This window comes from Meles meles, chromosome 10 (genome assembly GCF_922984935.1).
Source record: "Meles meles chromosome 10, mMelMel3.1 paternal haplotype, whole genome shotgun sequence".
Lineage (NCBI taxonomy): Eukaryota > Metazoa > Chordata > Mammalia > Carnivora > Mustelidae > Meles > Meles meles.
Window position 1 is genome coordinate 14,105,961 of NC_060075.1, and position 60,948 is coordinate 14,166,908.

General features: G+C 48.7%; 2 long non-coding RNA genes across 4 annotated transcripts; one reads left to right on the plus strand and one right to left on the minus strand.

Moving 5' to 3' along the window:
• Window positions 1-38,419: 38,419 nt before the first annotated feature.
• Window positions 38,420-46,022, minus strand: LOC123952255. Of its 3 annotated transcripts, XR_006820584.1 has the most exons (5): window positions 45,773-46,022; window positions 44,382-44,461; window positions 41,045-41,254; window positions 40,833-40,921; window positions 38,420-40,713 (listed from the first exon to the last, which is right to left on the minus strand). It is a non-coding gene; the product is annotated as an uncharacterized LOC123952255 (long non-coding RNA). The 3 variants fall into 3 exon arrangements; XR_006820582.1 differs by having other exon boundaries at window positions 40,833-41,254; XR_006820583.1 differs by lacking the exons at window positions 38,420-40,713; window positions 40,833-40,921; window positions 41,045-41,254 and adding an exon at window positions 42,176-42,287.
• Window positions 44,489-60,410, plus strand: LOC123952256. Its single transcript, XR_006820585.1, has 3 exons — window positions 44,489-44,853; window positions 50,655-50,796; window positions 59,936-60,410. It is a non-coding gene; the product is annotated as an uncharacterized LOC123952256 (long non-coding RNA).
• Window positions 60,411-60,948: the final 538 nt, after the last annotated feature.

Here is a 60,948-nt window from a genome sequence, read left to right on the forward strand (position 1 = left end):
CTTTTCAAAATCCAGATTTACAAAAGGCTCTCAGTTTTACAGTAAAGCTCATTTCTCCCTCTTCCTATGGCGTAATTAACGTACTGTATACAATTTGTAGAAAGTCTGTTTACAAAGGGCTCTGTTAGAAGATTCCTTCTCTTGAAAGCACAGAAACACAAATAACAGAAAGACTTGGAGTGCGTTGATAGCTCACTTATCTTGAGCAATATTTAATGCAATAGAATTAATTGTACTCCTAGAAAGGACTGGGACTGAGGTCCTAGGAGCTTTTTATAACTGCACTGAAAGGATCCATAGACTCACCCCTGACATCCAGTCAGAACCGTACGTCACCCACAATAGAGCCAGGGTGATTTTTTTTAAGACTATCCATTAAAAAAGATCTTCTGAGGCGAGCCCATTATTTCCTTTGTGAGTTTGGATCAGAGCCTAAAACCCTGACGAGTCAAAGTTCCTTCGCGCTCTTGCTATGATTCGAGCCTGTCCCTTTTATGTCGTGTTCTCAGCAGAGATGGAAAAGACACAGTCACCTTCCAGTGTATCTGTACCTGTTAAATTCCCGAGAGCTGCCACTAACTGGCACATTTAAATAATTGCCACCTTCTCTCCCAGTGTGTGTTTCTGACCTCCCATTTATTTTCTGTTTTCTATTAGAGTATTTGATTTCTCCGAGTTTCTTTTAAAAAGTTGCATCTCCGTGTGTTCACGTTCTAAGGCCTTGAGCTTGTTTCGTATCTCCTTTTTCTGAAAAGACACAGGGAAGTAAGATGGTTCTTCAGATTGCTGAAGACTGTGGAGCCGAAGGCAAGGGAAGTCGTAGTGTCAACCTGCAGGCGATCGGAAATCCCCAGCCTTCTTCAGGTCGAGGGGCATCCAGATGGGGGCTTCTCGCTGATTTCAGGTCCACCTTCTGAGCCCACATGCAAGTTCAGTAAACATAACATCCCCAAGTAACCTGGCATTCTGAGTGAACCTCGGCTTTTTACTTTATGGTCTTTATCCCAAGTCCTTGCCAGTACCCTTAAAACTTAAGCAGATTCTAAATGAGTGGCCCTGCCAAGAGTTTGATCTGCCATTAACCCCTGCGTTAGCCTGAATAACAACTACCAGAGCCTGCCTTGTGTCCTGTGATGCTATAAAGACACAAGAAAATAGAAGCAGCCTCACATGTTCTGGGCCAGCTGTAAGGGACCTGCAGCACCACTCGGACCGTCATTCCTCCTGGGCAGGTGTCCCGGGTGTGGCCAGGGCACCACCAGGGACGGCTTGCAAACAACATTTAACCAAGTGTTAACCATGGCATGATTCTGTCTTCACATGTATTAGAAAAAAGATAAAAATCATCCACCCAAGAGTCAACTTTTGAAAACTACACAATACGTAAATAGAGGAGACAGCCGGTAGCCATGGAGAGACCTGTGAAGGTGGGAGCCCCTGCTAGAGAGGATGTGGAGACCCTGGGCCCTCGCTCTGCCAGCCCTCCCTGCCTCACCCCTGCTCTGCTGTCCTCGTTTTCCTTCTCCATCACTGCCTCTCTGCCCTCTCCAAGATGCCCCTCTTCTGGGCTTCTTCCTCCTCCCCTCCCTTCCTCAAGGCATCTCTGGTGGTCCTCTGGGTTTTAAGAGGAAGAAGGAAGGAAGCTCACGTTTATTGACCATTAATTATTTGCTGGAAGGTCACAGACTTATTAAGTGAGGCACTGGCTGCTAGTGAGGCTTGGGGTGATTTCTCAGGAGCGCTTCTCAAATTTTCATTGGAATCACCTCGAGATCTGGTTAAAATGCAGATCCTGGACCTGTAGGTCTGGGGAGGGTCTGAGATTTTTACATTTCTAACATTAAGCTCCCAGACGGGTCTGCCAGTCTGTGGCCCACGCCCTCCCAGTAGCAAGGGTTGAAGGTGGGGCTCTGCTTTAGATAACTAGGAATAGAGAAGGGTATTTATAGGAAGAGGAGGAGTTCTGAAACCACCTCTTTCATCTGCAGTGAAACCAATATAATTATTAAGAACACTGTTTACAAGTCCGGCATGTCTCGTTCTTTGGAAGGAATACGAGATAGTTCCTTATACCGACCAAGGTGGTTTGTAATGAAAACTTTTGGCTCCGGTTGTTGCCAGGGTGCTGCCAGGGGAACCAGTCCCACACAGGGAGTGTGTAACCTAATATTATTGTGTGTGAAATAATGAGCTCCAACCTGGGGCTTTGGTTTCTCTCCCTCGCTCAGGGAGCAAACTAACGCCCTGGTGTGGTCAGGCAAACCTAGGCGTGTTTCTCCCCCACCTGGGGCTGCTTCCGAGCCCCTTTGTCTGGGGACAGAAACCTGGATTGTTGCCTTGTTCAGAATATATCGGTATGCTCACATCTGTTACGAGAACCAGAACTGCCAGTTTGTTCTGAAGGTTACAATAGATACAGGATTACAAAACAAGCCAGCGAAATAGAATAGGACCTGGATGGAGGTCACGTTAAAACTCGGGGACTTTCTCCAGGGCCATGCTATTTGGAATGAAATGACCCCTGATGTTATTTTACCTGCAGAGATGAGAGGAATGTTCTCGCGCCATGCCGCAGTGTTCCAGCATCCTTTCTGCTTGGGCAGAGACATCTGCAGAAGGAACAAGGCAAGGCTGTCTTTTCTTTTAAAGATTCAATAGCAGCAAGACCCTAAGCAAAAACCAAGCCTTCCCGGTGACACAAGGAGCCATCTGATTGTATAATACTAAGTGCCGAAAGAGCTCCTGGGGGTCACCTAACAAACCCGTGTTTCATTTTCGGGGGGATCGTTGTACTCCGAATTCTCTTCCATCAAAACACACCCCCATTCACTGTGTTGCTTGTAATTTCCAGGGATTAATGGGTTTCCTAACGAACCCACAGATTCCAGGTTAAGGACCTCTGATGTAGTACACTTATTTCTTTTTATAGATGAGAAAATTGAGGCCCAGAGAGAAGCTGACTGACCGTTGATCGCTTAGCAATGCTCATGAGGACCGAGTTAGACCAGAGGATGTAAGTACCACGGGGGTGTACGGGGAAGCCAGGGGTGCGGCTCCCTGCCTGTAGGATTCCTGCTGGCCCCGAGAAGCACCCGGGCAGAGCCTTTGGTGAGAGTTAGAACCTGTAGCCTATAGCTGGGAGCAACTCAGTATCTAACCAAAGAACGTTTGAAGAGAAGTAGAAATAATCAAGCCAGAAACTTACTGGCCCTGGATGTTATGATGTGTTCAAGAGACGTAAGTGGGGCACCCTGCTGCTTCTTGGTAGCCGTGTGCTAAGCTGCGGTTTGGGGGTGTTAGAGGGCAGGTAATGAATTCTTTCAGGGTTTGAATTCACGTACCCACATGAATCTTCCACATCCCTGAAACCTTACTTAGGCAAGATGCCCCACTGAAAGGGAAGTCGCCATTTGGCAGCACACTTTGGGGTCTGGCCGTCCCTGGCACAGTCTATGTGTTCCATGAGTACTTACTCATTTGAATAAAGGGGCTTTATTTAACATCATTGTAGTTTTCTGGGGAAGGGAGATGCAGGAAACCAGAGGGAGACCAGGACGTAGTGTGCAAGTAAACAGTGGGAAGATGGGCTTCCTAGTGAGGGATATAGTCTTGCTACCAACATGCTACCAAAAGAAGCCAGATACAGAAGGATACATACTGGAGCCCAAGGCAGACGCTTAACCAACTGAGCCACCCAGGCACCCCAGCCAGGATCTTTTTCAGGGGAGATCCAGGGTCTGATGAGAATTTTCTGGGTTCATTCCTACACGTGGTGAAGGAGACACATGTGAGAATGTGAACCTAGTAAGGTGTTGGCCAACAGTGGGGTTACTTGGGATGGGTCTGGGAAATCCGCCTGGTCACGCCACCTTCGCACACGGGTGCGTGGCAATCAGGGCCAAGAGCTGTACTGCCCCAGTGAAGTGACCAGCCGGTGACCAGCCCTTGTAGCCCACATTAGGGCATCTGGCCTGTCTCCCCCATAGAAGCCACAGGAGGCCAAGAGGGTATTACTCCAAAAAAGCATGATGCGGGCATCCTGAGCCTTGCTCCCTTTCTCCACGTGCATGGGTCGAACCTGGATTTTCAGCCATGACTGCTGCATAAAGGAAGAAGACCTCCCAGTTCCTCTTTGTAATAAACCTCAGTAGGACATAGATTTCCACACACCAAACCCGTATCAAGAAACACCATTATTTTTTGAGTGAAAAAAGGGAAGTCACATACAATATGGCTCCTTTCATGGAAGTAGTAAAACCAGACAAAATTAGTCAATGCCTTGTTCAGGGACAGAGACAAGACAGGAAACAGATACTACGTACTGTAGGAGGTGGTCTCTGGGAGCAGGAGAGGGCGGCGGGGAGGGGCACAGGGAAGTATCCGGAATGCTCTGTATTTTATGCTAGGTGGTAGGTACACAGCTGTGTATTTTGCCATTATTCCTTAAACTATATATAAACACATTGTATGTACTCCTTTACTTTTATGCAGGGCTCATAATCTAAAAACAAAAATACAATATAATATCTTTTTTTAAAAAAGATTTTATTTATTTGACAGAGAGAGATCACAAGGAGATAGAGAGGCAGGCAGAGAGAGAGAGAGAGGGAAGCAGGCTCCCTGCTGAGCAGAGAGCCCAATGCGGGACTCGATCCCAGGACCCTGAGATCATGACCTGAGCCGAAGGCAGCGGCTTAACCCACTGAGCCACCCAGGCGCCCTACAATATAATATCTTAAGGCAACATTTTATGTTGGGATTTCTTTGTGCTTTATTTTTTAAAAATATTTATTTATTATATAGAGAGAGTGCACACAAGCAGGGGAGGGGGGAAGGGAGAGGAACAGACTCCTCACTAAGCATGGAGCTGGATGCAGAGCTCCCTGTGGGGCTCCATCTCGTGACCCTAAGATCACAACCTGAGCAGAAACCAAGAGTCGGAAGCTTAACCGACTGAGCCGCCTGGATGCCCCTTTGTGCTTGATTTTTAAAAGTATATTCTATGATTTACTATTTTAAGAAATATATCAGAGTAAGCTGGCAACTCTGATTTTTTGAAAGGACATGTTATTTTGAGATTCTGCCCCTCGCTTACTTTTTTGGTGTTAAACTGCCCTTTCCTTTGATGGCGGTTTTTTTTTTCCCCAAAGATTTTATTTATTTATTTGACAAACAGAGATCACAAGTAGGCAGAGAGAGGAGGAAGCAGGCTCCCTGCTGAGCAGAGAGCCCAAGGCGGGGCTTGCGGTGCTTGCGGGGCTTGATGGGCTTGCGGGGCTTGCGGGGCTTGATGGGCTTGCGGGGCTTGCGGGGCTTGCGGGGCTTGCGGGGCTTGCGGGGCTTGCGGGGCTTGATCCCAGGACCTTGGGATCATGACCTGAGCCAAAGGCAGAGGCTTTAACCCACTGAGCCACCCAGGCGCCCCCTTCAATGGCGCTTAATGAAGTGTTGGTGATAGTAACATTGTATCTGGGATTTAAAAACAAAAAGCTCCTTCACAGGTTAAGTAACAAATCCCCACCCCCACCTTTTCTTCCTCCCCCAAGTTAACCAGTCTGTGACATTCAAAAGACTGGGAACTGCCAGGTGTAGATGACATTTCTGTGGGAAATGAAGACATTGCCTTAGTATTGAGCTCTAAGGATTTGCAGGAAAAAAGAGAAAAAAAAGGAAAAGGGGTGCTATGTGGCAGAGCAATGCCTGGAGATGATGAAAAGGATGGGTAGAATCTTCTAAAGTTTTTTTTCCAAGAGCTTTCCCCATTCTCAGGTACACTGTGCATTCGTTCGGCAATCTTTCTTGTGGTCTTGAAAAAAATGGAGTGGGGGACACACAGTCACTCTGTGTTGCATTTAGTAGGATACCAGCGAGTGCCACTGTGTTGGAACTTTATTTTCCCCAACACTGAAGCTGTAAGGATTCCGCCACCAAGTAGCAGTATTCACTGTAATAGAACAACTATTAGGATAACCGGCATTTAGTGATGTTTTAGCTGCGCCCTGTGTGCGTGCTTCACTGACACCGGTCGGTGCTCAGGGAAGGGGCTCTGCTTTGGGAAAACAGAGTGAAAATTCTTTTTGCTCTAAAAAACAATTTTGCAATAGTGCATTTTTTGCCTCCCGATGTCATTTTTTAAAAAAGATTTTATTTATTTATTTGAGAGTGAGAGAGCGCATGAGAGGGAAGAAGGTCACAAGGAGAAGCAGACTCCCCGTGGAGCTGGGGGTCTGATGCGGGATTCAATCCCAGGACTCCAGGATCATGAACTGAGTCAAAGGCCGTCGCTCAACCAACTGAGCCACCCAGGCGCCCTCCAGATGTCATTCTTGGAATGTGCCCCTTATTGTATAAGCCACTTGTAATTGGGTATTTTGTTCCTTGCAGGCAAAAACACCCTGACTGACAATCCCACCCACATATAGCGGACGGCTGCAGTACTAGACTCCCTCTTCGGGAGGAACATCAAGGACAGTATTTGGGCAGAACTTCAGTGGATCACCTCATTGCTTGTTTTGCCTAGGAGAGACGGCTCGAGGTATGGGTTCACTTGTGGATTGTGGTTAATGGTTTGGCTGCGTGGTCAGGGACTCAGAAGGACCATGACCCATGACTGCAGAATTGATGGTCTGGGGGAACAGGTGGACGGGTGGATTTCTGTGAATGGAAATGAAGGGAGGGTCTCACCGGCGAAGGGTTTTACTAGTCTGGGAGATAGAACCATTGAACAGACAGACGTCAGTCAGCCTCCTTCCCCGGCCACTCTAGCCGTTGCCAATGTCAGGGGTAAAGGTTATGCATGGGCTCAGAGCCATGGACTTCCGCTCGCCGAGGCCAGTCTGGCTATGGCCGTTGTCGAGTGCCCAGTCTGTCGGCATCAGAGGTCCACACCGAGGCCCTGACAGAGCATTATTTCCCAGGCTGCTCAGCCAGCTACCTGGTGACCGGCTGATCACCCTGCGCCTCCCACCAAGAGCTGGTGTTTTGTTCTTACTAGAACAAGCACTTAGTCCGGGTGTGGATTTGCCTTCCCTGCCCGCAATGCTTCTGCCCAAACTGCCATCTGTGGACTCCCTAAGCACCTTATCCACCATCAAGACACTGCACAAAGCATCACTTCTGATGGGAAACTCGCTTCACTGCAAACAAAGGGAGACAGTTGGTCTGTGCTCATGGAATTCCTTGGTCTTAGCATATTCCCTGTTATCCGGAGGAGCTCGTTTGATAGAGGTGTGGAATGGCCTTTCCATGACTTCCAAAAGCTAGGTGGCAACGTGTTTGGTTTGAGGCAGCGTCCTCCAGGATGTGCTCCGCGCTCGAAATCAGCATTCATAGAGGCTCCTCTTTCCCCGTAGCCAGGATTCCCTGCTCCAGGACTGAGGGGGTAGGAGAGGGACGAGTCCCGTCCACTCTCCCCCTTAGTGACCGACAAGGCTATGCTAGTTTAGGGGTCTCAGTTCCTAAGAAAGAAATGCTTCCCCCAGGGACACACCAGTGATTCCACTGAACTGAGAATCGGCAAATAGCCTGGTTGCAGGGACTACCTCAGGCCAGTGTATCAGCAGGCCCAGGGAGGGAGTTACAGTCCCGCCTGAGGTAACTGGTCCTGACCGTCAGAGGAAGCTGGGCTGCTACTACACTATGTGGGTAAGAAGTGGGTGTGCCTGGAGTATAGACGGTCCCCTGTGGATGTCTTAGTGCCCTGTGTCCTGTGAGGGAAGTGGATGGAAAACTACAACAGCCCAATTCAGGCAAGAATGCCATTGGCCCAGACCCTTTAAGAATAAAGGTTTGGGTCACCCTGCTGGACACCCTGCTGGCTCACCACTACCTGCTGAGGGCAAAGAGGGTATGGAATAAATAGTGGAAGGTAATGAAAAATGCTAGCTATGCATAGGGCTCCTGCACAGCGCAGTCGGTTGAGCCCTGGTTTTGACTCTTGGTTTTGGCTCATGTCATGATATCAGGGTCCTGGGACGGAGCCCGCATCGGGCTCCATGGTCAGCGGGGAGTCTGGTGAGATTCTCTTCCTCTCCCTCTGCCCCTCTTCTTATCCGTGTGCTCGCTCACTCGCCCTCAAATAAGTAAATAAATCTTAAAAAAATATGCCAGCTATGATCACATGACCAGTGGTGGAAAGAAGGCTGGAATCATTATAGTTACATATAAATTAACCAGATCGTTCTGTTTCCTTCCCCTCTCCTATGCTCTTAACATCTAACATAAGACATATTACTAGTAATTAATGTTATGGTTCAGTATTTTAGTTGCAGGATCACAAAGCAGGAGTGTGAACCAGAGGGAATACCTCCTAAAGACAAAAAGGGGCTCAGTTTCTCTTCTAGGAAATGGCTAGTGTGTTTTTGATGCCGTGTGGGACAGCTGACTCAGGTCGGGGTGGGGGGCAGGTCATTATTTTATTATTGTCTTTATCTCGCGGTGAAGTAAGGTTTAAAGAGGCACCAGCTGGAGAAGAGGGCGCTGTATCAGTCTGGTGGACTGAACTCTATTTCCCAGAATCCCTTCCCTGAATGTTTGCAGCTAGGGCCATTTCATAGCTTACCTGTTTTCATTTACCTGCTGGCTCCATGAGCCCAGGGCAGCAGCCAGGCCTGCAACTTCTCACCTTCCCCGTCCACCTTTAACTCCTCCAGCATCTGGGCCAGACACACAGTTAGCTCCCTGGTAAAGGGCAGTGGCTTCTTCTGCAGGACACCCAGACCCTCAAGGTTGGGGCAGTGAGAACTGACACAGGTTTCAGTCCATTCTTGTGGGTTCCAGCTTGTGCTTGTGGGTTAGAGCCTATCCTTGCTCCCTTCTGTTTTACGTTTATTTCCCTCCTAACTGCCTGCCTTTCAGACTTCAGGCTGCAGCATCTGACCTCTTGTATGTGAAGACAAAACGCACACATGATTGTTAACCAGCTCCCATGACGACCGAGGTCAAATCTCTACAAAGGAACACACACACACACACACACACACACACACCCTAATGGATCTGCGTCAATGATTCAACCTCTGTCATCTAAATATCATCTAAATTAGACGTGCTAATAAGTTAGCTTGATATTTTATTATTCAAGTTACAGGACATGAAAGAGGGAATGAGCTAGAAGAGGAATGAACATTACCCAAAGATGGGGAAGGAGACTGCATGGCTTCATATTCTCTTTTGGAAAGAGGGTTAGTGTGTTTTGGCTGTATAAAGAGTAATTGTATCGTGTTAGGTGAATGCATAGTTTTGCTGTGTTTTTGTTTGGTTGGTTTTTTGTGGGAGTTAAATGCGATTCAGAGAAGTACGTATGGATGATAAAGGGTGGACCTTGGTGCGTTGTATTGTGTCAAATAGGCTGAGTCAGAACTACACTTCCCAGAATCCTCTTCTCTGTAGAGCTTGCCCAAAGTGGAATTTGTATGAGATCTGAAAGGCAGAACATAGCAATGGCCAACCCAACATCAGTGGGGTAGGGGGTAGGGGAAAAGAAAATATTCTGCCTCTTATGAGAAGAATTCTGTAGTGACAAGATACAGGGCATGGGTACAGGGAAGGTTGAAGAATTAGGAAAACAAATGCCCTCTACCACAGGCGCAAATTTAAATCTAAAGCCTATTTAATTTTATCCGAACCTAACCGAAGAAAGTAAAACTGAAGAAACTGCTGAACTTAAGAAAAATGTTTCTTCACCACAAGAGATGTTAGTTCCTAAAATACTCCAAGTCTAAAATAAAAGGATTATGAATTATGAAAAGCATTAGAGGTTGAATTCATTACAGTTTTTGAAATCGCACTTCAGTTGTAGATGGAGCTGATTTGCTCCAAACTGTAAGACACAGAACGCGGCCGCTACGGCTCTGTCGCTTTCCTTCTCCCCGTCCCCACTCCCAGTTTTGCTGGGGCTGTTTCCTGTTGTCCGAACTCTCTGTTTAACCCCATGCAAAGCCTCCCAGGTATTCCCCTTTGCGGCCCGTCCATCCTAGAGTTCTTTATTTTGACTCGTTGCGCAGCTAGATTTCATCACTTATTTTTTTCTTTTTTTAAAGGAAGGGCTCATGGTGACTATAGTTTCTGAATTATTTCACGTGTGAGAGTGTCTGTCTGTCTGTCTGTTGCTTCAATGTTGGCTTGACCCGGTGTGACATTCTTAGGTCACAGTTTCCCTCCTCAGACCTTTTTTGATGAACTCTGTGTCTTCTGGCATTGAACATTGGTGTAAGGGGAGCCTGAGACGAGCTTGATTCCCCGCCCTCGTTTAAAAGTGATCTGTTTTTGGGGTGTCTGGGTGGCTCAGTCAGTTAAGCATCAGACTCTTGGTTTTTGGCTCAGGTCCTGATCTCAGGGTCCTGGGATCGAGCCCATGTTGGGCTCTGCTCTGGGCATGGAGTCACCTTGGGATTCTCCCTCTCCCTTGGCCTCTCCCCCTGCTCATGCACTCTCTCTCTCAAATAAATAAATAAATCTTAAAAAAAAAAAAAGTGATCTGTTTTTTTTTTCCTTCCACCACTGTATCTGAATGATTTTTTTTTTCCTTTAAACCTCTGAAGCTCAGAATCTTAAACCAGTATGTCCATGTTGGTTTTACTAAAACCGTTTTCCTGGCCTAGGCACTATCTCTTCAGTCTCTGGATTGACTTTTCATTCAGGTCAGAGAAATTTCTTATATATTATCTCTGCGTAATTTTGAGTTCCTTTTGTTGAGCTCTGCACAGAAGGGACACTGATAAGCTTTAACTGATCAAGCAGCTCTGACTTCTTTACCTGTCACATTCTAACTTCTTCCGTCTCTGTCTTTTCCCTCGACCTCCTCCCTCATCTTGTCTCCCCTTCATGATGGTGTTAATTTGATTTTTAGCCATGATTATGTTATTATTTTCTGATTTATTTATTATATCTGTAATCATGGAATTTTGGTTTTCAGTTTATTTCCTGAGCTCTGCAGCCTTTTTCATTCATTCTTCTATTATCTCATTTTTTAGTTTTTGTTTTATTATTACTATTATTATTATTATTTAAGTAGGTTCCACTCTCAGTGTGAAGTCCAACACAGGGCTTGAACCCATGACCCTGAGGCCAAGCCCTGAGCTGAGATCAAGAGTTGGACGCTTAACGAAGCCTTCCAGGCACCCAAAGTTTTTGTTTTATTAAATTAAATCCATATTACATTGTTCTAAAATGTAAAACACATGTATAGAGTCTGTCTCTCTTATTTGGGTTCTAGCCTCCAGAAATGTGAAACAAAACATTTCTGTTGCCCAAGCCACCCACTTCGTGGTACTCCGTGACGGCCGCCTGAGTAAACCAATACACCCGGCCACCTTATTTAACATCCCAGCCAGCCTCTAGCACTCTGTCCCTTGTCCTTGCTTTATTTTCTTCTTTGCGACCTATCCCCTCCTGATGTATCCTATGATTGTTAAATTCATTTTGTGTCTTGCCTGTCTTTCCCCACATGAACGAGGGCAGGGATCCTCGCTTTGGTTCGCTGATTTATCCCTAGGGCCTCGCACATAGTAGAAGCTCAGTAAACAGTTGTTGAGTGAATGCCTCTAAACCTGATGCCTCCCCCATGCTCAGGAATGACCTTGCGTCAGGCCTGCTGAGAACTAATGAAATCACACTGATGACTGCTCCGTGATTTTTGGGGGAAAACGTTCCTGGAGGCATTCGTCCGTTCGGAGAGTATTTGTGGAAAGCCTACTACACACCAGATGCTGCTTTCAGTGGTAAGAGTACGAAGTAAGCAGAACCCAAGAGGGAGAAAGAGACAATAAACAAACCAGTAATGACATGATGTCAGGTAGTGATAGGTGCTGTGAACATTACTTAGGCAGGGTGAATGTTCCAGAGCGTTAATTAAGCAGGGCGAGCGTTCCGGGTAACAATGGCCATAAACCAGACCACCTGGAAACCGAGTGGCCAACAACAATTGCGTGTTATTGCTCGCGGTCCTTTGGCAGGCTGGGCCCGTCAGGGTGGTTCTTGCTGGGATCTCACATTGAGTACCGTCGCCTGTTGGCAGGTCATGGGTCATCTGAAGGACTGGTTGGGTGGGACGCTGAGGGCTCACTCACTTGGTGCTCACTGACGTGGACTGCCAGCTGGGAGCTCACCTGCGCTGATGACCAGAGTGCCCACTTGTAGCCTCTCCAAGTGGCCTGGGCATCTCAGGTTAGCGGCTCAGTTCCGGAAGAAGCTCTCCAAGAGCAAGTGTTCCGAGCAGCAGGAAGCAGAGGCTGCTGGACTGTGAAAATCACAGTCACTTCTACCGTATTCTGTTGGTTAAGTCAGCCGCCGCAGGGCCCCCCGTGAGAGAACCCGCGGGTTGGGCCTGACTGCCGCACACTTTTGGAAAACAGTCAGTGCCATCTGGGTCTTGTTACGGGGCTGGCAAGCGGGAGAGAGAGGTGTCCTTTGTGGTGAAGTCCTCTCTGCTAAGGTGACCTTTGAGTGCAGGCCTGAGGGGAGTCAGGAAATGAGCCATGTGGGTATCTGGGCAAGAGTGTTCCAGGCCAAGCATGGCAGGTACAGAGGCCCCGAGGCGGGAACACGTGTGGCATAGTGAGGAAGGAATCCGTACTTGGAAGACTCTGTGGGGGAGATACGTGCAGTGTCTCACCCCCAGGATGGAACAGTGCACAGACGCCTGAAGGATCTTCAGTGGGAAGGGAGCCCTTGTTGATGACTCTGGCCACGCCTGTCCCATGCTGCCCGCCTTCTCCCGCCCCACCTTCACCCCAAGCCTCCTGGTGCCCTTTGCCTCTTGGTCTCCACCAGCCCATGAGGCCTTGTCAGGAAGTCACTGTTCTCTATCCAGAAGACTGGTGCGTGCCAGTCGGGCCACCCATGTTGCTGTGTTTGCCGTAGTGTGACTTAGGGTTGGGTGTCCCAGAGCAAGCCCTGGGCACTCGTGTCATAGTGTTGGTGGCATAGCACTTCTCCTTTGAGGTCAGCAGATCAGGACCCCAGCCCCGACATAAAATGATGGCTCAGAGCCAAGGGGGCTTAGGTGCCCCTTGGCTGGGACTGTAGCCTGCCCTGTCCTGTCCCTTGCCTACTTCCAACCAGGCCCCTTCTGGGGGTCTGAACTCTTAGCCCACCGCCCAACCCACTAGCTGGCTGAGCCCTGCCTCACACCATTGATTATCTGGACATGACAGCCCCAGCCTGAATCTAAACTCTCCTAACCTCCCCACTGTGGGGCCATCTGGTTGGTTGGTTGGTTGGTTGGTTGCACCTAAAGACGGGCCGCAGGGAGACTAGTTGCATGGTATGGGTAGCGATTCGGAAGCCTGACTGCCTGGGTTTGGCTCTGGCTTTGCCAGACACTCATGGTGTTACCTTGGACAAGTGGTTTAATCTCCACGTGCTTTTTTTCTTCAATAGAGGGCTTTCACTGCCTCTTTAAGAGATTATAAATAGGTCTTAAGAATGAGCTGTCATTTTGTTATTTCCATAGCTGGACAGCTCTTAGATCTTCTTCATCAGCCTGCTAAACTGTTCCCTTTTCAGAAACTTGGACACCATCCCAAAATATCCTGGTATATTTGTTTTTAACTTCTGTGGCTTGCAGAATCGATGTAGCAACCTGATTTTATGCAAGTCCAGGGTCTTTCCCTTTAAGCATTAACTCCTCTTCCTGGGCTTGAAATTGTGAACGAGCAATGCCTGACTTCATTCAAACACTGCTGATGTATTTCTCACCCGAGAAATCTCAGATTTCAACAAGAGCCCCATCCTCCAGAAGGACAGTGGTGATGAGAAGTGAGCACACAGACCTCATCCGGTCACAGAAGCCAGAATAACACCTTCCATCATGTTCTATACATACCACCAGTCGGTGCAACCTGTAGGCAGTTCCTTACTATTTCTACGCCATTTGTCCACCCAGGGCCTCTTCTTTTTCTTTCCAAGGAGACAGTTCTGCACTGATGTGACTGAAGTCCCTCTGGGGCCCTTCATAACACGTGTGCATCCCTTCACAGTGAAGTCTACATTTTCTAGAATGTCACCAGTCAGGATGCTGAGAAGGTCTTTATGCCCACAGTAGTCGTGGCAGAGACCCCCTTGCCATGCTTTTGTCTCTGCATCTAAAAAGCGGGGTTTCTATACTACTGATGCCACAGGCTTGCCGTATTTCCTGAGATCCAGCAGGTAAAGCGTTTAGAAAGATGCTCGGCACACAGCAGCTGCTAAGCATCAACTCTAGTTGACTTTACTCTCTCAGACTCTGGGACTCCTTGCGTGACGTTCTGGACCTTTCCGTGCTGCTCTCCAGAGCCACGCCCTGTAGCTGGACCCAACCTCGAGGTCCTGCATCCACTGGGCCTCTCAGGTTATTTTCCCTCCCAGCTGTCCTTGCTGTCCTGATCACCCATCACGCCCCCTGCCTGGATCAGTTACTCAGAGAGCCGAGAAGAGTACAAAATTCATTTTGTGATAGAATTTAGCGAGAGCCCATTTGAATTTCCAGAGCCTGGACCAGGGGCTCAAAATAGGGATGGGTACCTTTGGAGATAAAACAGAAGGCTTAGCCGTTGGCAGGCTTCACAGCGGCCACACAGTGGCACCCCGGCTGACTAGCTGGTGGTGGTGGGGGGGTGACAGGCTTTCTCTATAAGACGTGCTAGGCACGAAGTGGGCAGTGTGGTTGGAGGTCACTAAGAGAGCTGGCTTGGGTTTTTCTTATCTCCAGCATGCGGTGTTTGGGGGTGCTTAGGGATAAGGAGGGGGCGAGGTGGGAGGCACAGTGTCTGATGTTGCAGTCGTGATGAGCAGACGTTGTAGCTTTGTCCCTGTTTGGGAATGCTGGTCCCCTGAGTCCAGCTAATCACCAAAGGGTAACAAGGAAGGTTTGAAGCCTAGAAATAGGCTCTGGTTTCTGTGTTAATAAAATTCTTTTTTACTGTGGGAAAAACGCATGACATGACATTTGCCATCTTAACTCTTTCTAAGTGTCCAGTAGGGTTAAGTATACCCACATCGTGGCGTGACCGATCTCCATAACGTCTTCATCTTGCAACACTGAACCCTAGAGTCATCAACAGCTCCTGCTTCCCCCCTCCCAGCCCCTGGTAGACATCATTCTGTCTGTTTCTATGAGTCTGACCACTCTAAATACCTTTTCTAAGTGAAGTCACACAGGGCTGGTTTCCGGCGTTCGAAAGCCCAGACCTCTGGAAACCTTTATGACGGTCGCCAATGCAGGCACCACCCTGTCACTTCTGTGGCCGCTTCTTCTCCATCTTCCTCTGGGGGTGCTGCTCCTGCCTGGGCTCAACTCACACGTACTGCCCCCCCCCCGTCTCTGGCCCATATCTGCAGGTACACTGTTCCCGGGTGGGCTCCCCCAGCCATGGCTCCACTCACCCCTTAAGAGCTAATGCTCCCAACCTCCCTTTAAGGCTTTATCCTCCCCGGGCCTCTGTCCTGAAGCCCCTTCCCCTGGTTCACTCCTGCAGACACCATGACTTCAGACTTCTAGCCCCTGGAACTGGGAGAGAATAACTTTCTGTTGCTTAAAATCACCCAGTTTGTGATCATTTGTTATAGCAGCCTCAGGAAACCAATACGCACCCCAGAGCTTTACTAATGTTGTATTTCTTGACCTGGGTTAAGGGTACATGGGAGTTTCTTTATTCTTGTTTTGAAACTGTACATATAAGCTATAGATACATGCATGGTTTCAATAACAAAATAAAAAATAAAAAACAGCAAAAGGAACACCTAAGGAGTATCTGGGCTTTGAAGATGCTTTCAGGTTGGGCACATTCGGCAGTGGGTTTGCCGCGTATGCCAAGATGGAGACAGGTCTGTGGGGCACTTGTGGGAGGGGACATTCTGTAGTTGAACTTGAATGTCGTAGATAATGGCCAGGGGACTGTGGAGGTTTGTGTATTACAAGCAAGGGCTTCCTGTGATCATGGACCAGACCCCATCCCAGCAGGGGCAATGGCAACGGGAGGAGGCGATGGCCTCCTTCTCAGGTGCAGCAAGCTGTGCCCCCTCACAGGGAGGGCCCTAGACCCAGAAGCTGAAGTGGAAGGGCGTGCGCGCGTCCCTCGGAGAGCTCCGTAGGGACATGGCTGACCGGCAGGACCTGTGTGGTATGCAGCCGGAGGGCTTCTCCTGTGCTCTGATGGGCGATGTTTGCGGAGGAGTGAAGCGAGAGCCCTGTGTCCCTTGGAGTAGTGAAGGTCTGAGTAGCCCCAACATCTCCAAGATGCTCATTACAACACCGGGCACACCTGGCTCTCTGTTGCTGCCCCTGTGAACCTTCTAGGAGGAGGGCCTCACCGAGGCCGGAAGGAGCTTCCCCTGAGCCAGACACAGCACCCCCCCCCCCCCCCCGCCCCTGGGGTCCTGGGACTTCCTCTCCACGTGCTTCCTTCAAAACCCCGTCGACTTTGTGACGCTCACCTTCTGGGCAACTTTCCTCCTCCATTTCCTCCACCACTGGTATCGGGACTGTGTGATTTTTCTCTCTGCTTCATTCCCCACCTTGTAGTTAGAGGAGATAATAGCCATCCCAGGAATTCTCAATAAATGTGTATCATTTTAGCTGAAAAGAATGTTCTTAAAAGATTCAAAAGCGAATATCAAGTACCTTATGGAACCATCCTGAAGATGGACGCTGGCTCTGAGCGTATGACAAAAGTGCACATTGGAAAGTGGGAAGAGAGGGGAGAAAATCACTTTATACCCCTCTTAAAGCTCTGCTAAGTTCTGTTTCGTGGATATTCTGGGAAGAGCGGGGCTGCCCTGTGGCTGCAGCCAAGTTGTAAAACTGTTTGGGATGTAGAAAGGTTAGGAAAGAGACCAATTGTACGGTCATTCCTAACGATCTGATGGGAAGGGTATTTGGAATGGCTTAAATGCTGGCTGTGAGGAAACCAGTGATCGGAAAAATAACATCACGGGGCTCTTTATAAGACCCACTGGTGTCATGATGCAATGTGATGATTTTTTCTGACTTTCTGTTTTTGCCACAGGAAAAGGAAGAAGGGAGGGAATCAGAGGAGTGCTCAGAGGCTTAATTACCAGCACTTTTCTCAGATAAATTATAAACAGGCAGTTAAAGAATTCTCTTGCTACAGCAAAGACACAAAGCAGCCTTTAAACATTTTGGATGTCAACATGCCCTAATTTCAAAGGCACTAGAGCTATGTATAACCCCAAAGAGAATCTTTTTCTCCAAGGAATTATTAAGCAGAGTATTAAAAAAAAGTAATCCCTCCTGTCCATTCCTGGGCGGGTAGCAGGCATCATTAATCAAGCACGGCAGATTCCCACCCCCCGCCCCACCCCCATGGAACAGAGATGCTGCCCCAGAATTCTTCTCGACAGTGTGTGCCTGACAGCTACTATAAATAGATCAGAATTGGCCTGTGAGCTGAGCCAACCACAGAGGCACCTAGTCCAGTGGTTAAAACTGTTGTCTTTGGAGCCAAATCTCAGTTCAGTCACTTAAACTTTTAAAATTAAGTTTCCTGACCTGCAAAATGCAGATAAGAATAGTACCTATCTCACTGGGTTGTTGTAAGGATGAGAATAAATGCCACACCTGAAGAGCTTAGACCAGGACAAAGAGTAAGTGGAAGTAGTCAGTAAAAATTATTTTTTTTTCCGGATAAAAAGTTAAAGAAGATCATTTACTATGTAATGCTGGAGGAAGAAGTAGATGAAGATTTACGTGTGATCTAGAAATTAAAGATTGATTCAACAGAGGTATATTTAGCAACTATTATGTGCCCGAGCACGTGTAAAATGTTGGGAATTCTGTAGCTAGCAAGACAAGTGAGGCAGCATTTTTACCCAGGTAACATAAATCTAGCTCTAAGCTGGCATCCTTTTAAATGCAATGATATAGTGGTAAGTCAATTGGTTTATATTCAGTTGTTTTACAACAAAATTCCATTTAATAGAAAAGGAATAATTGAGAAGCTACGTGGCCAATTAAATATGGAAAGTTACTTAACCTCATTAATAAAGAGGGAAAAAATTAATACAACAGTGAGAATGGGGGTGGGGAAGAGGAGAGAAGCAGATCAAATGTAGGCATTCAACATCCCAATAGAACGAATTCCGGCAAGAGCGAGGAAAGGCAGAGAAGAGGAGCAAATCACCAAAGAAATGATGTAAGAATATGTCCAGGCCTGAAGGTCAGCCGCCTCTAGATATGAAGGTCTGCTGAAGTGTGTGGCCAAATGAATGCAGAAGAGCCTCAGCAAAGTGTATTATCATGACATTTCTGAATCTCATAGATAAAGAAAAAACAAACAAACAAACAAGGTTGGGGAAATGTTGGAAACTAGTTAAATAAAAGAAACAGGAGTCAAAATGGCACTAGATATTTGTTTATTCGTTTACAGATTTTACTAATTTATTTGACAGAGAGAGACACAGTGAGAGAGGGAACACAAGCAGGGGGAGTGGGAGAGGGAGAAGCAGGCTTCCCGCTGAGCAGGGAGCCTGATGTGGGGCTTGATCCCAGGACCCTGAGATCATGACCTGAGCCAAAGGCACAGGCTTAACCCACTGAACCACCCAGGCACCCCAGGATGATTTTTTTTTTAAAAGTAAAATCATGACTCTCACAAATATAAAGTGAACATGTATTAAATATCGTACCTAACTCCTTATTAATGAGAGAACCAGTAAGATGTTATAACCAGTTGAAAGATGCCAAAAAAGCACAAATTTATAGGGAAATAAAGGAATTTCTTTCCCTCTGTCTCCCTTCCTTCCCTTCCTCCCTCTCCCTCCTTCTTTCCTTCCTTCCCCCTTCCCTTCCCTTCCCTTTCCTTTCCTCCTTCCCTCCCTCCCTCCCTTCCTCCTTCCTTTCTTTTCTTTTCTTCTTTATTTCTTTTGGAATAAAGGCATTTTCAAATGAATTTACAAACAGATATGAAACTGCCCTTTTGTATGGGGTGGGGAGAGGGACGTAGATTATTTCTTTGCATATGTATAATAAGAATTATTTTGGGGGCACCCTCAGTTATCTACAATTTCCAGATTTGTAAAATAGCTCAAAGGCAGTGAAAGACACAGAGCCCCCATACTATCAAAGTCATATTAACTCCAAAGGATGTGCTCTAAACAATATAGAGTCTGTCACTGAGGCAGATTTTGCACGTACACTCCCAGCTGATTTTTATTGGGATACTACTAGAGAATGCGCGCCAGCAAAAGGAGGGAGTGAAATTAAAAAGGGAGGTGGGGTGTCTGGCTGGTGTGGTTGCTAGAGTGTGTGACACGTGATCTCAGGGTCATGAGTTCGAGCACCACATTGGGTGTAAAGATGACTTACAAAAATTAAATTAGGGGTGTCTAGGTGGCTCAGTGGGTTAAGCATCTGCCTTCAGCTCAGGTCATGATCCCAGGGTCCTGGGATCGAGCCCCGCATCGGGCTCTCTGCTCAGCGGGGAGCCTGCTTCCCCCCCTCTCTCTCTGCCTGCCTCTCTGTCTACTTGTGATCTGTCAAATAAATGAATAAAATCTTTAAAAAAATAAATTAAATTTTAAAAGGGGGGCAGAAAGAGAGCAGGAAGTGGGATCCCTAAAACAGGGGCTAGGTACCCAACACAGGAAGGTGTGAAGAGAGGTCCCGGCCATAGGGGAACATTAGATCAGAGCCCAGCCAGCTTCAAATGCAGGAGGAAGGAGGACTCCTGAGGGGCTCCAGGAAGAAGAAATGGAACTGATGTACTTGAACATATGGAAAATATCATGGAAAGGCCCTTGGCAGAGATGTGAAAGCTTTTAGAGAGCACTAATGACAGGTAATAGAAGGCGAAGTGAATAAAAAAGCAGCCCTCATTGACTTTGGGGATACCAGAGGGTTGCACAGGAATAGGGCTAAATAATGCTTCCCTGACTCATCATAGTCATTATAACGTAAATACGACTCTTCACCCAAAAATTGTCATAGAGCTGTGTTGGGGCAGTGGGGGAGGGGAGGTGATGGGTGTACCTGTGGGAAAGTTCGGGACCCGCACACCAACGTCTGTGAATAATGTTTAAAAATGATAAATTAAGAAAGAGCAGTAGAAGCATGGTATTCCTCAATATGGGGGTTAAATGCCAGAGAAAATAGAAGTTTGCCAGTGGCTGCCTCAGAGACGTAGACTCTGGTGGTAGGAAAGCTTAGGGCAGGGAACTGCTGTTTTTCATTAAAAACCTCCATACATGCGTATACATATACATGTGTACGTATATATAAAACTCTACATATATTTATTAAAAATAAATTGGAAAAAATTATTATTCCTAAAAACAGGCATATATTATTAAGAGCTGGTGAGGTGTGGGTAATCTCAAACACTCCTCGTGAAGTAGAAATTGGCACAGCCTTTTTGGAAAGCTCAGCCGGCAGAATCTAGTGAAATTTTACGTGTCCAAACCTGTCCACCCGGCAGTCCCATGTCCTGGCCTTTATCCTCAGAGGAACGCTTGCATGCGTGCTCCAGAAAGCATGGCCAAGGATGTTCCTGAAGCATTGTTTGTAAGGTAGAAAGATGACGCTGCAACAAATGTCCAATATGAGGGAAACGGTTGTACAACAGAACAGAGCCCAAGTCTGGTTTCATACTGTGCTGCCGGGCTGCGCTAAGTGTTCCATGGACCAGTTTGCTCTCCGACACCTCATTTAACGACAAACACAAGTTCCAGGACAACGTTAATGTTAACCTTGTGGCCACACCCACACAGAATGAAGCAATATATATATATACAGATGTAGATGTATATGGATATGTGTGTGTATGTGTACATATATATATTTTGCAGGGCTGTATGACTTTATGTTTTAATTCGAGTTAGTTAACATACAGAGCTCTGTGAGGGCCAGGTGTACACAGGTGATTCACACTTCCATTCATCACCAGGTGCTCATCATGACAAGTGGTCCCCGTCCTATGTCAGCCACGAAGCAGTGTATTTTTTATACATTCACTTAAGCATGTGTATGCACAGGAAACGATCTGCAACCACACATACCCAACTAATAACGGAATCAGGTGAGGACTTCACTGTCTTTTGCAGGGGAGGGGCAAAATATAAGTCTTTTTTTTTTTTAAAGATTTTATTTATTTATTTGACAGAGAGAGATCACGAGTAGGCAGCGAGGCAGGCAGAGAGAGAGAGAATAGGAAACAGGCTCCCTGTGGAGCAGACAGCCCGATGTGGGGCTCGATCCCACGACCCGGGATCATGACCTGAGCCAAAGGCAGAGGCTTTAACCCACTGAGCCACCCAGGTGCCCCTGGAAGTCTGTTTTTAAAATAAAAAAATTTTTGTGGGGGCGCCTGAGTGGCTCAGTTGGTTAGGCGACTGCCTTCAGCTCAGGTCATGATCCTGGAGTCCCAGGATCCGTTCTCACATTGGGCTCCCAGCTCCATGGGGAGTCTGCTTCTCCCTCTGACCTTCTCCCCTCTCATACTCTCTCTCACACTCTCATTAAATAAATAAAATCTTAAAAAAAATTTTTTTTCTAAATCATGGCAAAATACACGTAGCATAAATTCACTGTCTTGACTGTTTTTCAGTGTACGGTTGAGTAGTGTTAAGCACATTCACATCACTGTACACCTCTCTGGAACTTTTTCCATCTTGCAAATCTGAAACTCTCACATCCTTTAAACAGCAACTCCCTGTTCCCCTCTCCCTGCAGCCCCTGGCAACCACCGTTCTTTGCCTCTGTGAATTTGGCCACTGTGTACCTCCTACAGGTAAATTGTCCACAGATGTCTTTTTTTTTTTTTTTTAAGATTTTATTTATTTATTTGACAGAGAGAGATCACGAGTAGGCAGAGAGGCAGGCAGAGAAAGAGAGAGAGAGAGGAGGAAGCAGGCTCCCTGCTGAGCAGAGCCAGACGTGGGACTCAATCCCAGGACCCTGAGATCGTGACCTGAGCGGAAGGCAGACTGAGCTACCCAGGTGCCCCCGTAGATGTCTTTTCTGTGACGGGCTTATTTCATTTTGCATAATGTCCTCTAGGTTCATCCATGTGGTAGCTTGTGTCAGATTTCTTCCCTTTGTAAGGCTGGTTTGTGCTAACTTTTTTTGTGAGAACATAGACCCATATTTGAGTGAAATGAAAAAGAAACACAGTTTTCAAAAGGAAAAGCAAATACACGTGTAGAAAAATGAACTGGTGGGAAATATACAAAAATGTTGCTCCTGCATTTCTGGGTCAAGAAATTATGGCAATTGACATTTTCTTTCTTTAAAAGACTTTATTTGAGAGAAAGAGAGAGAGTGCATGAGTGGGGAAGAAGGGCAGTGGGAGAGGGACAAGCAGACTCCTCACTGAGCGGGAAGCCGGATGATCCCAGGACCCTGAGATCATGACCGGCCGGAAGCAGAGGCTTACCTGGCTGAGCCACCTAGGTGCCCCTACATTACGTTCATATTCTTTTTTGTCTGGATTGTATGTTATTTTAGCAGCAGAAAAAAATACTAAAACTAGAAAGCAAGAAAGTATGCTATTCCGGTTTTGGCCCATCACGCCGGCAGCCCTGCCATTCGGAAAGCAGCATTTGACTTGGTGCCTTGAGCTGTAGCTCTGTTGACTCTAGAGGTCGGGATGGAGGACTTGTGTCCAAGGCCTGGCCCGAGGGCACGGCTGTCCCCCATCTGGGGTCATGGCTCCTGGCTCCTGAACAGGTAAAAAGATGCTCAGTCTAACTGGAAACACATAGATGACAAGGTAGAGTGCATTGGAGTTCTATCATTTATTTAATTTTTTTGGCCCATCAGTTGGGCAGGGTTTGATACGCTTTTGTTGGTGTGTTGGTGAAGCTATAGCAAAATGGGTGGCCTCAAACAGTGATGGTGGGAGGGCAGATCAGTCCAACCTCTACGGAGAGCAGTAGCCATCAGACTTACAAACGCAGGGGCGCCTGGGTGGCACAGTTGGGTGAGCCTCCGACTCTTGGTTTTGGCTCAGCTCGTGAACTCGGGGTCATGAGTTCCAGCCCTGCCTCGTGCTCCTCACTCCGCATGGAGCCTGCTTGAGAACCTTTCCCTCTGCATCTCCCACTCATGTGCATTCTCTCTAAAACAAATCAATAGATTTTAAACTAGATTTTTTCAAATCGATTTTTAAAAAGTTACAAATGGACATGCCCTTTGACTCAGAAATCCCCCTTCTAGTAATTCATCTCACAGCTACGCAGTGATACTTGGTGCAGCGTTGTTTACAAGAGCAGGAGTTTGGAAACAGCCAGTAGGGGACCAGTTGAATAAGTTTCTGTCCTTAAGCCCCCCGGTCTGTGCATGGAGCTATGGGAGCAGTGGTGGTCAGGGAGGACCCGAGCGGAAGGAGGATTGGCACGGATGTCAGGGTATGGCCTTTTGTCCTCTGCTCTGTTTTAGGACAAAATGCCACACTGCGAAATAAATGAGCTCTATGCCTCAGTTTCCTTCTAACCCCCGCGGGTTACTGTGAGGATTACCGGAGCCGATCCACGTCAAATGCTTCTATCAAAGCCGGGTCCAGAGTGAGCCCTGTGGAAGCTTCTTACTCCGGTTGCCACATAGGCCTCTGGGGGATGGGCTTCTCCGCCATGGGACGGGGAGGTCTGGTGGTCAAAGTTCCAGCTGCCTGGAGACAGACACGAGATGATGTGGGAAGAGTCAAGTCCAACAGGAATTCATCTGAGAGTGTCCTCTCGGGGAGGTGACCCAGGAGAGTGAGCAGGGCCGGCGGCCTGGTATATTGGTGGCTCTCCAAAGAGCCACACGTGCTTTTCTTCACACCCTCGTGTGGATCGGATTGAACTGGTAGCAAGTGGCTGCGGACACTCCAGAGCCCTCAGGCCCTGTCCTGCCCCACCAAGGGTGAAAACCCCAGGGAGGCCAGCTCCTTCGTTAAGCCCCGGCAGCACAGCCGATGTTTAAGGCAGCAGAAGAAAGAAAGGGGAGAGGACCAAGGTGCCGCCTCCTCGTAAGGCCCTTCCCCAGGGGCCCCTTACGCTTGCGCTCACGGTTCATGACCCTCGTCTCAAAGCGCCCGTCACTGCAGCGGGACTTGAGAACGGAAGTCCCGCAGCTCGCAGCTTTGCTGCCGTGACTGAAATAACTCCTATGGGTGATGAAAATGTTCTGGAGCTGGTGATAGTGGTGCGGGTTGGGCAGCCTTGTGGGCGAGCTAAATACCGAATGGTACGTACAGGTTAAAGGGGTGGATTTTGTTCTGTGAATTTTATCACAATTGTTAAAAAGTGGACTTCTGGTACTAAGGAGTAAAAAGAAAATGGGGGGAGGCAACCGTCAGGCTTTCCATACCTGCTTTTTCATTGCAACCACGGAGTTGCATTCGGTCTCTCTTGGCTTCTAGCACTGGGGCTGGGGAAATGGGGCCCATGAGGGACAGCCCAGGTCACGTGCATGCTCTAAAGCCAGGGGTCGGGGGTCTGGGGCTAGGAGGAACTGGATGGACACACAGTTGTCCTGACATTTGCAGGGAGGATTTAGCTAGGAAGTTTCCGTGAAGGGAGGCGTCCCGGCGTTGGCCCCAGAGGGCCATCACGTTACTTCCCATTGCCTGAAGCAGCTGGTCACGGGTGGGCTTTGGGACAAAGCAGTGTCGGTAGGTGGTCAGGGTACGGTCCTGGCTTAGGGAAAAGACAGGTGAACTCCGGCCCCCCTCGCTGGATTTCTCGGGGCAGTCACGGATAAACCTCCGTTCTTCACCTTCCCCCTTTCATGATCACTTCCTCTCTGCAGTCCAGGCGGAGCAGGTGTTTGCTCTTGGGCAGGATCTGTGTGATCTTTGTGAGCCAGACCCCACGCCGAGGACTGCTCTGCCCCTGAGATCGCCGGGGAAGTTTTGTCTAGATGGGCCTGCATTTCCTCCGCACCCCAACTGTCATGAAACACTACCCAGGAAAGTGCAGGGACCACGGAGGGGGGGGGGGCGGGGGTGTGTGGCCAGCATAAGGCTTATTTAGCTGCCTCTCTCCTGCTCTATGGGTCCCCAGAGGCCTGAGTCCTGCAGCTCAGAAGGAGCAGGGCAGGGACCAGGGAAGGATGACGGGGAAAGAAAGGGTTAAAGTCTGTCCAGGTTTTTCAATGTGGTGAAACCAGGGTGGAGGGTCTGCCAAGAACAGGTCAGGTTCAAAACAGGAAACCCTAGGGTAGTGATAAATGGACACTTCTCTGTAGACTTTACATGGATCCCTAGGGAAAGTGCTGGAACTGATCTCATTCAACAGTTTTTTTGGTGGGCTTTTTTTTTTTTTTTTTTAAACCCACTGAAGAGGAAGTGCACAATGAGCTCTCCAGGTTTGCCAGTGACACTAATCTCTTCCAGGTGCTGAACCGCTAAGGTAGTGGGGGGGGTGCCGGGAGGGGCAGGAGAATGGCCACAGGGGCGGGCAGGGGTAGAGTGGCGTTCCGGCAGAGCAGAGCCAGGCTCTATCGCTCTCGGTTCTCTCAAGCCCCCCGGATGCAGTCCGTGGGGTACGTGCAGCAACCGGTGTGCGTGCAGGCAGTGGGGGAGAGGTGGCATGCGGTGCCCACATCCCCGGCCCACATGGAGGCCCCTGGAACCGCCGATTCCCTCCCGGCCTGTGCACAGAGGCCATGCTTTTCTGGCCACCTGCCTTCCTAGAATTCCTGCAAGCACTGCCCTCTTTTCCCTCCTGCAGCGCTTAGCTCCGTGGTCACCTTCGCTGCTCTCCTTGTTCCTGCCTCGTCCCTCCTAGCTGGTGCATGACTTGTTGATCTTCCCTAGCTTCTGACCTTACACCTGCTCTGCTCGGATGACGGGTGGTGTGAGCTCAGCCTGTCCCCAGCCTGGGGGCTGTGTCCCCTGCTGTCAGTCTTCCCATTTTTTTGAATCCACCTGGTGGACTCGTACAGCCCCTTCTCCCCCATCTCGTTCTCTTCTGACCAGCACTTAATACATTTCCCTCAAATCGCCGCAGACTCAGCCTCTGGCCCATTCTCTGCCGAGCGCTTCTGCATCTCCCCTTCCCCGAGTCCCTAATTTCTGCTGGAATCTTCCCCTCAGTGTCTCCACGTCTCAATGTCTCAACCTCAGGTGCTCTCGGTGGCTTAGCCTGCTCTTAATTCAGATAAGCCAGCTTTGTTTTCCCTCCCCACAGCACTTCTGCTCCCCTCTCCCCACTCCTGCAAATGGGTCTGATTCTTGCTTCCAGGCCCCACAACTGAAAATACAAAATGCTGTAGTGTTTACTTTCCAGGCACCAGGAGATCAACCAGCCAGGCCTGGTCTGTATGGACTAAGCTGTGACCAGAGGATTTCTAGGAAAGAGAAGCCCCTCAAAGGGTTAAGAGATTTGGTCCCATATTTTATCACAGGAGATTAAGCTGTAGCCTTTGGAGCAGCGAACTTTCTTAAGTTTCGATTGTTGAGAAGGCAACCAGTGAAATAATTGATTCAGGCAGGGATCCTCAATGAGTACCCAAATCATTCAGTAAAAGCTAGTTGAGAAACAGGATAATTACGTGGTGCCTAACCCCACAGAATCACTTGCTAATCATGAGGGGGAACAAAACTTTGTAAAATAAAAATCTGTGATCAACTGACCAAATTTAGCGTCATTAACTGACCAAATTTAGCATCATTATGGGGTTTCTGATGTCACATGAGTGAAATGTTCTTGTCCCAAATGGTTAATCCTCTATTCACCTTAATTTTTCAGTGAGGGTTCTGAGAAAAAAATGAGCCTACTGACCTAAGGCATCTGTATTAGAGTTCTCCGGAAAACCAGAACCAAGAGGGGAACATGTGTGTGTATCAGATTTGTTACAAAGAATTGACTCCTGCAGTTAAGGATTGCAGTTGAGGGTGCCTGGGTGGCTCAGTGGGTTAAGCCTCTGCCTTCGGCTCAGGTCATGATCTCAGGGTCATGGGATCGAGCCCCGCATCAGGCTCTCTGCTCAGCAGGGAGCCTGCTTCCCCCTCTCTCTCTGCCTCTCTGCCTACTTGTGGTCTCTGTCTGTCAAATAAATAAATAAAATCTTTAAAAAAAAAAAAGAATTACAGTTGACACTCCAAAGACCCAGGAGAGCCAATGGTATAAGTTCTAGTCTGAAAGTCAGTAGGTTCAAGACCCAAGAAGAGCCAATGTTTCCTTTCAAGTCTGAAGGCAGGAAAACAATAATGTCCGAGCTCCAAGGAAGTCAGGTAGAGTTCCTTCTGACTCACGGGAGGGTCAGATTTTTTATTCTTTTCGGGTCTTCAACTGATTGGATAAGGCTCACCCATATTAGGGAGGGCAATCTGCTTTACACAGTCTGAGTTACCAATTCAAATGTTAATCTTACCCAGAATCACTCTCATGGCTGCACCTAAAATAATGTTTGACCAAAATTCTGGGCACCCTGTATTCCAACCAAGTTGACATAAACAATTAACCATCACAGTTTCCTTTGTATATAATGAATGAATTTCTCCCTATGAATCTAGAATTGTTTTAGTACAGATAAATCCTAGTTGAAATTGCCTAGTTTAAAGGAAATAAAGGGACAGAGGGACAAGTTAAATGGCATACGAGGAAACAATCAGAAAAATCCAGAATGTGGGTTATCCTATAAAACAACTAACTGGTTTCTTTCAAAAGTCAATGTCAAAAAAATAAACGGTGGGAGAGATCATGACCTGAGCCGAAGGCAGTGGCTTAGTCCACTGAGCCACCCAGGTGCCCCTGCTTGACCATTTTTGTTAAGCTGCTGGGAGTGAGGCTGAGAGCCGGGGAACCTGGTGAATCTGATGATATCACTGGCCTGGGAGGGGTGGGTAACGCTGGGTTTGGAAAAATCTCTTCATTCTGTGAGGCTTGGAGTAGTATTTTGGGCTGAATTGCGTCCCCGCCACCCCCATCCCAAATTCATATGTTGAATCCTGACTCCCAGTACCTCAGCTGGTGACTATCATTAGAGATAGGGCCTTTTCAGGGGTAATTAAGGTCATATGAGGCCATGGGGGCAGTGTCCTTATAAGGAGAGTAAAGTTGCACGCAGGCTGGAAAAGAAAAAAGACAAGGTGCCGTGAACTAAATGTTTGTGTCCCCCCCACAGATTCATATGTTGAAGCCTTAACGTCCCCCCACCGCCCGCACCACCCCAATGTGATGCTATTTGGAGATGGAGCCTTTGGGAGATAATTAAGTTTCAATAATTAGGCTTACATGAGGTCATGAGGTGGGGTCCTGTTATGGACAGGATGTTTGTGCCCCCCACAATCATATGCTGAAACTACATGCCCCCCAGTGTGAGGGTATTAGGAGGCGGGGCTCTTGTGAGGTAATTAGCGTTAGATGAGGCGGTGAGGGGAGAGCCTTCATGTATGGGAAGTGTTTTGTTTCTTTTTTAATTTTTTAAATTTATTTGGCAGAGAGAGAGATAGTGAGACAGGAAACACAAGCAAGGGGAGTGTGAGAGGGAGAAGCAGGCTCCCCGCTGAGCAGGGAGCCTGATGTGGGGCTTGATCCCAGGACCCTGGGATAATGGGGGCCTGAGCCGAAGGCAGACACTTACGGGCTGAGCCACCCAGGAGCCCTGGGGAATAGCATCCTTATGAGTCTTGAAATAGCTTGCTTTCTCGGCTCTGCACCCTGCCCGCGGAGGATACCACAAGTTAGCCGGCACTCTGCAACCTGGAAGCAGGCCCGGGTCAGAATGTGACCAGGGCTTGGCATTTAGACTCTCAAAGCTGTTGTTGGTGCATGGGCATGCGTGCGTGTGTGTGTGTGTGTCTGTGCGTGTGGTGGTTTATGACTGCAGCCTGAGCTAAGACAGACCTTCGTGATGGGATTAGTGCTCTTCTAAGAAAAGGAGGAAACAACAGAACTCTCTCTACTACTTGAGGACATAGTGAGATGCCACCTCTGAGCCAGAAAGAGGGTTGTCACCAGAAACTGACCTGGCTGGCACCCTGAGTTTGGACTTCCAGCCTCCAGAGCTGTGAGAAAACAAATGTCTGCTGTCTAAGCCCCCAGCCTGTGGTATTTGGTTCTGGCGGCCTAAGCAGACTAGGGCATGAAATGAAGACGCAAGAAGAAGACAGCTATGTACCGGCCACGGAGGGAGACCGCAGAAGAAACAAGTCGTCTCCGTAACTGTGAGACATTCCTGTCGTGTAATCCACTTCGTTAGGGCAGCCCAGCAAACCACTATGAGTATCACACACCATTTTTTACATTCCTTTAAATGAGATACAACTCTCACACAGGAAAAAGAGTTCAAATGAGGCAAAGTTCACATTTTCTGTGTTTTCCTGTGGTTAGGACAAGTTGGCAGCTAGAGGCCACCCACCTGAGGGAGAACAGAACGTGGAATGGAGACATACCCATGGGAGCCACTTGGGGCTACTGTCTTCTTCTTTGGAATCCTGACTGTGGGCATAGAATTTGATCCTTTAAAAAAAAAATTTGTATTTATTTATTTGACGGACAAAGATCACAAGTAGTCAGAGAGGCAGGCAGAGAGGCAGAGAAGAAGCAGACTCCCCGCTGAGCAGAGAGCCTGATGTGGGGCTCGATCCCAGGACCCTGGGATCATGACCTGAGCCGAAGGCAGAGGCTTAACCCACTGAGCCAGCCACCCAGGCGCCCCTAGAATTTGATTCTTAATAATTATTACCTCTTCTTCTCCCATGCTATTAGTAGAGTTATATTTTGAGTGTTTTTTTTTAAGATTTTATTTATTCATTTGACAGACAAGAGATCAGAAGTAGGTAGAGAGGCAGGCAGAGAGAGAGGAGGAAGCAGGCTCCCCGCAGAGCAGAGAGCCTGATGTGGGACTCGATCCCATGACCCTGAGATCATGACCTGAGCCCAAGGCAGAGGCTTTAGCCCACTGAGCCACCTAGGTGCCCCAGGTGGTGGTGGTGGTTTTGTTTTGTTTTTTTGATTATTTATTTATTTATTTGACAGAGAGAGACACAGGGAGAGAGGGAACACAAGCAGGGGGAGAGAGAGAGGGGGAAGCAGACTCCCCACAGAGCAGAGAGCCCGATGCGGGGCTTGATCCCCGGACCCTGAGATCATGACCTGAGCCGAAAGCAGAGGCTTTAACCCACTAAGGCACCCAGGTGCCCCTAGGTGGTGGTGGTGGTGATGGTTTTGTTTTTAAAAGATTTTATTTTTAAGTCATCTCTACACCCAGTGTGGGGCTCGAACTCACAGCCCTGAGATCAAGAGTCACAAGCTCTAGCGACGGAGCCGGCCAGGTGTCCAAAATGGAGTCGTATCTTGTAACCCGGCATCAAGGTGAAAAAGGTGTATACAGTATTCGAAAGTAAGTTTCTCCTGTGGGAGTAAAGCCGGGAATGGTCAACATTTGGGAGACAGGATCAGCGGTCTGTAGAAGCCGTTCACTCTGAGGGCATCCACGCAAGGCTTCTAAAACGGCATTGGGGAGGGAGACCTGGCTTTGGCTTGCACAGACACGAGCACAGATCCCCCTCTTCCAAATAACAGTGTGAGACTCTTAATCAGTGCAATTTGTATAGGCCGTTGGGGCCACACTTTGGTCGTCTGTAAAATGTGCTGAATGCCACCTTGCTGGCAGGGACACCGGCGGATCGGAGCTGTTGGCTGTAGAGCCTGGGAACCCGGCCTGGACCCCGCAGACAGTCGCTGTTTCCACTGCTGCCGTTCATTGGGAAACACCCGGCAGAAGGCGGCGGAAATGCAGTGTAAGGCAAGTGGGAGCAAATATAAAAGAAAGCTGTCCTATGCTGAGGGTAGTTAAAATGAATGCAGAATGGCTCTCAGAGGCGGGGGAGGGAGAGATGGGGCGTTCTTGTTCAACGGGTGTAGAGTTTCGGTTTTGCAAGATGGACAGAGTTCTGCAGATGGACAGCGGCGACAGTTGCTTCGCAACGTGAATGTGCTTAGCGCCGCTGAGTGCTGAAACGGTTCCGATGATCAATTTTGTTATGTATACTTTTCTACAACACGGGAAAAAATGAAAAGGAAAAAAAAAGCTACCTTATTACGTAGTATAGCGCGCTAGATAAAAGCAGAGGAATATGTAAACAGCCAACAAGGATAAGCTGTTGAAAAAATGGATAGATGTGGGGCACCTGGGTGGCTCAGGTCATGATCCCAGGGTCCTGGGGTGTAGATCCCGCATCGGGCTCTCTGCTCCTCGGGGAGCCTGCTTCTCCCCCTACCTCCTGCTCTGCCAGAAGCTCGGATATCTCTCCACGGTCTCTGGATTTTTATGCTGAGATCTGTTCTGACGCATACTGAGAACCAATAAATGTTTACTGAAAGATTTCATATATGAGAGGGTATATTGGTTTGCTAGGGCTATTGCAGGAAAGTACCCAACTGGGCGGCTTTGAACAGGGGGCGTTCTAGGGTTTGGGAGGCCAGACCTTTGAAATCAGGGTGTCAGCAAGGCCACACTCCCTTTATGTGCTCTCAGGGGGATCCTTCCCTGCCTCTTCGTCCCTGGCGCCCCTTGGCCTTTGGCAGTGCACTCTTCTGGCCCCTGCCTCTCCTCATCTTTTGGGATACCGGTCGTTAGATTCGGGGCACACTGTGTTCAAGGACTATGTCTTCTCAACGTTTTTAACTGATTACATCTTCAAATACCAATTTTCTTTTCTTTTTTTTTAAAGATTTAAAGATTATTTGTTTATTTGACAGAAAGAAATCACAAGTAGGCAAAGAGTGCAGGGAAGCAGGCTCCCTGCCGAGCAGACAGCCCGATGCGGGGCTCGATCCCAGGACCCTGAGATCATGACCTGAGTTGAAGGCAGAGGCTTTAATCCACTGGGCCACCCAGGCGCCCCAAAGACCTAATTTTCAAATAAGATCACATTCCCGAGTTCTGGGTTCTGTGAAATTTTGGTGGATACTATTCAACCGACAAAGAACCCTTTCAGTTGCAAATTACAGAAAACCCCATTGAAGTAGCTTAAACAAATAAATTTTTTTCTAGATTATTATTTCTATTTAAAAAAAAAGATGTTATTTATTTATTTGAGAGAGAGAGACAGAGATAGCTAGAGAGAGCACAGGCAGGGAGGAAAGGGAGAAGCAGACCCCGCTGAGCAGGGAGGCCAACGGTGGCTGATCATAGGACCCTGGGATCATGACCTGAGCCGAAGGAACACGCGTAACTGGCTGAGCCACCATTGCACTGGCTGATGCAATTTCAGGCATCCCTGAAAATGATTATTGGGATGATTAACAGAAAAGTCCAAATACGCGGGACTTCAAGAATGCCTTGACCAAGGGGACCAGTTTTCTTCATTCAGATCTATCTTCTGCTGTGTTGGCTTCATTCTTAGATTTCCATCTTGTGGCTTCTGGATGATCTTGAGGCTTAAGGATGATCTTCTCATATAATCCTTATAGGCTGTAATCCTAGTAAAAAGTATCTAGTATCCCTGCCTGAATACTATCAGCAAACATTTCATGGATATCTTTGGTTTTGAAGGTTTCATGCTCATCTTTAAACCAATCGCTGTGGCCAGGCCTGAGTCTATACCTTGGCTCTAGAGTCAGGGCAGAATCAGTCCCACAGGATGTGCACAGAGGATGAGGGAGGTGTTTTCCCCAGAGTGAACTTGGAGTACTGTTTCCAGAAGCGTGAGGAGGTGCTAGGTAATAAAAAGTGTAGCTGTCCGCTAGAATGTCGGTCTTCCTCCGACATCAAAGAGCTCCTGAGAGGCAACTCTGGTTTTCATGTCTATATTCCTGAGCCCCGGATAGCAGCAGATGCTCAAAAAAGTATTTGCTGAGTTGTTTTTAATTTTTAACATAATTTAGTTTCTGAGGGCTTATCTACTTTATCCACTATAAATCTGAGACTCAGTTCCTGAACCAGGGTGACTCCATTCCAGTGAGATACTGCTCTTTGTAAAACCCTATCTAGGTATACTAGTTGGCCTTCTGTTGTGACATTATTCTTAAAAACTCCATGAAAGGAACCAAGAAGGTAGGCTCATGTTTGGGTCAACATGGCAGCAAAGAAACACAAGTAGGAGGCAAAACTAAGGAACAAAGAAACACATCTCCATCTTCCCCCTTTGTCCCAATACACACACACAAATCTCAGTGTCTGCAAGGGAGGAGTATTGTTACTCTCACATACCCTAGAGCCCTGGTGGAGAAACAAGATTCTGGGTTTAGGCATATGTCATCTAGCGGTTTAGGCTTGAAGTGTTGTACCTTAAACACCCACCGAGGGGCCTGGTCTCCCAATCCCTGAAAAGAGAGCCGGTGCTCAGAGGCTGAAGTCAGATGGCCCCTTAGCTAGACGTTGCTGGGCTCTGTAACCACACCGTGGAGTTTAATTTGCTGACCTAGATGTAGTTTGCAGCCCACAAAACCTCACACCACAGCAAAGCTTTTCTTGTGCTGAGACAGCTGGCTGGGTGTGATGTTGCAATGACTCAGTTCTTAGTAAAGCATCTGAAGAAATTAGGGGTAGAGCTAAAGCCCCAAGACCACAGCCCCAAGAGACCTTCCTGTTTATTCCAGGGTGAGAGAAGGGGAAGCTTCTGTTTGTGGGCACTGGTGTTTCATCAGAAGGGACAAGGCTGGGGCGTTGGGTTTGAGCTGTGTACACACAGTCCACACATGATGGTCAGACAATTAGACTTGGACGGATCATTCAGACTTGACTACGCAGGCCCACTCATTTTTGGAAAGTGGTCTTCGAACTATGTGAATCAAGTCCTTGGCTTCCATTTTGAAATTGGGACTCGGTTTACACGAGGAAGCCTATTTCAATAAAATTAGAGCTGAAAACTTTGGGTTTGGAGGACTTCCCATTAAACATATGCGTAACACTCAGCCTTCTCCCCAAACCCCACTAAAATGTGAGTAAAGAGACTTAAAAAAAAAAAAAAAAAGCATATACCCATAAGAGAGGTAAGAGCAGAGAGAGGGAGGAAAAAAATCCTAGCTGAAGCCTACTGATGTTCCAGAGAAATAAACTTACTTTGGATATATCTCCCTACTGTGAAGTATGTATCTAATAATAAATTCTTAGAAATCGTTACATCGGTTCACTGGAATACTCCTCATCTTCTAAGTATATGTATGTGCATGTTGTTTTGGTTGATACACTTTTACATAAATTCGTGCTCTAAAAGGAATACGTCTTAGAATGTATTGGTACAACGAAGGGGCAGGGTATTTAAATCTATCCATGTGAGTTTGTAATATTTTTAGTATTTATGGTATTTATAGTACCTAGTATTATAAATATAAAAATAGTGTTTAGTATTTATGGTAGTTAGTATTTATATCTCCTGAAATATATTGAGTGTTTTAGCGTTTATATATATTTATAATATATTTAGTATTTCGTATTAGTAGTGTTTTTAATAGTATAGTATAGTACTAACATTTATAGTATTTTTCAACCCTACTGTTGCATTAGGATCACCTTCAAGTGCTTGTTAAAAATGGGAATGCTTGGGGAGCCTGGGTGGCTCCGTCGGTAAAGCATCCAATTCTTAATTTCAGCTCAGATTATGATCTCTGGGTTGGAGCCCCAAGTTGGGCTCTGTGCTCAATAGGGAGTCTGCTGGAGATTCTCTCTCTCCCTCTGCCCCTTCTCTCTCTCTTCCTGTCAAAAAAGTGGGGGGGGGACACTTATTAAAAATACATGTTGCTGGGCTCTGCCCCGGATGTATGGAACAGTAGGCTTATGGCTGGCAGACCTGTCTGTCTTTCTGTTTTTCTTTTCACTTTTTATTGTGGGGAAATTTTCAAACACATAGAAAAGTTGAAAGAATACAGTGCTCACCCATATATCTTCCACTCAGATTTCACCATGATCACATTCACTACATTAATTTTTTTCCCTTTATCACTCTTTCTCTAGCAATAATTTTTTTTTCCCTGAAAGAGCTGAAAGTTAATTTCAGACATCCTGAACTTTCACCCTTGTTGTGGGTTGTTATGTTCCCCCAAAAGATAGGCTCAAGTCATAAATCCTGGTGCCTGTGAAGGTGACCTATTTAAAGCTAGGGCCTTTGTCGGTATAATCAAGTTAAGATGAGAGCATCCTGGAGTAGGGTGGGCCCTAAATCCTATAACTGGTGTCCTTATAAAGAGAGAGAGATGTGATGTGGCAGAGAGACACACAGGAGAGGTCATGTGACTATGGGGGCCGAGACAGGGGTTAATGCTGTGCTACGCCAGGGAGCAGCAAGGATTGCAGCAAGGACCACCAAGAGCTAGAAGAAACCAGGTGGCTTCTTCCCCAAGAACCTTCAGACAAAGCACAGCCTTGCCATTATCACATATATAAAAACTAACAATTTTATAATTTTATAATATCCAATCCATAATCAAAAGTATCCAGTTGTCTTCTAAAAATCTTCTGTAGGTTTTTTTTTTTCTTTTATGGTCAGAATCCAATAATAGTTTCTTATATTTATTTGATTGTTATGTCTTTTAACTTCTTTTATTCTGAAGTAAGCCACCTTTTAAAAAAATAACATTTACTTTTATTTCAAAAAGTGTTAAAGACAAAATTATTCTCAAACTGTAAGGAAGACTTTATTCAAGATTATTGTAACAAGGGAGAGAGATCAGGGTCATAGCCAAAAGGCAGGACGAGGGGGTCAGCGGATGGGCAAGTACTAAGGACAGATGTCACAGGGAGGGGGATTCTTGCTACACTGACCTGACATGACTCTTGTGAAAGGCAGGTCAAGACCTTAGACATCAAAGCTGGGGAATGAAGACCTTGATCTGAAGTCAAGGGGGACCAGATATCAAGGGTGGGGCATGATTTAGCAAGATTCTTTGCTGAGACTGGGTGGGCAGGCCCAAGACAGAGTGGGGACCAAGGTCAAGGCCTAATCAAAAGATGTTCAGACTAAAGTCTGGCGGAGGAAAGAGCCTTTGTCACAGGTCAGTTCTCTTACAGTGTGTTCTGCACTGTGAGTTTGTATTCTTGATTCCTCTTGGTATAACTCGACTTGTTCCTCTATGCCCGTCTTTCCTGTACACTGCAGTGTAGTCATGAGGCTTGGTTAGGTTCGTGTTAGTTACAACTGGCAGGAATAATTCACAGGTGGCATTGTATTTCTCACATTCTGTTACATCAGAAGGTGCATAATTGTTGTACACTGGTGATGCCCAGTTTGATTGCTCAGTTAAGATGTTGGGTTACCAATAGCAGGAGTACTCATTCTGATGCTCAAATTGTCCCAGATTTGGTCAGTAAGGATCCTTTCTAGATCTTCCATTTTTTTTTAAGGTTTTATTTATTTATTTGACAGACAGAGATCCCAAGTAGGCAGAGAGAGAGGGAAGAGGGCTCCCTGCTGAGCAGAGAGCCTGATGTGGGGCTCCATCCCAGGACCCTGGGATCATGACCTGAGCTGAAGGCAGAGGCTTTAACCCATTGAGCCATCCAGGCACCCCTCTTCCATGTTTTTGAACACTCCCTAGTCTTTTGGTACAATCTGATGCCCCAGTTTCACTTTCTTGGCCCCAGACAGAGAATCAGACATTTCTCCAAGGGACAGAAAACATGGTCATCCTTTTTGATTACCCCTAAGTAAGGTGTCCGTTTCCTTACCTGTTTACATAAGCTTCGTGGTAGCTAATGGTTCTTAGGTGCTGTGTGCCTGGCACCCAGGGTTTTCCATGCATGGCCTCATTTACTCCATGGGCCAGTTCTTTATGGTAAATACTTTTACTTATCCCCATTTTACAGATGAGCAAACTGGGGTGTGGAGACGTAAACTGCACAGAGTCACTCGGCGAGCAAGTAGGGAAGTTAAAATTGGAACTCAGGACACCTGGGTGGCTCAGATGTTTGGGCGTCTGCCTTCGGCTCAGGTCGTGGTCCTGGGGTCCTGGGATCGATTCCTGCGTTGGGTTCCCTGCTCAGTGGGGAGCCTGCTTCTACCTCTGCCCCCTCTCTCCATCTCTCATGAATAAATAAATTAAATCTTAAAAAAAAATTGGAACTTAGATCATTCTGACCCCAAAATCAAGCTTGGAAGCACCATGCTATATTGGCACCGTGCCAATTTTGCTACCAAGACAAAAACAAAACCCTACATAAAAAGAACAACTTCATAATATCTACAGTTAAAAGCAAAAACAAAAACAAAAACCATGCTTGAAGATGACAGGCATGAGGCAAAATTTAAAGAAGGAAATCCTGGAGAAATCTGGTACTTTTCTCCTGTGTTCTAAATTGCTAGTAATCACAATTTAGGATAACCCAGGTCAGGCCTGGAATGTCATGAGAAAGCTTTCTTGTAATTCCACTGGAAGCCTTATCATGGAATGCAATGGAGCAGGGACTTTGGACCAAGTAAGTGTTAAAAGCCTTTCAAGGTTTTCTCACACCTACCAGTGGTTTTCTCTGCTTGTGGGGTGGTCTATCCAGAGCTTAGGCTGTCCAGGTTAATGGAAGGGAGAGGAGGGGAGGGAGGGGGAGTGGCTAGGATTATGTCCTGCTTCTCCTGTCCCAGGGAAGGAGAGAGGGAAGGGAGAGGGGTAACTGCCTGGAGGAAGGGGCCCTTTTTTCTAATCTGCCCACAGGTCCCTCATTGGCCAGCAGGGGCCTCATCTGAGTGAGGTTCTTCCTCTACGAACCTGACTGTTCTGGGTTCAAGGGCGAGTGACTTTCTGTTATCTCTTCATGAGAGAACACTTCCTTCTCCCCACAGGAATTTCCAGTTGTAGTTATTAGTCTAGGTATAACCTGAAATTTAAATGCAATTACATTTCTCTTAGAGCTAAGAGCTAAGGTTGTCCCTAGCAACCTGCCTGTTTCCTGCTTTCCTGCTCAGGAGGAGTCTTCGGCCTTTCACTCCTCTCGCCCTTTGCCACTGTGACCTCAGTGTCCACTGGAGCCTGGGCTGGTGTTTCGTGGGGAGCCTTCCCCCAGGACACTAACTCCCCAGTTTGTCCTCCCACCCCCGGCCCCGAGTTTTTGTGCGGGACAGCAAGAGGCACGCGAGTGCCCCAGGGGTGGCGAGGGGTACCAGGGAGTGATAGGTGGGGGCCCATTAAGATAAGGAGGAAGAATAAACAGAAGCAGATGTGCCTGCAGCCCAGGTCCCCAGCCCTCTGAAAAGCAAACGGATGGCAGCTGGTCTCCACGGCAGGACCTGGCCTCCTTGGAGCCAGGAGCTGGGTTGGGCTGCTCTGTCCTCATCTTTCCCCTGGACCTTGTTCTCCTTCCCTGGAGACAGGCCAGAGGATCCAAACCAAATATATTCACATTCTGTCTATTATCACTGTCAATGACTCCTCTCCATTTTATTTCATTATTTATTTATTTATTATTATTTATTATTTTAGAGAGAGTGTGTGTAAACAAGCATGGGGCGGAGGGGCAAAAGGAAAGAAAGTCTTTTTTTTTTTTTTTTTAAGATTTTATTCACTTATCTGTCAGAGAGAGAGAGAGCACAAGGGAGCGAGCACAAGCAGGGGGAGCAGCAGGCTGAGGGAGAAGCAGACCCTCCACTGAGCAGGAGGCCTGATGCGGGACTTGATCCCAGGACCCTGGGATCATGACCTGAGCCAAAGGCAAATGCTCAACCAACTGAGCCATCCTGGCACCCCAGCTCCTCTCCATTTTCAAAGATGTGCACAGACAGTCATTCTCCTGAGAACCGCAGAGCTGGGGACTGTGTGCACACGTATACCTCCTTCCAGGCTGAGATTAAAAAGCAGGAAGTGACTTTAGTCCCCTGGAGTGATGTCCCCTAAAGTTATGAGGCTGCCCCTCCAGGATGGCGCCTTTGGCTCTAAAACTCCTCTGGCTCCCTGGGCAGTTTTGGACTCTCCACCCCAATCCGGAAGGGACCAGAGCAACAGATGGTGGGGTGTGCGGTGGGGCGGGGTGGGGGGCGGTGATGGCTGGTGGTGCTGTGGGGCCCTTGTCCAGCATATCATTCTACAAGCGGTGTTTCCCTTTCAAAGGAACCTGGACGGACTTAAAATTTTTTGTTTTTAATATCCTCTAACTATGTGTAAGTTTAATTCTGGGGGTCCTCTCTGTGTGCTTCTAGGTAGTCTATATCCCTAAAACTGAAGAAGGAAGGAAGAGAGGAGCCCAGGGTCTCACCCACCCGCTGGTCCAGGGCTCCAGGGCGGTTTGTCTCCAGGAGGGTTTTTTCCCCTCCCATTCGGACCTGCTGGGACCCACTGTGGATCTCGCTTCTGCTGGGCGATCCCTGCGCTCAGGTAATACCCCCTCACCCCCAGCCCTTCTGTCTGTCCAGCCTAGGGCTGGCGGTTGCTCCCTGCTCTTGCTCATCTCTGGTTTGCCTTTCCCCTCTACCTGGATTCTGGATTCTTCTATCCTGGCAAGCTTGGGAGGCAGCATTTCATAAAGGTGGGAAGTGCAGGGGTCTTAGGTGGGATGCCCCAAAAGTCAATTCTAAGAGGGAGATTTGCATACAGAGAGTTTAGGGGGGAGCATGTCCCCCAGCAGCAGCTCCAAGAGTGAGGGGAGGACTGGGCAGAAGATGTGGTCATGCAAAGGTTGCAACAAAAGCACTGAGGCCAGGATGGCCTTTCAGAATTGTCTCCAACTGGAGCAAGGGACTGGAGTTTTGTACCCCTCCCCCACCCCAGGGTGGCTGAGTTGGGCTGGGGTTGCCCCCAGGAAGGGGCAGGTGTGGGACGGGGTGGCTCCCTGCAGGCAGGGCAGTTCCTGGGGAGGGACTGGCTGTGAGCTGTCATCAGGCCTGAAAGGGAGCCTGGGCAGTGGTCATAGCATCTGCTTCAGGTTCAAAGCCCACTTTGCAACTTCCTAGTTATGTGACCTTGACCTAATTCCTTACCCTTGAGCATGGGTTTCAGTGAACTGACCCGTGAAAACGAAAATTGTGAGGACTGAATGAGACCGTGTTGCATGTTCCATGGGGGAGAGAAAGTCTCCGCCCTCCTCTGCTGGCTTCCCTCCAGGTCGCTGCTGTAATCTGTGTGGTCAGGATCCAGGACACAGTTTCAGCCACGTTTATGAAGGGTGGGGCCCTTGTGCAATAAAGGGTTGGGTGCCCAGGTGCCGCCTTTTCTCCCACTTCCTACTTGCAGGGGCTGGGTAGACCTTGCTCTCCTCACTGGGGTGGGATGAGGAAGCTAAACCAGATCCCCCTGCCTGCTGGCCTCCTTGCCCTCCCTCTTCTGCCTCCCAGGAGCCCTGGCTGGTTGGGACTGGGCAGGGCACAGGGGAGTGAGGTCTCCGGATCCTGGTGCCCTGAGCTCAGTCCTGGCATTGACCTCAGAGCACTGCTCTGAGGTGTTGGATCAGGCTCTGTGCTGTAGAATGGCACCCCAAATTTCTTCAGGGTTCCCCTGGTACCTATGGAGACTTGATAGGAGACTTGATATGAATAGGCAAGGTCCTTCCTCTGGGCGCACACAGCCTCAGGAGTGCTCAGTGAGCAAATAGTGCCTTTGTGCAAACTAGCAAGAGGCCCCCAGTCCTACCCATGTACTTGAGGTGCAGTGTACAACCTGCCCAACTTTACAGGGTGACCCTGAATGAAGACTCCACCTGATGCCACGGGCTCCTTGCCCTGCCTCTGCCTTGCCATTTTCTCAGCACACACCAGATCTAAGGGTGTAGCCCAGGGTTTTGCATATTTTGTGTGTTCTATGTGTGTATTACGGACATTCAAGTTATATGCCACAGAGCCGATCTTCCCACACATTAAACTTCTGTCTCTGCACTCAAGCCTTAGATGCTGCTTTCTGCGATGGCATTCATGGGTTCACTGGGTCCTGGACCTGCAAGGGAGCAGAGAGATTACCAGCCATTACTTAGTGACAGGGGCGCCAAATCTCTTCCTTTGGGGACAGATTCCCCCCAGTCACAGAAGCATCCCAGCCCCACGACTCTGTCTTACCAGTCTCCCCTGCTTTGCTCGGAGCCCAAGCCTAATAACTTGGTCGCCCCTGGGCATGGACAACAGCATCCTGTCTGTAGGACATGTCCCTGGAGAGGTGGTGTGGACAGAGCAGAAGTCAGGAGCCAGGTGACTTCAGGCTGGATTTAGCCTAGTTTGTTTGATCCAGAACTGAGTGTTGACTCTCATGACTTTTCTTGAAAAAAATGTACCTGGTCCCAATGGGCCTGCCTTCCTTCGTGGTAGCCCTTGACTGGAGCTAAGCGGGTGTCTTCCTCAGTGGAATTGTAGGAGTGGCCTTGACCCCAGTTTCATAGGGAAAGGATATACTCCAGAGTCAGTCAGTCCGAGTTCAAATCCTAGATCCCTTATTAGCTGTGGGACCTTGAGAAAGTCATTTCTTTGTGCCTCAGTTTTCTCAGCTGTCAAATGGGATGAGGAAATAATAGCACTTATATTACAGGGTTGCTAGGAGGATTAAATGAATAAGTTGTAATGACAACAGGTGAGTTTCCCCTGAGTAGATATTTACGTGAAGTTTCCACAAACATCATTCCATCCTCTCAGGGACCTCCAGATTCACAGCAATAGATTAAAAAAACGCAACTTCGGAAAGTCACTCTTTGATCAGTGAGGCCCGCTCTACCCCTGAGCAAGGCGATCATCCAGACTGCCCAGGCCGTGGGGTGGGGGGCAGCCGTGCCTGCTGGTCTGGTCCTGCTGAGAACTCTGGCCCTGCCAGAGATATGAGGGGAAGCCATGAGAACAGCAAGTCACGCCGCCCCTGGCCACCACCTCCGAGAGCCCATCGTGACTATCCCCAGGCATTTCCTCCTGCCTCTTGTAAGTCATTCAAGGCTGTCAGCAGCAGTCTCCCACGACCTTCCCTGCCAGTTTTTATGTCCCGCCTGACTCCTGCTTGGGGTAATGAGTTCCCTGAGCTTACCACCCACTGAGTGAAGTCAGATTTTCTTCTATCCTTCCTACCCGTAATTCTCTCAGGCTTTAGGCAGAGCACCCTGGTCTAGTTCAGGATTTGGTGAATGAGTTCATGACCACCGTAACCATAACATTCATGATCAAACAGATGTCACTCCTTCATAGCCTTTGTCTTCCCAGATGGCAGAACCCTCAACACAGCGCTCGGGGTTTTTATGGTAGCTCCCCGATTGCCTTGACCGCTTTGGCTGGCCCTTCTTCTAGTTTCCCACCGTCTCTCTTGAGGTATAGGAAGCACTCAGGACAAGCAGTCCCCTCCCCAAACACACACTGACCCTGTGCCCCATTCTGTCACACTTGGATGCAGTTCCAAGCACTGAGGGAGAATTTCACTTCAATACACGCCGATGGCAGTCATTTTGTTGGAAACTGGAACCAGAGGGTATTGGGAGCTCGTGAGAGAACAGAGAGTCGAAGCAGCAAGCAGAGCACACGCACGGGGATTTTGCAATGGAGCTGTGGGAACAATAGCAGAACCTGACATCTTGGACCTCGGACTCAGAGCTCCACCCCGGAGCTGCTGTACACACGCTGGTGCTCGCCCCCCTCCCCCCACGGTCCTGGGGGGCTGGGCTGCGTCTGCCAAAGGGGTCACCTTTTCCTGGTTTGCATAAAGACAGCTCAGGGACCAGCAGCAGCCCTGCCCTGTCCGGGACAGCTGTGTCCTCTAGACAAGAAGGCAGAAAAAGCCAGGCCAGAGTGAGGCACTGGGTCCTGCTACTCTGCCGTAAAGGTTTGGTTTTGTTGCTGGTGTTTGTTTTTTTGTCCCCCCAGGATTAGAGGAAGTTCTTTTTTTTTTTTTTTTTTAAGATTTCATTTCTTTATTTGAGAGGGAGAGATAGCAAGAGAGAACCGAGCAGGAGTAGGGGGCAGAAAGAGGAGCAGGCTTCCCACTGAGCAGGGAGCCAGATGTGGGGCACCATCCCAGGACCCTGGGATCATGACCTGAGCAGAAGGCAGACGCTTAACTGACTGAGCCACCCAGGTGTTCTTGTTTTTTTAAAAATTTTAACTGATTTCTATTTATATACAGCAGTACAGTACCCAAGGCTTAGGGTCACAGTTTGGCGAACTCCAGCATGTACAGACATACACGTATGTATCCCCATCACCCGGATCAAGAATGTTTCCAGCCCCCACAGACCATATATGTAATTTAACATTTTCTAGGAGGCACATTAAAAACACCTAAGAAACAGGTGAATTTTAATCATGTATTTGATTTAATTCAGGGGATCTCAGATATTCTTTTAGCACATAATCACTGTTAAAGGTGTCGATGAGCTGTTAACTTTTCCAGTCTTTGAAATCCAGTGTGCAGGTTATATGGACAGCATGTTTCAGTTTGGACTAGCCCCCTTTCCAGTGCTCAGCATCTACATAGGACTCGTGGCTACTATAGGAACAGGGCACATCTAGAGAGTAAGGAAATTAAGCAAACACAGCCCATTGATCAGAACAGAAATCTGGTAAGTACAAGCCACTGACCTTATCTCTATTTACAGTATTGACTCTTTAATTTCCTTTTAGTGAAAATAAATCCCCACCCATTCTCAGTTCCCCAGCCCTATATTCCTCTATGGGTCGTATACTCAACCCAGAATTTTCCTACCATGAGCAGTTTTGGTTCCCTTTTGGGCTCTCCTATGAATTAAGTTGTCATTCTGCCCATTCTGAGGCATTATGAGTATCTCAGGGACAAGTTCCTCACTTGACCAGTAATTCAGATGAATTTCAGATGAATTTCAATTCAGATGAAAGTCGCTCTACTCTTGTGCTTTCCAAACCTGCCTGATCACCTAAATCACTTCAAAGTGTTTAAAACAAAACAAAACAAAACAAAAATAGCACACATCTAAGGCCTCCTGAATCCCAACCCAGAGATGTGCTCAGTTATGGGCATTTTAAAATTATTTTTAAACGTTTTATTTTTTAAAAAGATTTTTATTTATTTAACACAGAGAGAGACAGTGAGAGAGAGAATATAAGCAAGGGGAATGGGAGAGGGAGAAGCAGGATTCCTGCTGAGCTGGAAGCCTGATGTGGGGCTTGATCCCAAGACCCTAGGATCATGACCTGAGCCAAAGGCAGAGAGTTAACGACTGAACCACCAGGCAGGTTTTTAGAAAAATCTGACTGTGATGGCCATGCAGGCTTGGGAAGCACTGAGGATTACCCACCTTGCTGAACATGCCAGAGTCTTCATCTGGGACTGTGGCAGAGAGAAGTGAGTGCTGAAGTGTCCGTCCTCGAGGAGCAAAACTCATTTTAACGATGTCGTCATGGCCACGGGAGGGGGGGATGTCTTTGATTCCTCAGCGGTGGGGACCTCGCCAGTGGCCGACTGGAGGCTTCAGAGGTCCCCTTGGGTGTAGACCATTGTGTGCAGGCAGAGCCCGGGACAGGAATAAACCTCTCCAGTAGGCAACCAGTATGGGAGAAGACAGAGGGCCCCGGACCCCGAGTTGGCCTAACAGTAAGCATGGCTAAGGAAGAAAGCCACAGTTGGTGACCCATCTTCGCCCTTCGGCCCCGGCATTCTGTTCTTACCTCCAGCACTGGCTTTCCGGGCAGCGAGTCAGTCCATCGAATCTCTTCTTCACACACAGGTGTGTAGCAGCAGAGCCAACCTGTGTTTCAAGGAGACAATCTGAAAGAGCGATGCTAAGAAAAAAAAATTACACTCATCCTTCTGGATTTCATTTTAATTGTTGGGTGTGCCCTGGGCGCCAGAAATCATAAAGCAGGTCTGGTTTCCTTCCTTGGATGTATTTAAAGAGCCCTGGGTTTGCAGGCAGGTCACCCGAGCTCTGGACTCACCGTTATCACTAACAGCGGCATCTCTTTGGGGATATGGTTGAATAAATCTGAGTGTCACTTCTTCCCCTGGTTACCTATGAGTAGGAGTACCTGCCTTATAGGTTCGCGCGATTGCCAGATAACTCTCACCGGTGAAAGCAGTTTGGAAAATGTACAGCATTACACAATGCAAGACGCTAACCTTCATAGCAGCGGAAATGAGGTAGGGCATAGGACAGTGGGAGAAACCCTTGACCAGCTTCTAAGATGGTCAGGTCAGCGAGCACGTTTCTTCCTCTCTGCCCTCCTCCCTTTCTTTTCTGCCCCCTCTCCATTTATAATGGCGTTTGTATGTCTTTACAAGCAGCAAGGGCTCTTATCCTAAAAAATGAGTAACAGGCTCCTGGTTATTTTGGCCTTTGATACACACCTGTCCTGGGCTTCTGGAAAGGCAAACCCTAAGAGAAGCCTCTTGGCCCGGTGTCCATAAATGTTTCCAGCGGCAATTCCTCCGCAGGCCCGTAGGTTTCCATCGGCTGTTGGCGGGGGGGGGGGGGGGGGGGGGGGGGGGGGGTGTCCCTGCGTCTTTGATTGGCTGGCTGCAGCTGGGACCAGGAGCGTCAGGCCCTGTGCGGTTCACAGCCTAGAATCCCTGAGGGCTGCTTGCACTTTGCTGCCTCATGTCCCCAAGTCCCCCGTGAAAGCTTCCTCCTCCTCTACCCTCTTTCCGCTCCTCCCCTTCACTCCCCTCCACGAGTCCATCCCAGGCTGCTCTTCCAGTCCTGCTCAGTCCTGGGCCCGAAAACCCACAGCCTCCGCTCAAATCGCCTCCTTGGGGGAATCTTCCCGGGCTAAGCCCAGCCACCACCACTCCCTTCAGGGACATATTTCTGGTTCCCTGCACAGGGAGGGGGGGGGGAATCAGTCCCCGAGCCACGCACACGGGCTGTGCCTTTGTCACTTTCCCAAGCCCCGCCAGCTGCGGTAAAATGCTCAGGTTCCTTCTGAACTGTTCTCCCCGCGACACACAGGTCGGAGGATGCAGTAAACCTCCCGGCTCCTTCCCGAAGAACGCTGGGTCTTAAATGCGCTGGGCCCCAGCCAAACAGCAGAATAAAGTGGGAAAATTTTCCATCACTTACAGAAAGTATTTTCACTCGGCAGAAACAGCATCTACAGCTCTTCGGAGCAAGCTTGTTTTAGCACCGCCGAGCGCGAGAACACCGGTGCGGACAGGGGCGCTTTCCAGAGGCTGCGCCAGCCCCCCTCCCACTTCCCATCGGGCTGTCATTGTTCCCCCGCCGCTCGGGGAGGCGAACCCCGCAGCCCGGCCAGCGCGCCCCCGCAGCCTCCGCCCTCCTGACCAGCCGCAGCAGCCGCAGCTCGGGACCTCCCTGGGCGAGGCGGGCGCGGGAGCTCCGCGGGCGCGCGGGGGCGCGGGGGCGCGGGGGCGCGGGCGGGGCTGGCGCTGCCAATCCCCGCGCGGCGCACGTGCGGCACGTCTCCGCATCCGGGCCCCCGCCCCGAGCCGGCTCCGCGGGGGGTGCGGGGGGTGGGTCGGGGACGGCCGGGGGTGCGTCGACTGGGAGGTTAGAGGTGGGACCGCGCGGGGGGGTCGAGAATGCGCACAGGGGTCTGGGAGGTGTGAGGGGGCCGGGGGTGAGTAGGGTGATGAGAGGCTGTGAACGCGCGGGGGCGGGGGGGGGGGCAAGGGGGATGCTTAAGGGTCTTGGCTGGGGGGGGGGGGGGTGCGCGGGCGCGCCGTGGGGCGGGTGAGTCAGAGCGCGCAGAGGGAGTATCCGGGGCCGGTGAGAGGGTCAGCGACGCTTGGCCTCCTCCCTAACCAATTAGGGGAGCGCCGGGAAATTCCCCAAGCCTTCCCAGCCCGTTTCCGACCCTCTCTGTCACTAAAAAGTGGGCCACACACGGGTGGGGACCAGCTTAGCCAAGGGCCCGCCCGGGAGGGGGACTTCACGGTCTGGGCTCACCTGTGCTGGAGAAAACAGATCATTTTAGGCACCTCTTCACCTCCGCTCCCTTCCCCCCCCTACACTTCCCCCATCCCGGCATCTCCGCTCAGAAACAGGGAATGTTTTATTTCTGGCTGTGATTTTGAAACCCAGCCATCCCATGTGTCAGCCACCCGGCGGAAGCCCAGGCATCAGAGCTGTCCCAGTGGGCCCGCGGGTGCGCAGGAAGCAAGAGAGGGGCCACCGCCTGCGGGGGACGAGGCGTCATGGACCGACCACTCTGAGATGAGCTTGCGTCAATGTCCTGCTGTAGAAGGAAGGCATCCGAGCCAGCGTTCTCTATACAGAGCGGCCCCTTCGTTCTCTGCTGTGCTGTTTGGACCCGGGAAAGTTCCAGGTCCCAGCATGGAAGCCGGTCGGATGTCGCTGTACCTCGCTGCGCGTCCCCGGAGCTGTACTCCTGTTTACCCTCCTTGTGAGGCCCTAACAACTTCCGGAAGAGGAACTCCCTTTGAAGTGTGGGCAGCATTTCGGTTCCTCTGACTACTCCTTGTCTCCTTTGATGTGGAATGACGCCAGGCGTAGCAGAGATTGGGCCCCAGGACCAAGAGATCAAACACCACTCCCAAGTTCACCTCCAGCAGGGCCGACATATTGAAGGGCAGACTGAAATGCTCTAGAATCTTAAATTTTTCCATTTCCTGCTGTTTTTAAAAAAAGTAATATAGTACCTGTTTTTCAAATGTATCATTCAATTTTGGATGCCTCTGAAATGACAGTGGAAAATCTTGGACTCACCTGCCCTATCCACATGATTTCATCTAATCCTCACAACCACTGCCCCTGGCTGGTATTATCCCCCAATCTATAGATGAGGAATTGAAGGCCTAGGGTCCCACAGCTATCCCACTGAGAGCCTTCCTTCCTTCTGTTTTTTTTTTTTTTTTTAAAGATTTGATTGATTGATTGATCTGAGAGATCAAGAGAAGACTGAGCCTGGGAAGGAGCAGAGGGAGTGGGACAAGTAGACTCTCCACTGAGCATGGAGACTGACATGGGCTTGAGCCCCTGACCCACCAGATCAGGACCTGGGCCAAAACCAGGAGTCAGACGCTCAACCAACTGAGCCACCCAGCTGACCGGAGAGCCTTTCTTCTTGAGCACCAGTTCCACTAAAAGTTAATTGCCTGGATCAAATGAATCAAATCCCACAAAGCACAGTAGTGCCTGCCACCCCATAACCACACAGTGAAAATTACTGATTTTTTGGGATCGCTGTCATCATGACAAATAATAAGCATAAAAGCTCAGTCTATCACTATAGAAAGTTTGGCAGTGACTGAAGGCAGTAGACCTTGATGCATTCTTTCAGAAATGTTCAGGGTTTTGTTTTTCCTTGCTCAGAGCTATCTCTACATGGTACTGGGAGCTGGACTCCAGAACAAGTTGCTCCAAGACAAACTGTACTGTAGTTTCCCCACCGAGATTTGCTCCCAGACTTGATCTGTCCTTCCTTCCCGGCTGGAGACCATTAGCAAAAACATCTCTTCAGACCTCAGCTGGGTGCTTTGATGCCTGTGAATTTAGAATGGGATGGAATGTGTGTGTGTGTGTGTGTGTGTGTGTTTCAATGATGTGGGTAAGGTAATTTGGCTTTGTCCTAAACTTTCACAAAGCAAATCAACATTATTCACCAAATTGTTAACTTTTTAAATAGTAGGGTTTTTTGGTTTTGGTTTTGGGTTTTTTTTGTTTGTTTGTTTGTTTTTGGTTTTGGTCTGTTTGGGTTTTTTTTTTTTTTTTTACAAAAAAATGTTCTAATTTGGGAGTGGAGAGGTCCTCCTGAAGGCCTAAGTTGAGAGAACGACTAGGAATGGTCTGAGTGAGGCAGTGCGACGGAGTCTGACCGGGGATGGATGTGTCCCGGCAGACCCGGGAGGACAGGCTAGCTGCCCCATCGCTTGGCTGTCTACGGGACAGGACAGGGAGGAGGCAGGAGCCACAGAAACACCAATAACTGAGGCACTGTGAAGCCCGGATGCCTTTAATCGGAGGCTGGTGGGAGGTGGAGCCCAACCAGGCTTTTGCTCCTAACACGAAAAGTTGGAGGAAGGTATAAAAGAGGAACACGTGATAATAAGCAAAATAGTAACAAATGGTATTTCTTGGGTAGCTATCACGCAGGAGGCACTGTGCTGGGGGCTTCCCCTGCTCCTTATCATTTCACCCTATGAAGTAGGTTAGTGTTGTTATTACCAGTTTCCAGCTAAGGAAGCAGCCAAAGGAAGGTAAGTGGCCCGGCCAGGCAGGGTTGGTGCTCATGGCGGTGTCAATCAGACACGTGGGGATGGAAGTGTTTTGCTCTCTTTTGCTGAGATTTGGTTTATAAGTTCTTTTTTTTTTTTTTTTTTTTTTTTTTTTTTTGGTTTATAAGTTCTTGTCCTGGGGGATGTTCAGGACTTCCTGGTCTGAATCCACCTGAGGAGAAACTTTTGAAAGGAGTTGGCTGAATCAGAGGGAAGGAAGGAATGGCTCAGGGTCCACGGGCCAAATAGGGATCAGTGAGAGGAATCAGGACAGATGTCGCGGTGGGACAACGCCGGGACTGGATCGCTGTTGGGGGAGCAAGAGTGCCTCTTAGTGTTGTGTGTTTGGGAAAGGACGAAGAGAGATGGGCCCTTGCTGAGTCCGACCGGACCAGAGAGGAAGGCGAGCATGGGGAAGAGGGGGAGTCGTAGGAAGGTGTCCACAGGGAGCGGTGGAACCTGCAGCCCGGCCAGTTTGTTTCAGCGGATCACAGCGTTCTGGGTTGAATTGTATCCTCCCACCCAGTTCAAATGTTGAGGTCCTAACCCCTAAGACTGCGACCTCATTTGGAAATAAGTTCCTGGCAGGTGTAGTTAGCTGAGTTAGAATGAGGTCCTGCCAGCGTCAGGTGGGTCCCTAATCCCCTATGACTGGTGTCCTTCTAAAAAGGGGAGGTTTGGACACACACACACACACACACACAACACCGTGTGGACACAATGGCACAGAGCAGGGTGTGTGTTTACCGGCCCGGGAAGGCTAGAGATGGCTGACCGGCCGGCAGAAGCGAGAAGCGACCCTCTGTCCGTTGTCACCCTCAGAAAAAGCGACACGGCGGCTGCGGCGGCTCCGACGTTTCTGCTGGCTGAGCCGCTCCGTGCGCGGCTTGCGGGCCGGGTGCTCGCAAAGTAATGTGCACGGCCACACCACTTCGGCCGGCTGCCCTGGGGGCCGCAGAGCCCTTCGATTTTGGAAACCTTGCTTTCTAGAAGCTGAGAAGACCTTTTTGTATAAAAGTATCTCCTCTCTCTCTAACAGAATGATACATACACATAGTTTAAAAGTGAAATGGAATAAATACGTATTTACTGTAATGAAAAGGAACACCCGCCTTTGTCTTTTGCCCCAGAGGAAATGACTCTCCACTGGATAGCCTTTTTCCTGGGTTTTACCTCTATTTTCCTAAATAATATGTTGAGATGGCTATTTCTTGATTCTTCAGTTTTGGACATGACCTGTTGACTTCTGAGTGTTGTAGCCAAGGGGAGAGCCCGCTGCCCTCTCCCTCTATTACAACATTTGATGAAATAGTGCTTTCATGCAGGGCATCAGAACCCCCGTGATTTGGAGTAGCACTCCAACAGGGGTCTGATGTCCCCCCAGGCTGCTCCAAACTGAGTACACATGCATGGTTTCTTCAGAGGGAGTCGGGGAGATGGGCAGGGCATTTTTACCCCTATTTTACAGATGGGGAACCAAAGTCTCAAAGAAGCATATGTCTTTAAGCAACAGAGACAGAATTAGACCCCAGGTCCAATGTTTTTCTATTTCCACTGAACACAAAATTCAACTTGCAGAAAGGTCCCAGGGGGCGTAACAGCCCCATTCTACAGTTTACGGGTCCTCGGTATGAAGGATTTATTACATTCAGGATGGGTTTCACATTTTAAAAGGAGCAAGAGTAAACTCGAGAACTCCCTCGCCTTAAATAAGCTTCACAAACACAGATCAAGCCTGTCCTTTACAGTGTTACATCCTGTTGCCCAACAAGTCCTCGAAGAGTGGGTGCGCGGTCATTACTTATCGGATAAACGAGTGACTCCCGGGGACGACGGAAGAGCTAGAAACCAAGTCATCTAGGAAGTAGAGGAGGAGCCGAAAGCATTCAGGTAGGAGGAAAGCACCAAAAAGCCTTTGAGTTTGATTTCTGTAAGTTCAGAGCAAAGCGGAGACCGCCCACGGGGGAGGACAAGAACCAGCGGGCAGAAGTTAGAGCGACCCCCATGTTGGCTCAAAATAAAAGCTTTGCAGCATTAAAACTGTCAAACATGAAAATGGAACGTTAGGGGCACCTGGGTGGCTCAGTGGGTTAAGCCTCTGCCTTCGTTCGGCTCAGGTCATGATCCCAGGGTCCTGGGATCGAGCCCCGCATCGGGCTCTCTACTCGGCAGGGAGCCTGCTTCCCCCCCTCTCTCTGCCTGCTTCTCTGCCTACTTGTGATCTCTGCCTGTCAAATAAATGGGTAAAATCTTAAAAAAAAAAAAAAAAAATGGAACGTTAGGATCGGCCCTCGGTACGGGCGCTTTGTGAGGGCCAAGGCTTTGCTTTGGGAAGGAGAACTTTGCTTGGCCGCTTGCCACAGAGTCTGTGGGGAAAGCAGTGCCCCCAACTGGTGCTGGCGAGCCCCAGAGGCTGTCCCCAGTGGTTCCTGTGACACCAGGCTGCTGTGGTCTTTGCGGGCCCTTCTGTCTGCCCCCAGGAGGATCTGAGGATCTCGGAGCCCCGTGAGCCCATGAGCACTGAACACGGGGTAGGTGTTGTCCCACCCGGGCGTGGGGTGGGTTCACAGAGGAAGGTGCTGGAAATGGCCTAAGTGGCGGGGCCCGCTGTGTCAGGAATTGTGGGCAGGATGCCGGGGGGAGCGTCAGACCCCAGGGCCAGTCTGGGGAAAGGAGTGAAGACATTAAGAATGTCTCTAGGGATGCTTGGTTGGCTCGGTCAGTCAAAGCGTCTGCTTTGGCTCAGGTCATGATCTCAGGGTCCTGGCATGGGAGAGTGGGACAGACGGTATCAGGGAGCAGACTTCTTTCGAGATTTCCCACATGACGATCGCCATGTGCACCATAAGTAGACTTCCTTTTGGTTCAGGAGCATAAATTTGGGGACCGGAATAGCTCTCCCTCCAACCTATCGGTATCCCCTGCAGCTAGCATCAGAGGCTGCTGAATGTCTTCTTGCTGACAGGTACAATCCCCCCCACCATGCACCTCCTTCATCCCCAGCATGGGGACTAGATCAGGAAGGAGGTGACTGGATCGACCACTGAGGGGCTGCTGACCTCGGACAGGGCATGTGCGTCCTCAGGAGCTCCTCCCCAGTTGGAGTGGATGGAAATGTCTACATTCTAGTCTTTTCAGGCAAGACTGAGTTTGTTGCTTTAATGGGAAACTCTCTGGTGAAGTCTTGAGGATCCCATTCTAGCTTTTTCTGTCACTATTGGATTCTAACCGCTTCTTATTTACAGATTTGTTTCTCCTCATTCATGCTACTAAGTGTGTTTTTACTCAGTTTCTGTGAACAAGGTTAAGTAGTTTCCCCCCCACCCCCTCCGACTTCTTGTGCTTTTCAGGGACCCCAGTGTGGAGTTCACGACCATACTATCTCAGGGGTTTTCTGAGGTTAAGAGAAAAGAGCAGCCTGAAGGCTCAAGTAGTAGTCAGAATTTGGAAGTTCTGCAGATAGAGCCCAGACATAGATTTACAAATCCTCGATGAGCCTGAATTGGCAGCTGGGATGACCTGATCCTCCAAGGACTGTGTAGTACTGCAAGGCAGGCCTCGTGCCTCTGGAAACCCAGCACACAGAGGCTTTGAGAGTGAATGGAAGGCTGCTGGTCACACTTTGCAGGCCCCCAGGTATGCATTCCAGGCCATACCATTGGGAATTGTCCTCATGGCTTAGAGAAAACAGTGGAACCTGTTCCTGATTTATATCAATTACTTTAGATTTAGCTGCTACTATAGCAGCTTAAACCAGATATGTTAAATCACTTCTCATGTACACAGTCCAGCTGTATTATGTCAGCCTCACCATCATCAGGGACCCAGGTTCTTTCCAGCACTCTGTCTGCCCTCCCTAGACGGTCTGCCTCATCCTCCAAAATGATTGCTGGGGCTCCGGCCATCACACCTGACTTCTAAGCAGCAGGAGAAAAGAAAGTGAGAAGGGCCTATACCTTCTTTTAAAGAGACTTTCCTAGAAGAACCATACTATCCTTCTTGCTTACAACTCATTGGCTAGAACTTAATGGCTGGACCCAGCTGAAGGGAGATGGGAAAAATCAGTCCATTAGCAGGGTGTAATGCTACTCTGAATAAACTTGGGGTTCTGTGACCAAGGGGGAATAATAGCATTGCTGTGGGGTTGGGCAGGCATCTAGCAGTCTCTATCAGAGAAAGCTGGATTTCATAGCTGTGAAGTAAACAGGTTATTAGGATTTGTAATTCACTTAACTCTCTTGGTGACCGGCCCTATGCAGATCACTTTACTTCTTTGAGTTTTAGTATCTTCACTAAAAAAGGGGAAAAAAGCTAGACTTCCTGGCCAGTAGCCGTGGTCGTTAAGCTGTGTCCCTTGTGGGCGGTGCCTCGGAGACTAACAGGAGCTCGTGGAGCTTTGACTTCTCCGCTAGTCTCCTGCTCTGTTGCCAGAGCCCCCGGAGGCCCACGGCAGGACCTGCTCCTCTTTCATCCGCTTGCTCAACATTCTGAAGCTCCACAGCCTGGGGCTGTGGTGAAAAGCAATGGTGAAAAGTTTCTGGGTTTCTAGAGAAGCAAATTGAACAGGTTATGTGGGCTCAGGTTTCTGTGGTTCTAGAGACAGAAGCACCCATTTTGGTAATTCGGAAAACCCCTGGAGGTCATCCCCTAAAAAGCTTGCTAATACTACTGATTTTGTAGGTAATGGGAGCTGATTTTCTTAGCTCAGGGGCATTAGAATGTATTTCCTAAGCATGGAGTGACGAAACAATGAACACTGGGATAAGGGCCAGGCTCGTCTTGCTCCTCCGTTATGTGCTGCCTGTTCTTCAGTCTCTCTGAACCTCAACGTGCTCATCTATAAAATGGGGGCAAGAATGCCTACTTGGGGGCTGCTGTGAGAATTAAATGTAATCAGGTCTATGAAGCTTGGCCATGAGGAAGCGTTCGTCTACTTTAGTGAGGGTCCCACACCGCGGAAAGGAAAAGACAGAGCAGAATGGCCTGGTCTTAGTGATTCTGCCAGTCAGTTCCCAAGGCTCAGGATAAAGATGATGACGCCCGCCCCTGGAGCATCATCCTGACGGTTTCTGGACTGAGCCCCTCTCCCGTAGGGGTTTGGCGTTCTTTTCCGATGAGCAATGCCTTAGAACGAACCAAATCCCATTGCTGTTTACTTTCTCCCCTAAATCTTCAGGCTTTGCCTCCTTATTGGCTTTCATCCTCGCTCAAAGTCTTTCTCATCTTGAAACAAAATTCCATTTCTAGGCAGATGACTCTCGCTACCCATGTCCTTCCTCCTTTTCGCAGCTGTCAACCTGGAACGAGTTGTACGAGGGCTGCCTCTCCTTTCCCCCCACCTGTGCTCTGCTCGCTCTCTGTGGGCGGGTTTGTGCCAGAGCTCTACGCTGAATCTGCTCTTGCCAAGGTCACGGACAACCCCAAAAACCGGTTTCAGCTCTGTGGCCCGAATGTCCCTAGTTCCTTCAAGAGGTCACTCTTTGCTTGAACAAAGGAAGGTTCAGCATGTGGGTGTAAGTAACCTGTATAATTGGGGTGTGATCCCCAATATTTCCGAGGGGATATGGTTTACATATATTGTTAAACTCTTATGGTTTTCTCTCTGAAGTATTTCCGTCCTATTCCTGTGGCTGTCTCGAGCCTCATTAGAACTTTCTTCCAGCAGCCTCTCATCTTGGCCAGTCTCCTGCTCTGTTGCTGGAGCCTTCTTGCTTCCTACACAGAATTTCCTTCCACATGCATTCATTTTAGTGCTGAGGTCCACCCCAACGTCACATCGCTGGGGTCACCAGGGGCCCCTGAAATAACCCCTACCCAGCTCTACACAGGGTAACTTCAGTTCCCTTTGGATTCAGCTCTCCTTCTCAGGAGAGGGTGGTGAGCGGGGGCTACTGGGAGGTGAGCCATGGGTCCCTGAGACGCCTTCCAGACCAAAATGCAGGCTATCACTTGGTCTCCACCTTCAGCTGCATGGAAGAAAGGCGGAAACTCTGAAGCCATCTTTTCTTTCATGGAGTCAGTGGTTTCAAAGAATATGCTAGGCTTTCCTTCTTACCAGTAGCACCTGTGGATGGAGAATGGAGAGCTTTTCTAGAGCAAAAGTTGTGGGGTTGAGGTTTGTCTTGTCTCCCCCTTATATTTATGGGGCCTTTCTGCAGCATTGACCCCTCCAACCACAAATGACCCCTTGACGCTCTCCTCCCTGGTCTGTTACCACCTCAGGCTCTGCTGTTTCTCTTCTGTCTCCGTCCCTCCCTGTTCTTTCTGTCTCCTCCTTGGGCACCTTTTCTACCTTTTTCTTTTCTTAACTTTTCTTTTAAAATAACTTCAGACTGGGGTGCCTGACTGGCTTGAGTTGGTAGAGCATGTGATTCTTGATCTCAAGGTTGTGAGTTCAAGCCCCCAGGTTGGGTATAGAGATTACTTACAAATAAAATCTTAAAAAAAAATAATTTCAGATTTACAGAGATCTGTTGTACAACAGTATAAATACAATTAACCTACTGAACTGTACCCTTAAAAGTGGTTAAGATGGCAAGTTTAATGTCATATATATATATTTCTTTATTTAGCACATTTATATATAATATATATATAGATATTATTTAGCACATAATACAACCTCAAAATAGTTGCAGATTTACAGAAAAGTTGAAAAGAATGCCACAACGAATTCCAGCCCGCTAATACCTGGCTTCCCCAAATTTTAACATTTTATCACATTTGCTTTATCATTATTCATCTGTCCATCTGTATTACCTTTTTTCCTGAACCATAGAGAGTGACTTGGAGACATAATTCTCCTTTACCCCTAGATACTTCAATTGGTTTTTCTTTAAAAGGGTATTTTCTTACACCAAAACGAAGGTCAAACGAAGAAAATCCCTGATATACTGCTATTGTCTAATCTATAAACTTTATTTTCAATTTTGCTAATTATCACAAAGTAACATTAGTAGTAAACTTTTTTTAAAGAATTAATTTATTTGACACAGAGAGAGAGAGAGAGAGAGAGATCACAAGTAGGCAGAGAGGGAGGGGGAAGCAGGCTCCCCGCTGAGCAGAGAGCCTGACTCTCCCAGTAGTAAACTTTTTAAAGGACTTTTTTCTTCTGGTCCGGGATTTAATCCAGGATTATACAATGAATTCCTTTTTTCCCCAAGATTTTATTTATTTATTTGACACAGAGAGAGAGATTACAAGTAGGCAGAGAAGCAGGCAGAGAGAAAGAGGGAAGCAGGCTCCCTGCTGAGCAGAGAGCCCAATGTGGGACTTAATCCCAGGACTCTGGGATCATGACCTGAGCTGAAGGCAGGGGCTTTAACCCACTGAGCCACCCAGGTGCCCCTATACAATGAATTTTTTAGTTTTTGTTTGTTCTTTAGTATCCTTTAACCCAGAAAGTTTCTCAGCCTTTCTTTTCTTTTTTAAAAAAATGTTTAAGTAATTTCTATACCCAACGTGGGGCTTGAACTAACAACCCCGAGATCAAGAGTCCCCCACTCTTCCAGGTGCCCCTCTTTGTCTTTCATAATCTTGGCATCTTTGAAGAGCACGGGGCAGTTATTCTGTAGAATGTCCTTCAGTAAGTGTTTGTCTGATGTTCCCAGGTGACTAGACTCAGGTTCTTCATTTTGGGCAGGAGTAGTACAGAGGTGAAGTTGTGTCCTTCTCACTGCACGTGTTTGGAGGCATGTGATGGCTACTGGTCCCGATATTGGCAATGGTAAGGTTGATCATTTGGTTAAAGAGGGGTCGGCCTGGTTTCTTCACTGTAAAGTTACTTTTTTCCCATCGCAGTTACTAAGTTTCATCTATGGGGGATACTTTGGACTATGTCAATTTCTGTCTGTTTCTAAAGGCTGATCTTTCCTGGCTCCATCATCAGCCTCCTTTTCTCATTCAACTGTGTTCATGGCTTCCGTTCCGCCTCTCTTGCCGCTGTATCTCAGACGTCTGTCTCTGGCCAAGATGGCTCCTGAAGACACAGTTCCCTCCCAGGATGTCCCTCGGTGCTGCTCTTCCTGCTTCCCCTTCCCCTGATCCCTTCCGCCTCTGTCTCCTGATGACAGTCTGTGACATCACCATGCTCTCATTCTGGACTCCTGGACATCATTCTAGACTCCTCTCTTTCCCTCACACTTCGTACACAGTCATAAGTCCCGTTGATCTCAGGCTCCCAGCACATTTTACCACTTCCTTGGTTCAGACCGTTACCATCACAGGCTTGGAATTCTGCCACAGTCACTTCTTCCTGCCCAGAACCTTGCCTTCCCTCTAATTTATTCTCCATCGTGATGGCAGAGCGAGATTCCTAAAGTGTGCATTTGAGCATGAGGAATAGAGTGGGCGAGGTCGGTGCTACTTAGAATCCCTCAGTGCTTTCTCATCGCCCTCAGGGCACCAGCCAACTCCTTCTGGATGGTCAGGCCCTGCCTACGTCTCCAACTGCCCCAGTCATGTTGACGATTTTCATTTCCCATTTTGAGTCGCTCACTCTCCTTGAGTCTTCACACATGAGATCTGGAGTGCCAACTCCCACTTGGACTCATTCACCAGCTCTCGCTGCCATTCAGGACTCAGCTTAGACTCACTGTGGGAGACGTTCCCTGTACCCGGGGCAGGAGTTATGCCCTTCGCAGTTGCTCCCTGTCACCTTGAACTTGCCCCAACCCTACTGTGACATTGTTTACATGGTTGAAATGAATTAGATCGACTTTGATGCTTCCTGCTGTGCTGTGAGCTCCAAAAACCATGTAAAATCAACTGTATAGATTAGGCAATAGCAGTATATTGGGTTTTTCTGAGTTTGGCCATTGTTATGGTGTAAGCAAATGCCCTTTTAAAGAAAAACCAATGAAGTATCTAGGGGTAAAGGAGAATTATGTCCAGAAACCATGTCTTGCCCATTCCTTATCGGGAACCTGAACTAGCCCATTATCTGGCTCCAAACACATGCTTTATAAACTTATAAACACATGTGAGTGGATAAGTGGGTTAACGGGCGGTGGAGCGGGTGGGCAGGGTGAATGAAGTCACGACTCTGACACAGCTGCAGGGTTTTTGTTGATCTAGGGAAAGTCACCAAGATTCTGGTGACTCAGAGACTTGAGTTCTAGGGACAGGGTGGTCAGTTCTTGGAGTCCAGCTCTCACGGGCCTGGGACGTCTCCAAGGAACACCAGGAACAAGACGAAATATTTCAGAGTACAAAAAGACTTAATTAATGCAGGACACACATCAGATGTCCAAGGTGCCCATGACCCAGACAGACTGGGTTTCCAAGTCGCAAATGACTCTAGAGGAACAGGTTTCTGAGGCCTGGGTGACTCAGATAGGGTTGGGCTTCAGAGCTCACGAAGGGGAAGTGGTAGGTGAGAAAGCAATCAGCGAGGGTTCTGCCCAGGTGGCCAGCTACGTGGCTGAAACCCGCCATTAACTTGGCAGCCAGTTCATCCTGTAGTTTCCTAGGGAACCAAGGGCCAATCTTAGGTGCCGCTCGGCATGGAGCCAGGGACACTCAATGAGGGACAGGTGGCTGGACTCCAGGTGTCCTCAGTGTTGCAGGGTGGGTGGCTGAGGGTCCTGGGCGTAGGGCTCGGCATGAGGGCTGGGAGAGTCTGAAGAAGGCTGGAAACTCACATCAGGTACATGGGTGAGGGTCAGGGGAGCAGATGAGGCCAGAGATATACGTCACGTTGGCAGTTAAGAGAGCATGGACCCACAGCCCAGCGAGTAATTTGGAGCCAGTGGCCATTGGTTCTAAAAGTCAAGAGAGGGAGCTAAATAGAAACCAGGAGTGACCACATGATTGGAATCAGAGTCAAAAATGTTATTTGCCTCATGGTGCCTGGGTGGCTCAGTTGGTTGGGCAACTGCCGTCAGCTCAGGTCATGATCCCGGGGTCCTGGGATGGAGCCCCACAACGGGGTCGTGGGGAGCCTGCTTCTCACTCTCCCTCTGCCTGCCACCCCTCCTGCTTATGCTCTCTCTCTGTCAAGTAAATAAAAATAAAAAGTCTTGAAAAATATTATTTGCCTCATAAGAGCAGGAATCTGGTTATGACCTGACACAGGAGAGTCACACAGGTCAGACAGAGAGCCAGAATCGGGAGGGCAACTTGGAGGTCAAGGTGACGGTAATTCTTTCAGCCCTGGAGGAGAGAGAATTCTAAGGAGAGAACTGGCCATACATTTTTTTAAGTTTACTTCCTAGGATTAATGCCTCCATGGAGTACTAGTGGTAAATAATCATAAGGAATGAACTGATAAACAGTGATGGTACTAGGCATCTTTGCTGCGGGTTGGCTTCCCAGCACCTCGGACACCTGACCCAGGGGGAGAAGGGAGGGCAGCTTGTCTGGGATGGCCCACAGTAAGCAGACCCAGGGCAGCCAGGGGCTTCAGTGGGGAGCTGAGGGGCCAGGAACAAACATCTACCTGACTTGACCCGAAAAGGCAGGAAATGACTAACACTGAACCTCATCACCAGAAATTTTCTGTCTTGATTTTACTCAGTAGATGTGTCAATTACAGGCATTGGAGCATGCATGCCGGCAGTCTGAGCTGGGCTGAGTTCCCTAAGAGGGAGGAGAACCCATTTGTTATATGTGGTTGGAGATGGGTGCAAAGTGCTCTATCTGTTGGATTTTTTTCCCCTGATGGCAGCAAGATCTGGGATGTAGACACATCTGGGCAGTGATCTGCGGAGCTGACAGGCAAGTGGAAAGGCCTGGACTGCTCGAAGTCAGGAACGTGGGCCGGAAGTATAGGCTGTGAACCCCTACCACCAGCAGCAAGGGACTCGGGCCTCGGAGGCGAGCTCTGGGCAGGATGCCTCTGACACACATGGGAGGGGCTGGTTCAGGGCTTAAGGGTGGGGGGCGGGGAGACAAGTTAGAGAACCTAGCAGACTGGGTTCTGAGGAGGAGGCAGGCATGAGGAGGGAGAGGACACGTCCCCTTCTGCTACCATCCCAGAGCCTGCCCGTGGCTCCTCATCTTCTTAGCATCATCAGTGACTTCCTGATAGGTTTCCAGGCTCCCCGGCACCATGCGTGTGACAAGGACCACCATCGCCACCGCTGTGATCATCGGTATCCAGGTACCAGTTTACTGAGCGCTTGCTTCTCACGAAACACTGCGGGACACCAACTGTTCATCAGGAAACGGAGGCTCAAAGAGGCTAAATACTTGCCAGAGGTCACTGTCCCCGGGTCATGAGGAGTAAGGGGCAGAGCTGGATTTTGAATCAAGGTCTGATGGATTCTAGACTCTGTGTGGTCGCCTAGAGGTGAGGAGCACATGCTGGGGAAATGGACAGGAGCAACTTCGTAGTCGCGTCTGTAGGATGAGGATGATGGCGACAAGAGAACCGCCTGATAAGGTACTACTGCAGAGGAGGGACTGTCAAATCTGAGTCCTCGAGGAGTCGGGCCGCCCGAGGCAGCACAGGAAAACACAGGCTGTTCGATTCAGTTTGAACTTCGGATAAACAGCGGATGATATTTTAGAACAGAAAGTCTTGCAATATTGGGGATGTACTTATACTAAACATGATTCTTTGTTTCTCTGAAGTTCAAGTTGAACGAGGTGTCCTGTGTTTTATCTGGCGATGCTGCTGAGGACGTCCCTTAAGGCTGGCCTTGACCCATCCGCTGGCTTGTCTGGCCCGACCCTCTGGTCCAGGGGGACTTGCTTCCCCCCTGGCTTCCCTGCCTCTCTGCTTCTGCTCCTGCTCTTACGGGGGTGGGGGCCCCGAGCCTTCTCCTCTCCTTTTCTCCCGGCCTCCTGGGCCTGTCCTTCCTTCAGGCTTCCTCCTTGGGGGCTTCTGCCGTTTTCCTTTCCGACAGGTCTAGCTTAGATGCCTCTCGCATCTGTTAGCTCCAAGCTATGCAGACTGGGTCCACATGTCACTCTCGCAGGTGAGGGGCCCTGCGGTCTCTCGCGCAGCTCCACACACCCATCCCAAGGTCTCTGTCTTCCGTGACCCGAGCCCGGGCAGGTTTCCGAGAATCCCAGCGACGTGAGCAGTTGCAGAAACTG